Below are 72,089 nucleotides of genomic sequence, written 5' to 3' on the forward strand. Positions count from 1 at the left end.
AACGATTTTGGGGGAAATGAATGGCTTTTACATTTTTGAGTATAATGTGGCGCAGAGGTTTAAAAAGTGACGCATCTACCTACATGCGTCATTTTTTAAATATGGCGCAAAAAGGTACATGTTTGGGCTTTCCTGGGGAGCGTAGGTGGTGAGGCTTGTGTCTAAGAGTGCAGTGGACTAGGCTTCATGAAGCCTATCCCCGACTGCACTCTTAGACACAGGGCGTCAAATGATAGAAGTTATGTTTAATTTAGAAAAAGAATCTGAAAAATAAATGTATATTTAATAATTCTAAAATTGTTAAATTAGTACCAAATTGATTATAATGTAAAGTCAGACTTATAGTATACTGTGCAACTTTTTTGTGTTACATAGTAATTTTGCTCACAGATACTTCCTTTCTCCCACTATACTATCTCCAATGTGTATTTGACATCTCTTTTTCATCTCCTGCCTCCATGTTCTTTCTGCTTTCCTGACAGACTATGGCATGAATTCCATATACCACAATAACTTCTATAACAACATGCTAGATATCCACATAAAAAAAGGTGTAGATTGAATTTAAGACTCTGCATTGGTACCTACATGTTGGTACTTAAATCACCCACACAACACAACAACTCTATTCAGAGATACCCTACCTCTAAGCACTTTAAATTATTATTTTAGTGTTTCACTGAGTTTTCCCCATGTGTGGGGGGAGGTGTGTGTGGGGGATGTGCGGGGGGTGTCTGCGAGGTGTGTATGTGTGTGTGTGTGTGTCTGGGGGGATGAGGTGTATAGGTGTATGGGGTATGTGGGTGTGGGTGGGGATGTGGGTGTGTAAGGTGTGTGTGTGGGTGTGGGTGTGTGGGGTGTTTGGGTTTTGTTGGGAGTGTGGGTGTGTGAGGTGTGTCTGGGATGTGTGTGGGTGTGGGGGGTATGTGTGTAGGATGTGTATGTATGTGTGGGATGTGTGGATGTGTCTGTGAGGTGTGTGTGTGTGTGTGGGGGGGAGGTGTGTGTGTGGGATGTGTGGGGTGTGTCTGTGAGGTATCTGTGTGTGCGTGTGTGTGTGTGTGTGTGTTGGGGGGGTGAGGTGAGACTCTGCATTGGTACCTACATGTTGGTACTTAAATCACCCGCACAACACAACAACTCTATTCAGAGATACCCTACCTCTAAGCACTTTAAATTATTATTTTAGTGTTTCACTGAGTTTTCCCCAACGCGTTTCAACCTGCTGGGCTTGATCACGGTGTAAAAGCCCAGGAGGGTGATACGCGTTGGTGAAGGGGGATAATGGCACTGCAACAAACGGAATAAATCGTTATTCTGGTATCTGTGAGAGTGCGGGTGCTTTTTGCATCTTGGGGAAGGAAATAATTACGAGGCTTGTCCAGCCTCGACACGTGCACCAGCTGTGCAAATAGCGTGCTTCGTATACAGGACAATTTAGTAGATATATATATATATATATATATATATATATATATATATATATATATATATATATATATATATATGTCGAAAAACGCCATTCGTCATGTCCCCCGTTATGCAATGGAGACCAAAATAACGTCAGAGCGAAACCACAGTTAAGTGCTCATTTCTTCAGTGTTTTATTCGTGCCAAATTCTGCCAGCAATCTATATATATATTACCTACTGGCGGTCGCCAGTAGGTAGTTATAGTTAGGACCTAGTTTCCATAGGAAATCCACAACATTCTATTTGGAATAACTTTGGCGCCGGTGGACGAATCTTTGTAAATTTCTAAAAAAAAATGGCCTGCTCGGTTCTGCTCCTTCCCTGAGAGTTTGGGCGTGATTCATCAAGTGGGGGTGAGAAAAAAGGGGGGTCCCAAAACATATTATCCCCATGCAATTTTCCATAGGGACCTTTAGCCAGGGCTACAGCCCGAACGGCTGAACGGAATTACACGAAATTTGGCAGAGAGGTAGAGTTCTGTTCGCAGATTGTGCTTTTTGTTAAATGGTGTAAATCCGATCAGTAGTTTCTGAGAAAATTGCAAGTAAAATCATAGCGCTATCTAGAAACGGAGTTCAGCACGCGTACTGAAATCTGTTCAATTACGAGCGCGAGCTGCATGCAGATTGGCTGTGAACTGTCTGTCAACACTCGAAACCAGGAAGTGTTGGCAGCCATCTTGTGCCTCGCTAGAACCGAGTCACAAGAAAACAGTAAAACAAAGTTCAGAAATAAGGGAAGGGGGAATTGTAGAGACATTCTGACCCTCTAGGCTTGCTCAGGGGGTCGTACATGGATGTTTAGGCTCTATTTTTTATTTTATTTTTGTTAAAGAAAAATCATGGCGTATGCGTATGGAAATATATACAATTACGAGCAGGAGCTGCATGCTGATTGGCAGCCATGTTGTTTGTCGGGAGAGCAGAGTCAGAAGAAAACAGTAAAACAAAGTTGAGAAATAAGGAAACGGGGCAGTGTAGAAGCATTCTGAGCCTATAGTCTTAGTCAGGGGGTGGTATATGGATCTTTAGGCTCAATTTTATTTTTTTTTTAAATAAAAAATGGCTGGGTACTCGTGCAGAACTTGTACGCGGTGGAAAAGGTGATAACAAAGTAGAAGTCCGTTTTATTCATTAGGTCCCTGGGGGGCAAATTACCGGGGCAATTTTTCTGCATAATGGGGGCTTGTAAGGTGTCCCGAGCACTGGGCAACGGCACTCCTCTGGTTTTAATTTTGAAGTATGTGGGGGGGGTTACGGCCCTACTCCCCGCAGTCTTGCTGAGCGGCACCCCTCGGGTCGTTTGAATTTTTTTTTGAGCTCTCTCTCTCCCCATACACGTTGCGGGGAACGCCACATTTCTGGGGCAGTGATATGTAAAATGACCTTCCAGCTCCGGGTACCTGCATTGTCTGAAGATTTTTTTATTAATGTTGGGAGGGTGGGCTTGATAATACGTCCTTGTAAATTCCCATAGACGCCTATGTTCTGGTGTTAACATGGGCTTCTATGGGAAATAACAAGGCCGTATTATCAAGCTCATTATCGCCGTTTTATCGGCAGTTTCCTGACAATAAAACGGCGATAATTTTAACAACGGTCCTTGATAATATGAAGTAAGTTTACTGGTCAAAAAAAGAGCAATGAGCCATATTATCAACAAAAGGCGATACATTTTCGTCGGTTTTATCGGCAGGAAACTGCCGATAAAGCGGCAATAATGGGCTTGATAATATGCCCTTGTGAATAACCATAGGAGCCCAGGTTAACACCAGAACCGGGGCTGCTATGGGAAGTTACAAGGGCCTATTATCAAGCATATTATTGCTGCTTTTCTGCAGTTTCTGTCGATAAAAGCAGCGATAATGTATCGCCTTTTGTTGATAATATGCTCCTTCATTGCTATGATAGTATGTAAAGCTTTCCTTTTTTTTTGGTAAAGCAGTTGTACTCTCTTCGCATGCTCAGCGTCGTTTTGAAGTCCACGTTTTCTTTTTCTTCAAGTTCAACAAGCAAACCTTTCTTTATATCAGTTAGTAAATTTGACGCTTTCTTTTCCTGGTTAGTGTGTGTCATCCGCTGCTGTACTTTTGTACAGTATTAATAGTCATATTTTTTATATATTTATTTGAAAGGTAGTGCCGAGGTGCCAAACGTTGATTACGTACTCCGTCCACCGCCATTTTAGTAGTTTCTCACCGTTGGTTTAATTATATCTGTTAGTTAGAACTCAGTAGTTTTCAATCCTAGTCTTGAATATCTTACTATAGTATTTCAACATTATTTTTATTGTGGCCCGTCATACCCCTCCCCTACAAAATAAAAGAAGTATGTATTTTTTTTTAATTAACTTTTATTAAACATTAAATATAAACAAAACTCAATTATAACTATATTAGAACTGGAAAAATAACTTAAACATTGTTATAAACAAATTGTGAAATGGATTCCAAAAGGTGTCCGATTGTTAATCTGCAAAAGAAAAAAGAAAATTAGAGTTTAGAATTATGTAGATGTGAGTAAATGAGCTGAAGCATTACGGGGCATATTATCAAGAACGGCGATAAAATTATCGCTGTTTCGGAGGCAGGAAACTGCAGCTAAAGCGGCGATAATGGGCTTGATAATACGGTGTTGTGAATTCCCATAGCAGTCCAGGTTCTGGTGTTAACCTGGGCTACTATTGGAATTCACAAGGGCATATTATCAAGCCCATTATCGCCGCTTTAGCGGCAGTTTCCTGCCGCTGAAACGGCGATAATTTTATCGCCGTTCTTGATACTTTGCCCCTACAAGTTTTGGTAACTCTATGGTTTTGCTTGTGCAGTGTGACTCGTACATTCCAGTTCTGTTATAGTGCCGCATTGAAGTGGGGTCTATATGGAAGTGCCTACTGCGTTACTGATGCCCGTTATGGCGACTTATTTCTAATACATTCCTATGAAGGCTTTGTAGATCTAGGCCTCTGTGCTTACCGTTGTATAAACTTTGCGGGTAAACATTTCAGGCAGTTGCTGTCACAACTTATTGTGAACAATTCTTCTACACATCTACACGTCAAAGACAGCAGTGTCTAAGTTTAAGAGAGAACGAGAAATGATGTCACAGAGAGTGAAAGAGTGAGAAAACAACATTAAAACTGTGTCGCAGAGTCTGGAGTTGAGATTTTTTCTTGAAAGGTGAGATGTAGATTTACTAGCTCCTTGCATCACTTTGCCCATGTTAAAAGTGACTCAAAAGCGGCATAAAAAGGTTGTGGATCTGTTTGTCAGACTGTTGTAACATGTCTGTTGTCAGTGCTTGGAGGTAATTATAGATTTTACCGAGAAGCTGCTGTACACTACGCACTCTGGGCCATATATCAAGCCTGGGCGACAAAATTATCACCACTTTATTGGTAGGAAAGTGTCGCTAAAGTGGCCATAATGGGTTTGATAATATGCTCTATGGAATTCCAATTGAAGCTCATGTTAGATGTCCTTCACATCTAACATGAGCTTTGATTGGAAATCGATAGAGCATATTATCAAACCTATTATGGCCACTTTAGCGGCAGTTTGCTGCCGATAAAGTGGCGATAATTTTGTCGCCCAGGCTTGATAATATGGACCTCTCTCGTTTAACAAATAAAGCTAGCACTACAGTTTTACGAGTGCAGTGTACCTGCTGCATTTTACTTGTTATAATGCCGCGTTCAAGTGGTGTCTATATGGAAGTGCATACTGCGTTACTAACGCCCGTTATGCCGAATTATTTCTAATGCATTGCTATGAAGGATTTGTAGATCTAGGCCTCTGTGCTTACCGTTGTATAAACCTTGCGGCCAAACACATAAGTAAGTAGACTTCACAACTTTACTTGGGCTGTTCTTCTACACGTACAAGCAGACAGCAGTGTCTAAGTTTAAGAGAGAAAGAGAAATTATGTCACAGAGAGTGAGAGAGAGAAAGAGAGAGAAAAAAGAGAGAGAAAACAACATTAAAACTGTGTCGCAGAGTTTGGAGTTGAGATTTTTTCTTGAAAGTTAGACGTATATTTTCTAGCTCCTTGCATCACTTTATCCATGTCAAAAGTGACTCAAAAGTGGCATAATAAGGTTGTGAATCTGTTTGTGAGACTGTTGTAACGTATCTGTTGTCAGTGCTTGGAGGTAATTATAGATTTTACAGAGAAGCTGCTGTACACTACGCACTCTGGGCCATAATATCAAGCCTGGGCGACAAAATTATCGCCTCTCTATCGGCAGGAAAGTGTCGCTAAAGTGGCGATAATGGGTTTGATAATATACTCTATGGAATTCCAATCGAAGCTCATGTTAGATGTCCTTCACATCTAACATGAGCTTCGATTGGAATTCAATAGAGCATATTATCAAAGCCATCATGGCCACTTTAGCGGCAGTTTGCTGCCGAAAAAGTGGTGATAATTTTGTTGCCAAGGTTTGATAATATGGTCCTCTCTACTATCATAAATAAAAGTTACACTACAGTTTTACGAGTGCAGTGTACCTGGTACATTTTACTTGTTATAGTGCCGCGTTCAAGTGGTGTCTATATGGAAGTGCCTACTGCGTTACTAACGCCCGTTATGCCCAATTATTTCTAATGCATTGCTATGAAGGATTTGTAGATCTAGGCCTCTGTGCTTACCGTTGTATAAACCTTGCGGCCAAACACATAAGGCAGTAGACTTCACAACTTCACTTGGGCTGTTCTTCTACACGTCCAAGCAGACAACAGTGTCTAAGTTTAAGAGAGAAAAAGAAATTATGTCACAGAGAGTGAGAGAGAGAAAGAGAGAGAAAACAACATTAACTGTGTTGCAGAGTCTGGAGTTGAGATTTTTTCTTGAAAAGTTAGACGTATATTTACTAGCTCCTTGCATCACTTTTTCCATGTTAAAAGTGACTCAAAAGTGGTGTAATAAGGTTGTGGATCTGTTTGTCAGACTGTTATAATGTATATGTTGTCACTGCTCGGAGGTAATTATAGATTTTACAGAGAAGCTGCTGTACACTATGCACTCTGGGCCATATTATCGAGCCTGGGCGACAAAATTATCGCCACTTTATCGGCAGGAAAGTGTCGCTAAAGTGGCGATAATGGGTTTGATAATATGCTCTATGGAATTCCAATCAAAGGTCATGTTAGATGTCCTTCACATCTAACCTGAGCTTCGATTGGAATTCAATAGAGCATATTATCAAACCCATTATGGATACTTTAGCGGCAGTTTGCTGCTGATAAAGTGGTGATAATTTCGTTGCCAAGGTTTGATAATATGGTCCTCTCTACTATCATAAATAAAAGTTACACTACAGTTTTACGAGTGCAGTGTACCTGGTACATTTTACTTGTTATAATGCCGCATTCAAGTGGTGTCTATATGGAAGTGCCTACTGCGTTACTAACGCCCGTTATGCCGAATTATTTCTAATACATTCCTATCAAGGATTTGTAGATCTAGGCCTCTGTGCTTACCGTTGTATAAACCTTGCGGCCAACCACTTCAGCTAGTTGGATTGACAACTTAATTTCAACAATTCTTCTACACGTCCAAGCAGACAGCAGTGTCTAAGTTTAAGAGAGAAAGAGAAATGATGTCACAGAGAGTGAGAGAGAGAGAGAGAAAGAGAGAGAAAACAGCATTAAAACTGTGTCGCAGAATCTGGAGGTGAGATTTTTTCTTGAAAAGTTAGACATATATTTACTAGCTCCTTGCATCACTTTACCCATGTTAAAAGTGACTCAAAAGTGGCGTAATAAGGTTGTGGATCGGTTTTTCAGACTGTTGTAAGCTATCTGTTGTCACTGCTTGGAGGTAAATATAAATTTTACAGAGAAGCTACTGTACACTACGCACTATGGGCCATAATATCAAGCCTGGGCGGCAGGAAAGTGTCGCTAAAGTGGCAATAATGGGTTTGATAATATGCTCTACTGAATCCCAATTGAAGCTCATGTTAGATGTCCTTCATATCTAACATGAGCTTCGATTGGAATTCAATAGAGCATATTATCAAACCTATTATGGCCACTTTAGCGGCAATTTGCTGCCGATAACGTGGCGATAATTTTGTTTCCAAGGTTTGATAATATGACTGTCTCTTGTTTCACAAATAGAGCTAACACTACAGTTTTTACGAGTGCAGTGTACCTGGTATATTTAAGTTGTTATAGTGCCACGTTCAAGTGGTGTCTATATGGAAGTGCCTACTGCGTTACTGATGCCCGGTATGGCGACTGATTTCTAATGCATTGCTGTGAAGGCTTTGTAGATCTAGGCTGCTGTGCTTACCTTGTATAAAGAGTGCGGCCACCAGAGTTCACCATTCGACTTGAACTCTGCTTCTATACGCCAAAGTATATTCAATAAGTTGCAGAGAATTCCATTTCTGTTGCTCGATAGGCCGTGGTTGCTTCTGAAGGATGTTTGCTGAAGGAAACAAAAGGACGTTTTGATTAGTCATCGTAAACTGAGTTGCGTTACTACTATCAAAAGTGAATTTTAATGTGGGTTCTTAATATTTAGTAGTTAGACTGTTGCAGCTTCAGCAAACAAAGGAAGATGAATAAGTTAATAGAGGCCTGGGACTGCCTCGTGACGCAGAAAAAAAATACTATCATGGACGCACAAGTAATAATAATAATAGAGGCCTAAGCACGTGGCGTAGTACAGAAATACGACACAAAAATGTATGCACACACAATTTTTAAGATTAGAGGTGTATAGGACCTCGTGACTTATAAAGAAATATTTGAATTATGTAAGTACAATTTAAAACCATTGAGGGGTAGGAAAGCCATATGAAGGAGAAATAAATAGCATTATGCATATACAATTTACAGTGGAGGCTGATGTTGTGACATCTTGTCTTACCTTTGCTTCTGTCATCTTTTGTCGTGTCTTGAAAGGCTGCGGTTTCGCTGAGTCTGGGGTGTTTTTGACAGTCTGTCACTGCATCAGAGTCAGGCAAAAGAGAGCATGCTCACGTCAGTGCCCGCATTATATGGGAACCGCCGGGGGCTGACCACACCAAGGCCAGGGCGGTCATTGGTACCGTTTTCGTGGTCTGTAAGAATGATGGCCCTGGGGGATATGACATTGGGTAATGTATTGGTTTCCAGGCTAAATGATAGCAAGCATGCTAGGTGGTGGCATGTGGGGAGTGTGGGCGGGCGTGCACTGCGCATGTGCAAGTATGAGTGTGTGCACTAACAATTAACAACAGAGAGAGATGGGGCGGTGTTATCATGTACGCAGAGTCAGACCCAGAATCGGATCTGCAATGAGTCAGCACTTCTAATCATTCTCCTTAGTGCGCCCTGAGCTTTGATTTGTCACTGAGAGGGTGATCGCACCATAGTTTGTACTGCTTATCATACTAAGGGCCAGATGTAGGTAATTCCTATTTACCGACTCTTAAATACCGACTCACACCGAATCTGTATTTAAGAGTCGGTAAATAGGAAGGAGGCAGATGTAGGTAAATAAATACCGAATCTGTAAGAGTCGGTATTTACCGATTCTGTAATTACAGAATCGGTATTTGCCATTGATTCCTATGGGCCTTGAAGCCCATAGGAATCACTGGCAAATACCGATTCTGTAATTACAGAATCGGTAAAAATACCGAATTGCCAAGGGGGACAGGGTGTCACTTTGACACCCTGTAGCACCCCAGTTTTTGCCTTGTGTGCAATGTGACACACAAACATGCCCTGCTGCTACTTGACGGAGGAGGACGTTGTACTGCAGGTGGATATAGGAACCAGGGGATGCCTTAGCTCACTTTATTAAGAGTGCGTAAGCAGAAGGTTTAATACCCCTTTCCTTACAACAAGCCAACTATAATAGATAGCCAGATTAAAACCTACACTTTCTACTACCCTGGTTCCAGCTCTTTTTGGATCATCATCCATATTCTTGATGATATTTATATGTACAATATTGAAATACCCTTTCAAGAGAATTTTGGCAGTACAGACCACAAATAGATATATACCGTCCAGTAATAAGAACGACTCGGACAGACGAGATTCCTCCACAGAGAACTTTTTGTTCAACAGGATGCTCTATCAAGCATAACAAATCGTTACAGATATCTCCACGCACCCTGATAGTTACGGGAGAAGACACAAGGACACTAGTCTATTTTTTCACTTCGCCCTGAAGAAGTCCCAAGAGGACGAAACGCGTCGGCTGTAGCTCCTGTGTGTGATTTGTTACTTACAACTGAACTCAATAAAAGAACTCTTAAAGAACACAAGTAACAACTAATGTGATCATTGCTGCTAACCTCATCAAAGTTGTCAGTTCATGCAAACTCTAAAGTGGTGCACCTTGACCTTGTTTAAAGTAATTCATAGTTCATGTTTTGAACCAACATTGTAACGGTGGGTGTTACTGAAGTGTGCACACATATTGTCCCATGCACTATAATGTGGGTCTAAACTAATTTTGGGAGAATATTTGACCAGGTGCTTTTTTGATGGGAATCCTCCACCGTTGTTCTTTCCAAAACTTAATGCCCTTAGTGCATGTATGTGTGCCACAATGCACTGTTTAAAAAGCAAAAAAAATGCTTTTTAAATGGTTTTCTTAATTTACCACCAACTACTAGTTGGTGGTAAATTAGGAATTCTTAAACCCTTGTAGCACTGAAAACAATGCTACCTACATCTGAAATTACAGAATCGGTAATTTTACCGATTCGGTATTTTACAGAATCGGTAAAATTACAGATTTGGTAAAATTACCGATTCTGTAATTTTACATGCCCCTACATACCAATGTCCAAATACCGGTCGGAAACGGCCAAAAATCGGTATTTTCGGCCGTTTCCGACCGGTATTTGGACACCTACATCTGGCCCTAAGCGTGTACCCGCGCATACGGTACAAATATGCTTTGACGTTACGTGTTGCAATAAAGCTTCGGTGTGACGTCATGTACGGCGTTCTATAAGCTAAAGGGGGCAATGTTTCTACTTGGTTTAAAACATGTATGTATTTAATGTACATACTAAGGGCAGACATTTGGGATAACTATGAATTACTTTTAATACTTGTAACAATCATATATTAAGTTTAAAAAGAATTACACAAATCGCGTTAGAACATCATGCGTACTCGTATTGAAAGAGCTACGCAAGCGCATCTTAAGCGTACGCAAAGCCATGTGACTTTAAAAGTAGAGATTTGATTGGTTCATAACTTTTTCTATTGCGACTGTTGAAAGTTCCATCCAATTATAATTATTCGACTTTGACTTTCAAAGAAGAAGCATTTGTTCTGAGAATCTTCTCAAATAGAAGAAAGATCACCATAATAGGAGCAATGGAGTCATCTTCCAGCAGTTCTTCAGAGGGAGATTTCATTCCTGAAGAACGTCCAAAGAAGAGGAAAGAAGCTCTAATTTGGAAGTTTTTCACTGTTCCAGAATGTCAAAAAAAGGTTAATGCTCCAAAAGTAACCTGTAAAATTTGCCAAACAACTCTTTCAAGGGGTGATCCTTGGAAAAAATACTCCTTTGGCACAGCAAATATGGTGCGACAAGTGAAGAACTTGCACCCCAAGAACTTTGCTCGAGCTGCAAGACGGAGGTTGCACGAGATTCCACCTGCTACTGCACCAAGCACATCAACTGCGGCAGCAGCATTTTCAGCAAGCAGTCCACACCCACAACTTGATTCTGACTTTGCTAAAGTTAAAATTCTACGCGTTTATTGCGATAAACTTTTGTGTTATGGGGAACAGTCTATAGACTTGATGAAACGCACGATGCAGGATCATTGCTGTCCACAACATTAGTTGTTCTTTTTTTCATTCTTTTGTTCCGCTTGGAATTTGTTGAGAAAACACAAAAAAAATGCAAAAGAAAAAAACAGTTCTTTTTAGAACTACCTTCACTGGTCAAAGAAAGAACTATATTTATATGGTAGTGTGTAAAAGTTTGTTAGAATGAATGCGTAGTTCATAAATGAATGAATGAATATGTTACTATTGTATGGAGAATGTGAAAGTGCAGAACTATAAGGAACTGCTACAGCATAAATCTATAAGGTGTTTCTCTATAGTATACTGTAGTATGTCCGAAGTACTTGAATGTATCATATGTACATAAATATGTTACAAGTGTATGCTTCAATTTGCGCTGCTGGTGAAAGTGCCTGGGTGAATTTATATGTGTTAGGGGCGGATTTACAATCCCCTTGTGCCTCTTTTACACAGCCGTTGCGTCACTTTTGTGACACAGCGGTGGTGCAAAAGATGTGCCATGGTGTGTGCTATTAACAAACGTGATGCATCTGAAGGGTGTATTGCATTGTAAAGCGCTGCACCAGAAGAGGCTTTCTTATGCAGAAGGGGGTGCAGGAAGGCCTCGTAAAAGTGACTGAGTGAAATGTATAACATTTTATTCAGTGAGTTTTGAGCTTAAGCTGCGTCAAAACCTTGCACGTGCTTGAAGCAGGTGTAAGGATTGATACAGCATTGTGAGCATAGGGCCCCAAGAGAATTGCTGGAGCTGCGTTATACTTGCAACCAACGTCAAGCAATAATTCATCCAAAAATGACTTTGCAATTTAGTTTTTTTATTATTTTATAATAAGAATATGAAATATAATCTAAAAAATAAAATAAATATAAATATTTATATTAAAAATATAAAAAATTAGTATAAAAAGAAAGACATAATAATTAATACATTTATAAATTATCATTTACAAAACCTTTGAAATTCACTGAAAAAACCATAGGTTTCACACATGTTATAGTTAGGAATTAGCATTTACAAAACCTTGCAAATTCACTGAAAAAACCATAGGTGTCACACACGTTATAGTTAGGAATTAGCATTTAAAAAACTATGCAAATTCATTGAAAAAACCATAGGTTGCACACGTTATAGTTAGGTGAACATTTCTCTCATACAAAACCTTTGAAATTCCTCCGTTATAGTTAGCTCAGCTAACTATAACTTGCGCGCTTGCAATGCACTGCTGATGACGTCACATATTACATCACTCATGACATGGTCAGTGACATCACTCATGATATCACTGATGACATCTCAAATGACATCACTGATGACATCATCCTTGTGGCAGACCTCCTCTCACTGTAATATAACCTTTGATACACACAATCAAAAATAGAAACTAACATTTTCAAAAAAATGGAGCTACCAATTCCAGTTAGAACAACCTATTGAGTAATCTCACAATCTACATACACATCCACTCATTCACCAACAGTTCTATATAGTCACTCATAGATGTACTCACTCATCATATGTACTCATACACCTATATATCCTGTTATACACCGACACTCATCTATAGAGTTACTCACACACATACTCACACATGCAAATAAACGATCAAATATCCATTTACTTGCATATACAGCTATACACCCACCACTACACTAACTTCTACAGAATCGTAGACATACTTACCCTCTTAAACAATCGCTTATAGAAACACATACTTATTTATACAGGAAGTCTTAGAAACTCTCACTCTCAGATATACTCACTTATATACATCAATACTCACATATACTAGTTTAAAACATATGTAGTCACTCATAAAGATACTATTGAGATAGTTATCCTCTCACTAACACACCCATACACACACTCATCCACCCATACAGTCCTGCACACATACTGTCTTCAAAACACATACAGTGAGTCAGTCATTCATGCATCTGTGCGCTAAGTAATACTCCCCACCGAATCGTACAAACACTCATTTTGGTACTCAAAAAACCAACTAATAACCCATATACACACTCATGTAGCTACTCACCAACCCATGCAGCCACTTATATAGAAAGTGAGACACTGATACAGATATTTAAATATTTAAAGATTACTCGCTAGTACACCTATTCACTAAGATATACTTAATAAGTCAGTTATGCAATCAATTTTACAAAAAAAACATCAATTTAGACACTTATTTACCCATTTATTCTTCCATCGACCTTTAGATATACATATTAAAAAAAAAAAGTTTCGGAAAGACGCACATTCACTGGATGATGTCATCAGTGATGTCATCAGGGATGTCATTTGAGATGGTTTTTTCAATGAATATATATAACGCGTCGGGCAGATCCATTACGGAGCGGCGTCTACGAGCGGATCCCCGTCCTCACCTACACATAAATAAAGCTGCTGCTCGCGTGCTACTCATAAGGTGGACAACCTTGGAGCGTGAATATATATATATATATATATATATCTCCACCATCTGAGTTACCCCATTTGGAAGAGCCACCAGGAAGGTAAAAATTATTGTTTTTATTTTGCAGGATGACAGCGCAGTACAGACAGAACAAACTCCAAATTCATTTAGCAGCCTGACGCGTTTCATGCTTCTGCAGCATTTCTTCAGAGGCTCCTTTGCACACTGAGTGAAGCACCGGCAACTTAAATCCTTAACACCTGCCTCTGTGGGCGTTGACTCTCACCGAGCCTGCTGGTGTTTGTAGTCCCGTTAGTGTTGCTTCAGTGAGCTGCTTACACACAGTGTTAAATGTTTAAAAAATTAAAACCACAGTGGGCCTGGAAGTTGTGCCACTGTCTCTGCGCTGCAAGTAAAACCTGCAACAGGACCTTCCTGCCCTTCACGCTGCTCACCATGTGACTGCAGCTCGGTCCACTTCCATGTGGCAGGGCTCTTCACGACCGGGATCGGCCGTTTACAAATCCTTTGCTCTCGAAATGCATTTGGCAGCTGATTAATTTGGAGAGCGTCACCTTTGAAACCCTGCTGGCAAGTTTGTTAAATAAAGGAGTTCGTTACTGAGTTCGTGTGTGGCTGCTTCCTAATGGGTCCCTGCGTTTTGTTGGATTCAATACGGCCGTCCCGGTCGTGGAAGCAGCTCGCTGTTGTCACAGAGCCAGCCCTTAACTATTGAGGGTAATGTGGACGCGAACGTCTGGGGGCACTGCAGGAGAAGCCACTTGAACACTCCATAATGAACTAAAAAGCAAGGCAGGCAGACAACGGAGATATGCCTTCATACCCACTTGGATTTTATTTGCATCCATTTCGCTGGGAACACCCTACCTGATACGAGGACTACAGATCCCAGAAACGCCACTGACTGCTTACACCCAGGGGGCGGGGACTGAGTACAAAGGGGGAGAGTCCCAGCAGGTGATGAAACTTTGCCACTGATGAAGAGAGCCTTTGCTCTCTAAATGCATTTGGCAGCTGATTAATTTGGAGAGCGTCACCTTTGAAACCCTGCTGGCAAGTTTGTTAAATAAAGGAGTTTGTTACTGAGTTTGTGTGTGGCTGCTTCCTAATGGGTCCCTGCGTTTTGTTGGATATATATATATATATATATATATATATATATATATATATATATATATATATATAATTGCTCCACTGCCAAACAAACTTGACACACCAGCACTCGTAGTAGGTAAAACCTAATCAGGTTTATTGCACAGAAAAAACAATGAAACAGACGCGTTTCAGAACTTGCCTTCGTCAGTGTCAGCTGGCGACGGCAAGGCGGAAGTTAATAATGGCAAATATAATTAAAATAAAAAACGGACCACTGTCCAAATCGTAAGCGCCATCTTGTAATGGCAAAACCAAATCACAATTTCATCAATTCAGGTATATCCGTTCAGATTACTGTTGGAAAAAAATGGCATGTGATGTTTACTTTTACATTACACAAGACATTTACATCCTTGTCTTAAGCTCTGAATGGGAAATCATTACAAGACAATTAATTCAGTGTCATATTCAAATTTGCTCCTTCCTTCCAACTGCTGGGGCCCCGAGGGAGGTGGCGCACACTCCGGCGGAGGACGCCTGTAATTAATCCACAACAAAAGTTCCAATATTGTGCGCTCTCAGTAACATAGATTCCTCAAGGTCTCCCAAGTTCCAAGGGTGTTTATTCACAACATGTTTCGGCTTACAAAGCAGCCTTGATCACATGAATGTATGTGCTGGGTCTGTTCGGAATGGATTCCACAATAATGTTATCACATTTAAGGATATCCCAGTTTTTTGTTAATATCCTGTGGATGTTGTTAGATTCTGCATTGAAGGTCATAATCAATCGGGTGTTGCATTCAGTGTCATCTAAGGGTTCTTGGGTCTTGTCAGTAAGAGTAAGGGATCTAGGAACATCATCAACCCTGTCTTTGGCTTTGCAGAGCACCCAATTAGGGTATCCTCTGATCCTGAAGCGGGCTAGGATTTCCTCACACTCTTGTTGGAATGCTGTTTCAGTGTTACAGTTCCTCTTATCCCTCAGCAGTTCACCATAGGGGATACTCCATTTAAGGGTCTCCGGATTACTGCTGAGGGCATGCAGGATCATGTTGCCGGCAGTGGTGTTCCTGAATAATGTCGTGTACAATTGATTGTCCTTGATGTCAAGTCTGACATCCAAATATTCAGCAAATGTTTTACTAATGTGGCTGGTAAGGACGATGTTGTTATTGTTGGTATTCAGTTCATCAATGAACTGAATCGCCCCCTGTTCTGAAGAACCGGGTTATTTAATACCCAGCGGCACCAGGGGCATGCCCAAAGTCTTCGGGTTTCACCTGTCTTAGAATACAGAGACACGGAAACTTCTTGGTGGCGTCAAAGATCAAATTTATTGGCTGCAGCCAGTAACAGAAGTCCTAGAAATAATCACGGTATGAGTTCTCAGGAGACTGCTCAATTTTACACAGCAAGTCGTCCCTTTTTATGCCAAAAATCACATTCCAGACAAATACCTAATATTTACAAACCGTCCAATCACATGTATCCACACCAGAGGTATCGCATGACAGTAAAACCCACTTTTCAGTTGCCCAGCCCATGATCAATCATCGGTCAAACCCAACATTCTTCTTTAGACAGGTCGAGCGAACCCATAATAAAAAAGGGCACAACCCAATCATAAATATACCATAAAGAAAGGAGCAGAAACAGGTGAGAGTAGGATAAGGCATGTTTGTGTGCAGTAAAACTTTACAATGTCCTGTGCTCTGATCCTTAATCTAGATCAGCTAACAGGCAGGAACTTGTTTAACAAGGTCAGCTTCAGGCAACAGGGTCAGTTCACTCAGGTCAATCAGGAGTCAGCACAAACTGGAGCTAAGATGTACATGTCCTTAAAAAGACTAGTTCAGCCACAGTCATCGGCCTATGTGAGGGCAACCACAAAATGGCTGCCATATACAAAATGGAAACCAAGGGTTCAGAACGAAATCCCTAAATATGTAGTGAATCTATCAGTCTAACATGACGAAAACACTCATACTTGCCGTACTAACTAGTTACGGTTCGCTAATATCAAATTCATAACGAAACCATGACCTTTATGAAACGGGTTCAGAATTCACAGAACCTCAGACCCTCCTTTTGCCCTTACATAGGCAATAACCTAAACTCACGTCAATCTGAATCCAGGTCTATATTCATCAGATCATCAAGATGTTGCTGGAGCATAATCCTATTACTTAGTACCTCTCTTGGGACAGGTCTCCTTGCACACGTAGTAGCACAGAGGCCACATATAGCAGGAGCGCACTGCACACAAAGACAGAACAGGAAAAGAATCGCTAAAGCCATCCCAATGATCATCAGAATCTTCCATCCCCAGGTCGATAACAGTTCCCAAAACCATCCAATCAACGACCAATCTCCTTTATCCACATTTATAGACTCAGAGATCTTATGTAACTTAAAAATGGCCTGGTATACTGTAGGAGCATTGTCTGGTATGAAAACGCAGCAACTCGATTGGATCACTTTACATACCCCACCTCGATCTGCAAGTATGACGTCCAAAACCATTCGATTCTGTAATGTCATAAGGCGATCCGCTTGAAGCTCAGCGGTCATATTACTAAGGGCACCAGCAGTTTCATTTATGGTGGACTCAACCACTCTTGTCAACTGCCGTAGGTTTCTACTGTTTGCCATAGGTCCCCAAAACGGTAGGAAACCCTTGAAAAAGTCTCCCACTTCTTGTCCAGTGGTATCTTCCTTACTGAAGACATCCCTAACGACTCTCGTTCTGTGGTAATCTACGGCAGCAGTGTACGTAGGAGGCAACAAATATGCAACATAACATGTTCCCGAAAAATCAGGGGGCAACCATGTATATACTCTATCATAGCAAACAAAATACGTGCCCTTTGCTGCTAAAAACGGAAGGGAAGTTTGAGACGCAAAGACATACGTCGGAGTACAAACACTCTTCCCTAACTGAGCTCTCGAATTCTTGTCCTTCCCTTGCAGACAAAAATGACCACGATGGGGTACAATCCAAATCGGAGGTGACCTTTTTCGTCTCTGCTTCTCACCCAGACTAATACTATATCCGGTTGCATTCCAACCAACATATTCCATTAACTCATCTCTGGGGATTGTTCTAAATTATCGATCTCTCTACTCATGTTTAAAACTCCTTTCACCAAAGCTTGGTTACTCGTGTTCTCTCTTCCAGAACGCGGAGGATAAACCTCAAGGGCATAAAGGAACATAGTCTGAAAAGCCCACAAAGACCCTTTCTGGCTAAACGGTAAAATCAAATAGGGAACACCTCTATCCGTAGTAAGCGGCATAAGACCACACACCCAGCAATTAGTGATGTTCACCACCAACTGATGTTGATGCCATAACTGTATGAATGAGTTATTTACGAATTCTGACCTTCTAATCTGTTCGTGTTCAGGTAAAGTATGAAAAGAATGCAAAGAAGTAGAAGCAGGTAAAGTCGTAGGTTGGAAAATGGGTGCAGAAATCAGTTGAAGAGAAAATACAAACCAACCCACCAAAGCTAACGTCATGCTAAAAACATCAAAAGACATGTGATCAGAAAACATTTGCTATGCATAATTTTACACAGTTTCTTCTTAAAGTTCATTTTCTCAACGGCTCTCTCAATCTCAAAAAACTCCATCCTCTAACCGATGCTGTTCACGGCGGTTGGTTTTCTTCTGCTAAGGAATGCTTCTGTCAGCCCAGGGAACTCCCTTAGACCAACCAGAACCGTCGACCTTGCGTCTTCGGCTTGCACTCTCTAGTCTTGACACCGTGGCCCTACAGCTGAACCCGGATGGTGGTTCACAAAAATATACCAAAAACGTTTCTTGGCTGAGAGAGTTCAATTCCTGAGAGAGTTCAGTTCCAAAAATAAAAAAAAAAGGAATTCATTTATTTTATTAGTCCATTGTTTCTAGGACGTAGATTATAACGCTCTTTTCTAGGCCTCGTTTGAGGCTGAAACAACAGTCCAGGTTCAGTAGTGTCTAATCTTTGAGACACAGGCACAGCTTCTTGAAGGATATCGGCATCTTCTTTCTTGGAGCCTCTCCACACCAACTCAGCGTCGCTAAACGGTGCAAACTTCGGCATCCTTTCAGTCTCTGAAACTGCAATACCTTCACGGACCCACTGGTCGTACGGCAGGGGCAACGGCGCCCTCTTACAATGTACGCCGTGGATCCAGTTTTTCTTCCCGAAAACCTTTAATGAAGTCCTCGTAGATAGCAGGACTTGGTACGGTCCATTCCAGCGGGGCTGATCATTCTTAGTCCGCTGAAATTTTTTCACCAGGACCCAGTCACCGGGATTGAGGATGACACCTGGGTCCGCAGAAGCTGGCGGCAATTTATCATGAACCTGTTGATGTAAGACATGCAATTTAGTCGTCAAGTCATACAAGTAGTCCACTAGCATAGGGTATTCGATGTCACTAAACTTCGTTGGCCTCGGCACTCCCCAAACGTTTGCCGGACGGCCAAAGACAATCTCATACGGACTAAGGCCTATCCGGGGAATGTACTGTAGTTCTAGTCGACAAAAGTGCCAACGGTAAAGCATCAGGCCATTGAAGACCAGTGCTCGCTTGAATTTTAGCCAGCTTTAACTTTAACGTGCCATTATAGCACTCAACTAAACCAGCTGATTGGGGATGATTTGCAGCGTGGAATTTCTGGTGAATTCCCAACCCTTCACACACTCTCTTCATCACCTTCCCCACGAATTCACTTCCGTTATCACTCCATACCATCCTTGGCAACCCAAACCAAGGGAAATATTCTTTGACCAGGACTTTAGCAGTGGACGAGGCAGTATTATCTTTTAGGGGGTATGCTTCTACCCATCTAGAAAAGGCGCAAACAATTACAAGGACATACTTTAAATTATTGCACCTTTCCATGTGGATGAAATCCAATTGCAAAACCTCGAACGGGTACGTCGGAGGAGCAAAGTGACCAGCTGGAGTTTGAGTTCCCTTGCCAGGATTATACATTAAACACACCATGCAATTCTTGACCACATTCTCCGCACACTTGGGAATTCCAGCATTCTGCCATACTGGAGCCAACAACTTACAAATCCCTTTCACACTGATGTGAGACAAACCATGTGCCATAGTAACCACTGCAAGCACGTACGCATCTGGCAACATCCATCTTTGGTGTTCTGACAATTCAACCCAACAACCAGTCGAATCCAATCTACCCGTAGTTTCTCTCCAAACATTCTTCTCACGTTCAGTAGCTTCAGCCTGTATCAATTTCACACTCTCAATCGTATCTTCGCACATTCAAACATCACCAATCCATCTCGCAGGGCCTGCAACATACATTCAGCTCATCAGATTTCTTGCTTTGTCTTTCACAACTTCATCCGCAAACTCATTACCATGGCCAACATCATCCGTAACCTTCCGATGAGCACTACACTTCACGATCGCAACTTGCTTCAGCAAAGTAAGTGATTCGCGAAGCTCATTCACCAACTGTCCATGCTGAATCTTAGTCCCATGGGATGTCAAGAATCCCCTTTCTATCCACAAGCATCCAAAACTATGAGCAACACCAAACGCGTACTGGCTATCGGTATACACATTCACTCTCTTTCCTTCAGACAAAACACACGCTCTTGGTAATGCAATCAATTCCGCTGCTTGTGCTGAATTATAGCTCACTCGTGCCGTCTCAACAACTGTGCTTAATGTCGTGACAGCATATGCTGCAGTCGTATCACCATTCGGAAGCTTGTAGCATGAACCATCAACCCATAACGTACCATCAGGATCCAGAAGAGGAGAATCTTTTAAATCGATCCTACCCTTCGTCTCCTCTTCCGTCCTCAGAAAACAATCGTGCTGTTCCTGACCATCTGTATCCACAGACGTCGGCAACAATGTTGCTGGATTCAATACATTGCATCACTTAATATGCACATGACTAGCCAAAAGTGTCAACTCATAACCCGACAACCTTGCACTAGTAAGGTGTTGAGTTTTTGTCCGATTTAATAAAGTATCCACTGCATGTGGAACCATCACAATCAACGTATTATCCATCACCAGTCCAGCAGACTGTCGGATAGAAACAGCCGCTGCCGCTGTAGCTCTCAAGCAACTCAGCAACGCTCTAGCTACCGGATCTAAAGTTGACGAGAAATAAGCACATGGACGCTGCTTATCACCGAATTGTTGAGTCAAAACTGACAATGCACAACCCACTCTCTCGTGGACATAGAGTGTAAAAGGCTTACTGTAGTCGGGAGTACCCAACACAGGAGCAGAACACAATGCATCACGCAGCTCAGAAAAACTTTTCTGACAATCTTCAGACCATGGAAGAGGATTCGGTGTATCTTTACAAGTCAAAGCCAACAGAGGTTTTGCCAATAGAGAGAAATTTGGAATCCACTGTCTACAATACGAAGTAATACCCAAGAAAGCACGCACTTCTCTCTGTGTACTTGGCACAGTCATTCGAGCAATCGCTTGAATTCGTTCTGGGGTCAACCTTCTTCCCTCCTTCGACAAGAGATGACCTAAGTAGGTCACTTCTTGGCGACAATACTGCAACTTAGAAGGTGACACTTTATGATGCAAGTCCGACAAATGTCGCAACAAAGAAAGAGTAGCTTCTTTACAAGTTTTCTCATCATCAGCGGCCACTAACAGATCATCCACATACTGAATAAGAGCAGCACCAGCAGGCAACACAAGAGTATCAAGTTGAGTTTTCAAAGCCTGACTATAGATAGAAGGACTTTCACAATAGCCTTGGGGAGCTCTCTTAAACCGGAATCTTCGGCCTCCTAAAGAGAAGCCAAAAATATCTCTACTCTCCTCAGCAATTGGAATACTGAAGAAAGCATTTTTCAAGTCTATGACTGAAAACCAGGCAGCTGAAGCAGGAATCAAAGTCAACAAAGCAGTAATATCCGGAACAACTGGAAACTGTGGCACAACAATCTTGTTAACCTCTCTAAGATCGATCACAAACCTGTAAACAGGTGGCTGAGAAGAGTCAGTGCGTTTAAGGACAGGCAAAACAGGACTGTTACACACATTACCTCTTGTTTCTTCAATCACATCTTTCTCAATCAAATCATAGATGATCGCTAAAAGCGCTCTTTCACCATCGCTAGAAATCCGATTTTGGGGAATACACGGCATTTTAACATTCGCTTTAAGCGTTACAACATAAGGTGGAATCTCCAAAAGACCCACATCATTAGGACCAGTAGCCCAAAGAGTATCAGGGAGAGAACGCAATTCCGGTGGAAGCCGATCTTTAGACAAATACATCGGAGAGATCACTTTCTTACCCAATGTAAGCTGTACTCCCGCAGGAGAACAACGTAATGTTGCATGCAACCTTTTCAACAAATCCAAACCCAACAAATTCTCACCACAACCTGTCTTTAAAATGAGAGGTGCTTCCAACTCACAAGGCCCTATAGAAAGAGACAAGGGACTAGAAACTGGGTTACGAACTGGGGCGCCAGAGAATCCTACTGAAACATTAGTTAACATAATGTCATTTTTTCAATGTCAATCATCACTCTCCTGGATAGATTAATGACAGTCTTGTTTACCATTTTGGGATCCATTAATGTCTTCTTCTGGAGCGCATCTTGCTGTTTCCCACACCGCCCCTTGCTCTGCCTCTTTTGCCATCTCTGTTGCAATTTTTTCCCTCTGTTTCTATGCTTCCCCGTCCTCGGCCGTGTCCTCGGCCTCTCCGCCCCCTTGTCTTTGCTGCCGGAGTTTCCTTCATCGTCCGTCAGCTCCGGCACAGATGATGATATTCCTATAAAAAAAAATTACCGGTTGGGATGTGTGTTCCATGTTGGCGGCCCCTTCAACAGAAATGTCCGATACAGTTTCACTTGTTGTAGACAAAGAAGCTTGCTGGTTGTCTTCATTTCCTCCAGAAATTGTGGATGATGTTTCTTTTGAATTGTACAGACGGTCATGTTTACGACTAAACGTGAGGATTCTACCTCTCTCATAGTAGTTGTAAGCACGGTCTAGTTTTCTTTCCTTATGTGCCTTAATGTCTTCTCCATACTTTTTGAGGCGATCTTTCATGGCATTGATAAGTTTTTCTACTTCATCGACCTCTGTATGTTTTTTAGGATCTTTCATTGTTTCTTGTATCTGTTTCAGAACGAGATCTCTGTCGATCCATGCATATTTGACTTACATTTTCAGCATCCTCCTGGGTCTGAGAGTGGAGTTTTATGATCATTCTGTAAGCATTGCAGGGTTGGGTGTAGTAATTGTTGAAAGATGTAAGCAAATATAAAAAAAGAACACTATTGTATGAAAAGAAGAAGCAAATAGAAATTATTGTTGAAAAGGCTTTTGAATTAAAAAGGAAATTATTCAGTTTAGTTTTAAACAGAATTCGATCACTAGATAAATGAATTTATTTTATGAAGAAAAGTAAGAAGAAAAGAGTAATTAACAGAACTCATTTTTGTGATATTTGTTTGGGAGAATGGAAACACAGCTCAAGTTCAGAGCCTTTATTTAATGAAGAGAGTTATTTTCAGACCAATAATTTATTGCATGCAGTTGATACCAGTGGTTGAGCTTATGAGGTTAGAAATGGTTGTCCAATTGAGAAAGAGAAGATGGTTCCCAGAAATGTAGAAGAAGTGATACCTGATGAAGTTCTAGGGAGACGTCCTAAAACCCCAGTGTATACTTGGGATTGCAGTAGTATTTGTAGTATACGACAGGAATCTATTGATATTTTACACAATTTCTCACAACAATATAGTAAAAAAGTATTAAACAAAAAATTAAATTGTTGCAAGGACTAGATCCTTGCAGATTGCGAAAAAATACTGGTTTGCAAGGTCATTCTCTGGCTTGTCTTATAGAAAAGTATGTCAATGGGTTTCTCATCATTTCAGGATGTTAGCAGTTCATCATTCTCAAATGTGGAAGTTAGTCAGAAGATTGTATTATGCAAAAAGTCCAGCACTAATGTTAAATGAGTTGAACAGTGCTCTTTTGTGTGGGTCAGTATCAGATGTGAAGAAGGTTTGTGATGAAATTGAGTTTTGTTACTTTGGTCCTGAACAAGATAGTGCAGAAACTGACACATTAATAGAGGAAAATGTGAAGAGAATGTGCAACATACTACTACAAAAAAAGTTGAAGAAAAAATTACAAAGTTTAAGGTGATTTCAGGTGAAAGGCCAAATTATTCTTGTATTTGTTGCTGGTGAACGCACTATAAAAATCAGACTAGGACTGTTGATATGTATTTAAAAAGTGAAAGAGAAAATAATGATAAGTGGAAGGAATTTGCAACTTATTTATTGGTAGACAATAATTCTTTTTATTTGGTTTCTGATCAGCGTATTTGTAAATATTGTTATAACAAACTAGTCGAGAATAAAATGCCCGCTAGAGCTGTCCATAATAATCTAGAGTTGGTAACTGTTCCTCTAGAACTGATAGATTTAAATACGTATGAGTCTATTCTTATTCAATGTGTGCACCCAGTTCAAGCTATTGTTCGTATGGAGCCTAAAACAGGTAAATTGCTTCCTACAGATTCACAGAGAGGATTAAAAGGAAGAGTTGTATATTTACCTCTAGATTTAAAGAAAAATATTGAAACTATTGGTGTAGAGAATGTAGAAAGTGAACCACTAGTTATTCTAGTTAATGGTGTTCCTACTAACAATAAGAAAATCTGGCAAGAATTAGTGGAAGTTAGGAAAGTGCAGGAGGCAACATTATGTCTGATAAAAAAACAATGATTACTACAAAAATGTGTATGTGGAAGAAGAAGAAATACTTTTAGGAGTTGATACTGAAACGTCAAGTGGTCAAATTGAAAAAGTGGACATGTCCAAAAGTGAAGAAATCTATGAACATTATAGTGTACATTCACATCATTCAAAAGAAGTGATGGAAATACTATTGAATTATTCTAAATGAAAAAAGCAAAGGGTGCTCCCATGAGTGTATGGGAGGAAAGTTTGGAAGCTCGTTGTTTTCAACAGTTGTTTCCAAGTGGAAAAGGTGGATGATTTGATGAACGATCTGTGCAGATTCCCGCGTCCGAATATCAAACAACAAGATCGTATGCAGAAGATCCGACAATGTATCCCATATATATTTCATCTTTTGTACGAGAGTGACTTGTCTGGACTTTCATATGCAGTCAACCACATATTGAAAACAGGAGTAAATCTTCAAAATGTTTCAGCAAAGGAATTTATGGATAAAGTACATCAGAGAGACGATCATTTAGAAACTCAGCTGATTAATTTGATGGCATGTCAGCGTGGTACTAATGAGTACTGGTATTGTTGTCATGAGAACTTAAATGTATGCTAAGGAACTTAGGAACTCCTACGTGCTTTCTTACCCTAAGCTGTGCTGAATATGCTTGGGATGATTTACTTGAATTTCTTCGAGAGGCAAATTCAAATCTAACAAATATTGAATACAAGACACCTGGAGACTTGTGCTCTTTGGATCCTGTTAATGTATGCAGATATTTTAATCATAGGTTTGTAGCTATGATGTCTTTTATCTGCAATAAAAAGAATCCTCCTCTTGGAGAAGTTGCAGATTTTTTTAGAGAAAGGAGTATCAAGCTAGAGGTGCTCCTCATATACATATGCTGTTATGGATCAAGGATGCACCTAAATTCGGAACTGATTCGGATGACACTGTTTTGTCTTTTATTGAATAATATGCGACATGTGCTATACCAAAAACAACAGATGAAAACAGTTTAAGGCAACAAGTCTTCCGATTCCAAAGTCATTGATGTGGAAAATAATGTAGACGAAAGTACAAGTCTAAGGAAAAGTTTTATAAAAAATTTTGTTTTGGATTTCCATGTCCTGTAATATCAAAGGGAACAGTAAGCAGTTTAATGTCAGCTGTGAGACATACCATCACTAGAAAATCTCCCAAAAATACATACAATTTGAGAATAAGTGAAGAATCAAAATACATCAATGATTATAATGCAGTTATTCTCTCAATGTGGTATGCTAATATGGATATTCAGTATGTTGCGGATAATTCCATTGCTGTTGTCCAGTATGTGAAATCTTATGTAAAAAAATCAGAAAAGACAGAGTTAAAAGAAATGTGAGAAGAAATTTCTCACGAGAAATTCTCGTCTCAGTTTGACGATATTATCCCATCGAGAAATTGGAGTCTATGAATGCTCAGATTGGTTATCATCTGCAAGTTTATACTCAAAATCTAGAAAAATCTTTTGGGTGAGTCTAGGTCTTGCTGCAACACGAAATTGAGTACTTAAATCTGTACAAGAAATTGAATATTTAGCAGAAAAAGATCCAAAAAGTACAGATATTGTCAAAACAAACATGTTGGACACATATTATCCAAATAGTAGTCATCATCTTGAGAACATATGTCTTTATGAAGTGCTACAATATTACACTTTTAAACAGAATACTACAGAAACCATAAATGATGGAAAATATGCAGTGATTGGTTCCAAAGGATGTTTGGTGAAACAAGTGAAAGGAAATTTGATTAAACACAGAAAACTGAGTTTTGATACTCAAGATAAAATGGAATTTTACTATTTAGCACTTTTGCAACTCTTCAAACCGTGGAGTACAGAATTGGAATTACTTGGAAATTACTCGTCACGGTCGCGTTTGCACAATGGTGAAGGAAGGGGGCGTGTCCTGAGGTGACATGTCTGCAAACACGCCCTGTGGCGCGTTTTAAGTTGGGGAAATAATTCCCCTTCAATCCTGAAGGACCCTGGGGGCCACCTAGCCCACCAGGTACCTCCAGTATGCGCTAGAGAGCTGCGTTGCAGAGAGGTGTTCACAACACTCTGCAATGCAGCTCCGTGGCGCTTACTGGAGGTACCTGATGGGCTACTTGGCCCCCAGGGACCAACAGTATTGAAGAGGAATCAATTCCCCAACTTAAACCATGCCAGAGGGTGTGTTTGCACACATGTCAACTCAGGCCCGCCGCCTCCCTTCACCACTTTAAGTTGGGTGATTAACTCCCTTTGAATCCTGAGGGTCCCTGGGATGCAACTAGCCCAACAGCTACCTCCACTAAGTGCCACAGAGCTGTGTTGCAGAGGGGAGTAAGAAGGGGTGTGGCTTCAGAACACCTCTCTGCAACGCAGCCCCCTGGCGCATACTGGAGGTTCCTGGTGGGCTAGTTGGCCCCCAGGGACCCCAGTATTCAAAGGGAATTCATTCCCCATCTGCAAACGCGCCAGGGGGCGTGTTTGCAGAGTGATGAAAGGAGGGGCGTGGGCTCCGGCGCGATGCTGGTCTTTTTTTGTTTTTAAGAAGGGGGATGTGTAGCCCCATTTCTTTTTCTAATTTTGTGGAGCTGGGGACCTCATCCCCCAGGGCCTTACCCCTAATTAAAAAAAAAAAAAAAACAATTTTGAAGGGAGCTGCGTAGCCCCCTCCCAAGACCTTAATCTGCCCCTTGGACCCCATCCCCCGAGGCATGGCCTTTTTTCTTATTTACACTTCTTTGGTGGGGGCTGTGTTGCCTCCCTCCTCTGGCCATGTATGGCCCTGTGGACCCCATCCCTCGGGCCAGCCTTTGTATTTTTTCTATTTATATTTTTTTAAATGGGGAGGGGGGTCAGAGTTGGCCCCCCTCCTGGGCCACTTGTTGCTCCACGGACCCCATCTCCTGGGACTGGTCCTCTCCGTTGGGGACCGTGGGGTGGTCCCCAATCCCCCACAGTCCCGCTAGCTCCCCGCGTCCTTTGGGAGCCGGCATTGCTTTTCCAAATGGTGAGCTGCTAAGATGCAGCTCCTTGTGTGGAAAAGCAAATTGGTTTGAATTTTGAAAGAGAGAGCAGGTTTCCCTGTTCTCTCTTTCAAAATCCAAACCAAGTTTGCCATGACAGGTCGGGAGCTGCGAGGCTCCCGCCCTGTCATAGCAAACTGCAGTGCCCCGAGGTGGGCACTCCGGGACACTGCAGGAGCCAGCCTTGGGGGGTGGCGGTCACCAGGGCCATCATTGGCTCCAAGGGGGACCTCGTGGCCCCCCTCCCACTTAATTCAAAGCCCTGGGGTGGTGGTCCCCAGGGCTGGGGGTCCATCATGGACCCCAAATTTAAATATTTAGAGCCCCGGGGAGGTGGTGGTCCCCCCACACGGAGTATTTTTTTTTAAGCCCCGGGGGTGGTGGTCCCCAGGGTTGCGGGGGGGGCTGCATGCCCCCCTGCAATCACATTCAATTCGAACCCCAGGCGGTGGCAGTCCCCGGGGCTTGGGGTGACTTAGAGTCCCCCCAACATTACCTTACAAAGCCCCGGGGGTGGCGGTCCCCCGGGCTGCGGGGGCCGTGTGCCCACTGCAATTATTCATACTTTGCCCCGGGGGTGGCGTGGTCCCCGGGGCAGTGTGGGGGGATTGGGCCCACCCACACTTTTTTTTAAGCATGCCCCCAAGACTTGACCCCACAGGGGGCTAATTAGCAATGAAGCGTGGGAGCCCCCGCTTTCTTTTTTTTTTTACCGGCAGGGTCCGCACAACCTGCACGGATTTGGCCTAGTGGGGTCAGGGTGTTTCTACCATGCCCCCTTTTCATATTTTTTGTGTTTTTTTCTGCTTTCTTGTGCCAAGATGGCTGCCAACACTTCCTGGTTTCGAGTGTTGACAGCCAATTAGAATACAGCTTGTCATCAGGAGGGTGCGCGGATCCTGCGCGGCCATAGATATATATATATATATGTGATTTTACTTTTGATTTTCTCAGCAGCTACTGAACGGATTTACACCATTAAAACAAAAGCACAACTCTGAACCAAGGGCTACCTTTTAACCAAATTTGGTGTAGTTCCGTTCAGCAGTTCGGGCTGTAGCTGCGGCTAAAGGTTCCTATGGGAAATTGCATGGGGAAAACACTTTTTGGGACCCCCTTTTTTCTCTGCCCCCGTTTGACGAATCACCATGAAACTTTCAGGATAGGAGCGGACTGGGCGAAGACTCGTTAATCGGTGCCAAAGTTATTGGGAATAGAATTTTGCGGATTTCCTATGGAAAATAGGTCCTAACTATAACTACCTACTGGCGACCGCCAATAGGTGATATATATCTACACATATACATATACATATATATATATATATACTCTAACTCCTTTTTCAAGTACAAAAACAGGCACCCACCGACACTGCCAAGGTTTGTTCCTTAAACTCCGAATTTGGTTAGAAATATACGGCTACAATAGCAAGATGCATTTCGGCAGTCTCAGCTGCCTTGCTCACAGTATATACATATATTTATTTCTATTTCCTAACGATATCGTCCCTATAAGCTTTGGTTTTTTAGTACATTTCAAAAGTTTGTTTAATTCTGTTTCCTAATTGTTGCCTGTAACCTTTTAGAGTCAGTGTGTAAGTAGCTGTATAAATTGATGAGTGGGTCTGTGAGTGCTGTATGGGTCTGTGAGTGGTTTTGTGGATGTGTGTGTGTGGATGTGTGAGTGGGTGTTTGAGTGGCTATTTTGGGTATGAGAGTGGGTATGTGAGTGTCTGTATGGGTCTGTGAGTGAGTATGTGAGTGAATGTATGGGTCTGTGAGTAGCTGTATTAGTTGATGACTGGGTCTGTTCATGGCTGTATGGGTCTTTGAGTGGGTATGTGAGTGCCTGTATGAGTGTATGAGTGGGTGGGTATTGGAGTATTTTCTACTGGTGAATTAGTGAGTGCTACTTCGTTGGCTAACTGTCTAATGTGGATTATGCACTACAGCTGCATAAACAACCACAAGAAAATGTTTCCTGTGACCTTGCATGTGATTGTTCCTCTGCATCTAATTCCAGAAATCTGTGATAACATGAATCCTCCGATAGAGAAGACAGCAAGATTACAAAGAGGTAAGTCTCCACTAAACAATGGTCCTTCCTCCTAACTAAATGAATTAAGTGCTTCTTTGTTTGGTGGGGAGGTCCTTATAATCTTCGGCATCATGACCTCATCACTAAAATTGGTAGGAAACATGCTGGAGGCATTTTAGAAAGCTGTCCATCATACTGGCAAAAGGTAGAAAGACCTTTGCATACTGCTAATGCGTATGGGGCGAGGCCAAACAGGCAGAGCTTACAGCTGAGTTATACATTTGCATTCTTGTAATAATTTAAAGGGAGAACCACGGACTCGGATCTCACCAGGTAGGACAAGAAAGAACCCACCCGTCCCTTCCTGGTGAAGGAGGAATGTATCCTCCCTTCCGAGGTTGATTTTGACCCTAGAGACTCCATTCCCCGGGGCCCTTCCTCTTGATCCTGTGTGCCCTGGAGCTCACTCAGTGCACCTAATATAAGTAAGTAAAAAGTAATAATTTATTGTTTGGTTAATTAAAACCTTTACAATTTCCACTTAAAAAGGTTTGGCAACAAAATTCCTAATTTAGGAAAAATTGAAAAAGCATACCATAAAACATTTGTTCATTATGTTAAAAATGAATAGAGCAGTGATCAGTAATCATTATCTAGTACTGTGAGTGGGTAAAGTCTTTGGACCATTCATTATACAAACAGTTTACCAAGATATTTACTGATATTGTCCCTGTAGGTGCCTAAAACTTTTGAAAGGGGGGTAGGGATCAAGGAAACTTAATGAATACAAATTTAAAAAATCAGTATTCGGGTCTCTATAGGAGGGCAACTGTACGAGGATCGGATGGTTTATAAACAGCGGCAATGGTATATTACTGTTGACTATTCCGCTCCAGCATATATCGTACCGGTGGCGGGCGACTTGAATAAATGATTAACACTGAAAAGTGGCACTTTAAAGTTTTTTGGTTGCGGTGATAAAGATTGCAGATCACTTGAAGCCAGAGCATTTCCCCTTGCCACTTCGGTAAACCATACAAAGCAACACAATAGCTGAACATCTCTACCGCCGAGGTGTGCCTTCACTGCTTGTCTATAGGTTTATATCCCCTTGCTTAAAAAGATGGTCTTCAGTAACTATCACCATTCAACTTGTAGTTCTCCGCAGATGCACAATAAGTGTAGTGCACTCTTATTGGCTTCCTCACATAAGCGACATATTGCCTGGCCCGGAGATCGTTTCCAAGGGGGAAGATGCGGTAAAGATGGTAAAATGCCCATTCGACAATTAATGTATTTTTCTTACTTCCTCCTATTGAAACCCACACCTAGATAATGTTGTGGAGAAGACTTAGCGTAGCTATGCACAAAAAAAACATCTGTGGGCCCTTTCTGTGAGTGTCGCCTTGTCTTCTACTAGGGATAGTCATTTCGCTGTCTTGTTTACAAGTTGTTTAAAACAATGATGCACCTATTATTGTAATTTAGCTTTTGTAGTAGGTTAGTATATATGTTTAACAATCATAAACTCTTAGAAAATACACTCAACGGATGATGTCATCAGTGATGTCATTTGAGATGTCATCAGTGACCCTAGCGCCCCCCTCTTTTTCCAACACCCAATGCCCCGGGCAACTTGCATACTCGGGGTACAAATTAAATAAAAGCGTGGGAGACCACTTTTTTATTTTTTAATCTTGGAAAAATTCAAGGATCCAACCGGAGATTTTTCTGAGATTAGTAATTTTAAAAATGCATTTTAGAGGTCTGTGGGAGACCCCTGCACCATGGCCAGGGGTTCAGGGTGTCTCTACCCAGACCCCTCTTCTTTTTAAAAATCTTTTTTTATGGGACTCTACTTCAATGCGAGCCCAAGATCGCTTCCAACATTTCCTGATTGAAGTGTTGGCAGCCAATCAAATCAAATCAAATAATTATGTTCGCCGGGTTTGTGCTGTAATCGTGTTTTAAAAAATGATAATCCCCATAGACATATCATGGGGAAAACACATTTTGGGACCCAACTTTTTTCTCGGATGCTGCTTGATGGATCACCTCAAAACTTTCAACACAGCAGCTGATCCAAAAAGACAATTTTTTAAAACATTTTTGAAGATTTGTCAAGCGGTGCCAACGTTATTGGCAAAACCAAAAAACACTTTTTCTCTGGAAACTTTGGCTCTAAGTATAACTACCTACTGGCTATTGGCCCTAATTTAAAAAAATGCACCCACTAACGTACTTTCACACACCTACACAACCACTGACGCACCCACTGACACGCCCATACAGCCACTCACACACCACGGAGAGACCCACAGAGCCAATTACACACCCACTCATACACAAACCTATCAGATACTCACATGCCCACTTACACAACCACAACACCACTCATAAATCAACTCACACACACACAGCTACTCACCTACCCACTTGGAGACACAGTAAACCTCTCATACACCCATACAGACACTCACATACCTAGTCCCCCATCCACAAAGCCACACACACCCTCTCACATTCCCCTGCAGCCAGTAATGCATCCACACAGAGACTTAGAGAAATACTTACACACCCAATCACATACCCACACAGGTACTCACACAACCAGTGTGAGACCTAGAAAACCACTCACACACCCATTTACTTGCTCATACAGGCATTTAGATACCCAGTCACACACCCACTCACAGACCAACTCACATACCCATACAATCCATGATACATTCCTTCAGCGACCCAGAGAACCACTCACATGATCCTCACAGATTCACACAGGCACTCACTTATCCACACATAAACACACACCCACTTACACACCTCCATGACCACTCAGACATCTACTCCCACACTGATGCAGCAACACACAAACCCACTCAGAGACCCAGAAAACAAATCACAAACCCACTCAGAGACCCAGAATACCACTCACACACCCACTCAGACACCCATACAACCACACACACACACAGGGACCCAGACACCACTCACACACCTATTTGCACAAACATACATCCATTCCCACACCCACTAACAGACCCAGAGAACCACTCAAACGTCCACACACAGACCCACACAAGTACTCACCCACCCACACAAAGACTCACACCCATGTGCACACTCATACAGCTAGTGTCATAACCACTTACAGACCCAGGCAGCCAGTTACATACCCACTCACAGACTCACAGAACCATAATTATTCATATACCCATGCAACCACTCACACACCTTCTCATATACCTCTACAGCCTTCTACACACTCACTCACACATCCAGAAAACCACTCACACACCCACACAGGCACTTAACAGCTACTCTCACTCCCACACAGTTACTCTCACACCCAGCTACACACTAGCACACCCACTCACATACACATATAGCCCCTCACACACCCACACAGGTACTTACAAAGCTACTCACATACCCACATATGGGCTGTGATACATTTATATAAACTGTAATAGGATATGCTTATATTAAATGTGTTGTTGTTTTGTATTGAATTTGGTCTTTTTGGTATTTGTCCAATGATCCACAGCATATCTGAGTGGGAAATTTGAAAAAAGGATTTAAAAACAAAAAGAACAAGTGTTTGGAAAAGTGTTAGATCTGTAAAAAGCCTTTGTATTTATGGTGTCTAGATGATAATTGCACATAGAACAGGTTGCAGTCTTTTAAGTTTTTGAAGAACACCATGTTGCCTGTGTCTGTAAAATGGACTTTGTCTTTTTGATATATTCCGTCCATGTCAAAGCGTTTGTTGTTCAGCCAAATGCAGTAATTGATACCACTTTAAACCTCTCTGTCCAACCCAAGTAATGTCTACATTAGGAAAACCTAGGTCCCTTTCAGTACCACTCCTTCTAACACTCTCTCTGTCATAAAACACAAAACGGTGGCCCAGAATCTAGACTGACCATTTTGTAGACAAGTAGGAGTAGTCCACAGGACTGCAGCAGAATGAGGACGTTTTGAGGATTAAAGGCAGTTACAATGAAGGACAACAAGTATTATTTGATTGGATGGTGGAGGTGTGCAGGAAACTAAAATAAGGTAGTAACTTTAAGAAATTAACTCTTTGGAAAAATTAAAAAATGTCATGCTGTTTGAGATATGCTTGGAATTAAAAATAACCTACCACACCTGCTACAGTTAATGTGAAGCTATTATGCAGTTGACAGAAAGTCTTGTTTACCTTTGCCTTACTGGTAGGCAGAGACTATTGAAAACCCGGTTACTATGAGAGCTAAAAGAGTCTGGGGTGAAGGGAACAAAAGAGACTGCAGTGTGAAACTGAAAAGCAGACTGGTGTACAAAAATTATTCGGTAGGGAGTGTATGCCTTGTAATGGACAATATTTTACAAAATAAAATATAACTAAAACCCATGAACAGCAGATTATTGATTGTGTTTAAGGGCTTTCGTGTGAATCCATGGATCCACCACAGATTCACATTGGGGAGCTACACTGAGCCCCTGGGTGATCCGCAAAAAGAAAAACAATCAAATAGACTTCTTTACAGGAAACATGGAAATGGTTAAAAATAACATCCATTTAGACGTGTTATAACAAAAATAAAAGATGAAAGGACGACTGTGACTTTCTAAGTATATGAGTATGAGTGAAAGCATGGTGGGAAAGGTAGCTATTTTTGGCACTTGTATGCTTGTTGCCGCGAGGACCACGCCAGATAGCGCTCTAATTAGGAATTGAAGACTTACCTTAGAATTGTTTTTATATCACCACTCACCCGAATCGCGTCACTTTTTAGGCTGTGAATTGTGAATTGCACTGTTGTCCCTGTGCTGACGCACTCCCAGATCCCCTCCCATAGGCCTCAGCCAATCGGCCGGTACGGGGTGGAGCGTGGAGGCGGGTCCGGGCATTTAAAAATAACTGCAATGCAGGAAGCGGGCAATTGTATGCTTGTTGTCGTGCGGACCACGCCAGATAGTGCTCTAATTAGAAATTGAAGACTTGCCTTAGAATTGTTTTTAAATCACTACTCACTCGAATCACGTTGCTTTTTAGGCTGTGAATTGTGAATTGCACTGTTGTCCCTGTGCTGACGCACTCCCAGATCCCCTCCCATAGGCCTCAGCCATTCGGCCGGTACGGGGTGGAGCATGGAGGCGGGTCCGGGCATTTAAAAAAACTGCAGCGCGGGAAGCGGACAATTGTATGCTTGTTGCCGAGGGGACCACGCCACAATGCGCTCTAATTAGAAATTAAAGACTTGCCTTCGAATTGTTTTTAAATCACTACTCACCCGAATCGTGTTGCTTTTTAGGCTGTGAATTGTGAATTTCACTGTTGTCCCTGTGCTGACGCACTCCCAGATCCCCTCCCATAGGCCTCAGCCAATCGGCCGGTACGGGATAGAGCGTGGAGGCGGGGCCAGGGCATATATGCATAACACCACGCGGAAGCGCAGCGGACGCTCGCAGCAGGTGCGCCAAAGGCAAGCCCGTCTGTGCCCGTCTGCGCCCGAACGGGCCCTGGGGCCATGAATCCTGGCCAAACTATCATTTACCCCTCGTTGGCACTTAGAGCGCTAGGACAATCGCAAACCTTGCTAGCGCATGATGTATATGAACGTATCTCAGCTTATGGTATCGCTCGAGACCAATTGGGCCATTCTATCCCATCTGTCTTGTCACCTTTCTCTCCCCCCACTATTGGCCCCATGAAAGCTAATTCTACCACTCTTTGTGTTCTAGATCTTAATACCCGCTCCCTGGTGAAGCACCAATTAGACATACTTATCTTGCTGCTGGCAGAGAAACCGGGTGTTCTACTACTCACAGAGACCTGGCTCACCCTAGATTCCACAACAGACATTTTAGCGGCACTTCCTTCAGATTATTACTTCTTGTCAACCGGCCTCCGGGTAAGATGGGCGGGGGAGTTGCTGCCATCATACACAAAAATATTAACTTCATCATCATGCCCTCTCTGGTCTTGCCAGAAGTAGAGAACATCGTCATCAAGCTCGACTCCAATTCGGGGTCTCTGGCACTGATGCTTATTTACCGCCCCCCCAGTCCATGCCTTCCTTCCCTCTCTCCCTCAGTGAACAGATGGTGAACCTCATCATGAACCATGCCAGAATCTACTTATTGGGGACCTAAATTATTGGTTCAATGATACTTGCCATGGGCCTCAGTCAGCAGAACTCTCCGAATTGCTCTCTAATCTAAATCTGTTCCAACATCTTATGGCCCCTACCCACATCAAGGGTCACACCCTCAACCAAATTTGGTCTCACAACATGGAACTGTCCCTACCATCAATTTCTCCCTGTATATGGTCTGACCACCACCTGATTGAATGCACAGCCACCTTTAATGGCAGGACTAAGACTCCCAAGGTGGCCGGAGGTTCGACAAGAAAGTGGGGAACACTCGATACTCAGGGTTTCATTAACTCCCTAGCCAGCTCTCTTCCCACCGTTAACCCCAATTCTAATGTTAACTCCATGGAAAAGGATATCGTGAATTGGCTACTGGCGGCCAGTGACACACACGCCCCCCCTTATTAAATTTTCGCGTACCAGACATTCCGATGCCCACAAATGGTTCACCAATGAACTAAAAGCTCAAAAACCTATGCTCCGCCAACTAGAGAGGAAATGGAGGCACTGTTACGCCAGTGAAGATAGACAGCTCTATTTGTCAGCTCGTAAGGATTATAAGAAATCTACACTGACCGCTAAAGCTGTTTACTTCTCAGCAAGAATACTCACTGCACATAACAAACCCAGGGAAATATTTAGGATTGTAAATTACCTTAGCAGTGATGATAGAATCTCATCCAGTCAGGCCCCCACTCAAGAGTTGTGCAACACCTTGAACAATTTCTTTGTGGAAAAAATCGCAATCATCAGTGGCCCCTGTTGTTAAAACTACATTGGTTGCCTATAGCGCAACGTGCTGCTTTTAAGACGGGCTGCTTAGTCTTCAAAGCATTGCACTGTAACAGCCCAAAATGTCTTAGCAACTTGATCACTAAGCATGTCCCTAGGCGCAATCTTCGATCAGCCCATCTTCATTTATTCACCACTCTGACCATCAATATTAAAAGGCATGGAGGCTGCAGGTTCTCTTACTCCTTGGCAGGGCAGCGCATCCCTAAGCAGAACTGATGGATCACCACTACTGCATGGATTGGGCCAGTCGCAAAGACCTGCATTGCCCATCAGAGTTCTCGGAACCAATACATGGCTTTGGCGGCATGGCACATCCATAGCTTAGGTCCCCACACATCTTGTCTTCAGCCTTGTTGACAATGCCAGAATCTGCAACACAACCTCGCAGCTCCTCAGAACCAATGTATTTCCAGCTGCGCATCACATTCCTTATGCTGGACGTTGCATCGCAAGCCCTGTTGATGAGATCCTTAACGATGATACAACAGGACCTCACACCGAAGACTCGCCACCTCCCAGGACCAATGTATTGTGTCTGCTGTGGTGAATCTTCGACCCTGAACCATGCAATGCAACCAACATTGAAGTTCCTTTATTCAGCAGGCCTAACTGGGTCCCTGTAGCCTAGCTGGGTCCATGCAGCCAATGTCAGTTGGCCTGAACTTGTTACTTTATCCTTGTCTGTCGTGATCAGATACCTCAGTAACATTATGTGATTTTTTTGATGCTATTTTCAGTATAAACTTTAAAGTTTAATATCTCCAGTTCAAATAATTTGATTTTTGTAATTTTGGTCTTGTTTTATTTATTACACATTACTCTCATTTTCTAACTCTGTTGTAGGCTCCTTTTGTGGTGTTTTCTTTACTGTTTTGCTGTTTAAAATGTTGCACAAATACTTTATACATTACCTCTAAGTTAAGCCTAACTGCTCTGTGCCAATCCATCAAGGAGGTGAACACAGGTTAATTTGGGGTTTGCTTGTGCCTTACCCTGACAAGGATTGTGGTTGCTGTTTGACCAGGGCTTCCACCCCAGTCAACCAACAACTACATTTCAAACAGACACCATGCTTATCTCATCTATAATCAGGATTTTCAATTTGTTTAGAACTCTTGATAACTCATTACAAGGCTCTCTAGTTTTCTTGTCATGCTCCATTGGCAACGTCAGAAGTAGATGTAAAGTAATACCTTTTATATTGTATGCAGCAAGTCCAGTGGATACTGTTACAACACAATAAAGGTTGCCATCAGTTTGTTGTGGACATATGCAGTAAGCACTTTTATCATGAAACATTTCCCTGTTCCTCCTTGTCCACTAACACATAAAAGTTTAGGCTTGAATGTACATTCACACTTTTCATGAAGAATACCATGATCCTCTGAAGCAGTTCTCTCTTTGAATATCTCTAGCTGGTCTTCATTTAATTGACTAACCAACTCCTCTAAGTCTATAATTTGATTCTTGACCTGGCCTATAAAATTCGGCTAGATATTCATTGCAATGGCAGCCTTATTCTCAATAATCGACTGTCCAAGTGGATCTTGACTATGAGATGCTGAACTTTGGCTCGCTTGTGCGGTATCCTTTGTACTGTTGGCTGCTACGGTGTCTTCTTGTTGAATTCCCTTCATTCAACATTTTGAAATAAATTGGAAATGCTAAAAATTCAATCTGCTCCGTCTTCTCATGAAATGCATCTTCATAACAGTCAAACTGACCTAACAGTTCCTTTTTATTGTGCCAAGGTTGAAAAAGATGGAGGAGAGCAAGATAAAATAACTCTCTCTTTTCACCACTGTGGCACGTGAGTTTGCTGTGGTTGATAAAACTTGCTTTGCTTTGTCAAGCTAAACAACCAATGCACCGAGTCCCAGCAAATTTTCCACTTTCATTGTTTTCTTCCACATTATTTTTGCATGTGTAGAATTGAACTAATTCATATAGACAGAGATTTTCTAAATGGACCCTTCGATTCAGGTAGTAAGTATCCCGTATATTTGTTTTTACAATGCCGGTACTACCAGGATCTGAGCATGGAAAGTATTAATCTCATCAAAAGACTTCAATACTCTGTTATGACTAGAAGCAAGGTCCAAGCTAATGCAGATGATAGCTTTGGACTTTCCATATAATCTAGAGGAACCGTATCCGTCACAAGCCTCATAAAAATTACCCTCTCTTGGAGAAAGCATCTTTAAACTGAAGGATTACAACTTCTTTGTCAAATACTTTTCTGTATAATTCCCTTCCCACACATCCTTAATGTCTGGTGTATGCAGACATTTTAATGTAAGAGGTAACTTGACATGCAACAACAATGCAATTGTCTGCCACAAACTGAATGTCAATATTTGCATTTCACACATTCAAAATGACAGGGTTATAGTCATTGATGAGTTTTGAACTCTTACTTCTCTTAATGTTGTATGTGTTTTTAGGAGATTTGCCAGTGACTGTATGTTGGAACTGGCACTTTTTGGTGGCTGAGGTGGTGCCCTATCGAGGCATATTCTCCCACTCCGATCAAGGGCAAGAGATTACAATCCCTAAATAACCTGCGCTCACCCTTGGGTAGCTTGGCACAGAGGCAATATGTAAACCTTTGACCCAGCACTCTCACACAATAACTACTTCGGGCATCACAAAGAGACTTCACATGTGGTGTATGTAAATAAAGTGTGTATTCAACACACACATTAATTAACACAACATGAACTTCATGTATTTCTGGACATAAATCACAATTGATAATATCACCAGCAGTACTAGGCTCAACCATGTTAAACTGACATCAGTAGCATACACACCTGGGAAAGATCCTAATGCAAAATATTGTCAGAACTAGTCCCACCCTGGCAACTATTACAATTCGGTGCCACACTGGTATAAGGTGTGACTCAGATCACAACAATATAAAAAATGTGTACAGACAGATAATTACATCACTTTTAAATAGCGCTATGGACCTAAGTTGCACTGGTAAAAACCAATGTAACACATAGTATTCTTTCAACAAGGAATCAATGTGTAAAGCAACCACTCCATACTGTGTAATTAATAACAGGTGGTCCTCATGTAGTCACTCCCACACACTCACTCAGGACTGATACGCAGTGCCATGGATATCAGGCAGGTCCAGAAGGAGCGCAATCACACACACAAATGGCACCTTAATGCACTGCCACTGATATTGGGCAGGTACGTTGATAATATGAATAATGACCCCATGGTCTAAGCCTTCCGCCACCTTTCAGCTAACCCCACAACCCTAAGCCCAAGGATTGGAGATTAACCACCCTCCCTCTAATACCAGGCTATTTGCAGCTGGAGTCGCACTTAGTCATGGTCCCAGGAAAGAAAGTGTGGGTAGGTAGCAGGGCTAATTAGGTGGCAGGTGACAAATGGGGGTTTGGTCAATTTTCAGGACGTTCACCCATAAGATGCGGAGCAGTAGCAGGCTCAGGGTGGTAGTCATTAAATTAAAGGATTCCTCAATGTCCTTCTGACACCAGCCTAGTTCTGCAAAGCCCAGGGGTTCATGCAATCTCTTGACCCGCTTCCAATCACTCTCAGAAGTGTTCCTCAGCCCAGTCAATTGCACTCACCACCCAGGCCTGATCTGGGCAGTTCTACCTGACAACACAAAGTCATCAGGACCGGGTGAGGAGAGTGCACTGAGCACGCAAAATCAGCAATCGATGAATGATGAAAGAAGCAGGGGAATCTCTCGGAAGAAGGAGGCCCCCTGTCAGACACACTTCAATTAAAGTCACACCCTGGCAATCCAGGTGCAAAAGAACACAAATCTGCTCATCTGGAAATGAAGCCCAATGTCTAGTGTACATTGATACAGGTCACACTAGACAATACCAGTCACACACACTGGTGCAAGCTTAGCAGTGCTGCATGAGGTAGAATGAGTGATTACTACAGGTATACCCTCACTCCGGTGGTGGCAAACAGTCCATCGAATACCACACTCAATGAGCAAGCAGTCAACGTGTTTCATGGGAGAGCTGCAGCCTGATTGACGAAGCGGATCACACTGGACCCTACCAACTGTGAATCAGCTCACCACCAACAAGATGCTTATGCATGTTGATGCCCCCACTATGCAGGGGCCACATTCCTTAGATGCAGGCAATACTTTTAGGGCTCCAAACAAGGCAATCCGTTCTCCAAGCACAATGCTTAGTTCCACACTCACACAGGGCAACCAGTTCTGATCCAGTAGACAATGTGGGCAATTAAGAGGGCACGTCTCCAGGTGTCACAAGTAGATTGTGTGAGTTCCTTGCAGGAGGACTTTAATGTTCCTGAGACCTCCACAAAAGAACAGGGGGCAACCTAACAAGCTCTTGAAGAGCACACTTTAGGGTGCCAAACAGCAGCAGGGAGTCTGCCCACAAATGTCTCCCATAAATTTCTGTCCTGTCTGCCATGAGGCTGTAGAATGCAGATCTTAATCTTTAATGGGGCCTTGATCTGGCATGCCAGAGGCCAAGTGTCAAAACCTCTCCCTCTAGTCTATACAGCCAGGATCTCAAATGGCAGAGGTCTTTCATTCCAGTAGGATGCCCAATGTTTATAGCTGTTGCTGGAGAATGCACAGATGTGCTCTCCCAGCATCCGGTGTGGACTGGAGTCAAACTAAAAGGCACACAAAGAGTGTTAGACCAGGGAAATGCCCACTTTGCAGAAGTGGCTTTTTTGAGCTATTAATTAAAAATCCATGTTTACTTCATGAATGGGTCTGTCCTTTTGAATACAATGATAGGAAATATTATGAGGCTGCTCCACTGCAAGTCACTATTGCAACTTGAAGCAATTTCAGCCATTCCCCCATGTTAACATATGGGATGAGCAAACCTCATAGGTAGTGAAAACACATGTGGGTATGTTTCACTTCCTGGCAAGCAACCCACATGAGTAACTGCCAAGCCTTTTCCTGCCAAGTCTATCAAAGGGGCAGACACTCTTGACACTGAGACGATTTTTTGAAGTTGGCTAAACGTTATTAAAGCTATTAAAGGGGGATATAGCGATAGCACTATCTGCACGAAAGTGGGGAAAATAATAATACAAAAAAAAAAGGAGAACATTTCGAGGGAAACTGCACAGTGCCGCTCACGGTGTGTTGCTGCCCGGGGAAGACGACGTGGGATTTCATGCGCTCTGTTAGCGCTGGTGACTCTGTGTGGGGCGTCCTGAGGGGAAAGGATTTGAACTGCACCTGACGCCGAGGGACTGCGAGGACCAGCAGGCTCTCTGCTCCCCAGCTGCTGCCTCTTCCCTCGGCGTTCCCGCCCCCCCACCTGGACACTATAATTACTTATCGCGGCCCCCGCTCCGCGGGTGCCGCTCACGGTGTGTTGCTGCCCGGGGAAGACGACGTGGGATTTCATGCGCTTTGCTAGCGCTGGTGACTCTGTCTGGGGCGTCCTGAGGGGAAAGGATTTGAACTGCACCTGACGCCGAGGGACTGCGAGGACCAGCAGGCTCTCTGCTCCCCAGCTGCTGCCTCTTCCCTCGGCGTTCCCGCCCCATCGCCTGCAGTGTTTAAATCTCGCTCCTAATCCCGCGACGCGGGACGCACGCGGGACATAGCCCGGTGCGAAGCCCAGGCAAAGGGCGGGCCCTCTACGGCCCTCAAAGGCCGGATAAGGACGGGACGGGCCACTCCCTTTGGTTGCCACATTGAAGGCCTATTACATAGAAGGTAAAGACCCCCTCTAATCGATCTGTCTCTACATTTGTGGACTTTTTCACATATCACCGCCCCATATCCCCTTACCACTATGACCTCCAAGGGGGATCTTTTAACCAGCGTGGCAGGTTCTGGGCAAACGTTCTTCCTGTTAGACGAGTTAAACCTCCTATGTAAAACCAAATATGCTACTTTGGAAACTCCCCCTCCGCCCAAAAGTGTTAGTACACCTCCGGACAAGGCTACTCTTTTAGACTCCCTCATATCATTAAGAAAATCCTGTAGCCCGATTACACAAAGTATTGCACTCCTTCAGGTTCCATCTGCGAAAAGGAATTATAACGATGTCAATAAAGGTGGAAATAACCCCAAAACCCAAAAATTGAGTCTAAGCTCATCCACTGCTAATTCTCCAATGATGCCACCGATTGCTGACCTCCCAGAGGTCATAACACCCCCTCCCCACTCGCACATATTACCCCTTATCGAACAATTGGTCAGCTCCATGATAGCTCGGTTGTTAGAAAAAATTAATATGTTAGGGGATAGGCTCTCTGGAATAGAGAAAGCCATCAAGTCAAACTCGCTGGCTGACAAATGTAGTGACACATCCAATCGCCCTAAGTTACCTTCTACCCACCTTGGCCCTAAATCACTTGTGCAGGATAAAAGGCGTCAAGCGCAACCTGCTGGCCCTAGTGCTTCGGGGCAAAAAACAGTTAACTACCCCGCTAATGTTTCCCTTCCCCAGCCGACCGCATCTAGAGTAGGTCACAATAAAGTTAATTCTATCCATTTACCACCGGAAGCGGACCCATACGGGTGCATCCTTTCGGGTGTTCCTGCTCTCTCACCTGGAAAAACTGAGAGTCAATATGACTTAGTTAATAAAACTAAATTCTGGCTGTCAAAAAATAGGCCACTGCCTCGTAATTTATACGGGGCAATAAGGAGCGTCAGAAGGGTGGGTTGGTTGGGCTCTCTTCCCAAAGATGTTGCGGGGGACTTGGTACTAGTGAGATTTAGAGACCGAAATATTGTCCCTTACTTGAAAACTTGGCCGCCCCAAGTAAGAGACGGCCCAATATCTATATGGGACTTACATGACTTTTACCCCATAATCCCGTGTTTTCCTCCCCTCCCGAAATCATACCCCATGTGGCAGGATCCACTAAACGCATCATGATTTTCTTGGGAAACATCTGGACATGTAATAATGACCAACCATGAACTCCTATGACTAACCATGAACTTCTCTGATACTGACTTAACCTTGGAGTGGAAAAGAATTTTTTACGATTGGGACCCTACCTCACTGTATCTATCAGCCTGATTCATGAAGCGAAATAGCGCCCGCAATGGCTGCGAAAACGCAATTGCGGGTGCAAAACACGGAATCGGCATTCAAGTACGAAATAGCGAATTCGCAAAAAAATAATAGCGATTGAAATAGCGATTACGCTATAATAGTCGCAGACTCCGGGAAGTCGAGCATTAGCGATACGGAAATAGTGACCAACCACGGAATCTGCGAAATGAATAGCGAAACGCAATATTGTCTCAATCGGCATTCATGAAATAAATACATTAGCGAAAAAGCGCTAATTCGCACGTTTGCGCGGCGCAATTTAAGGACAACTCAAAGCAGGTGGTAACCATAAAAGCCATGATTAAGTAAAATTTGAAAAACTGTTGGCCAATCACCAACAGGTCCAGGCCTGACCAATCACACATAAGGACATTCAGCAGCAGCATTAGGCGTTCCACAATGCCTGGGATGTACATGGTGGTGAGGCGGCGAAGGCTACAGCGAGCAGCACGGAGGAGACGCATGAGGCAGCAAAGGATTTACCGGCAGCGGGTCACCTTGCTGGGCCAAACCAGAGAACAGATTTATGCAAAATACAGGCTGAATGGGGAAATGATCACCTGGCTGATACAAGAACTCGACCCCATCATGCAGCACCCAACAAGGCGAAACAATTCTGTGCCCACACATGTGCAGGTATTGTGCAGCCTGCACCTCCTGGCCTCCGGCAGTTTCCAGGGCATAGTAGCCGCTGCTGGGGGGATATCCCAGCCCACCATGTCACGCTGCCTCCACACTTTTGTTGACGCCATGCTCAGCCAGCTCCACCGGCACATCACATTTCCCACGAGCCAACAGGAATTGGACCTGACAAAACTACAATTTTATAATGTCGCCCATTTTCCCCATGTCCTCGGCTGCATAGACCGTACCCACGTCGCCATCTGCCCACCAGCTGGCACGGAGTGTATGTACCGCAACAGGAAGTCCTACCACTCCCTCAACATACAGATGGTCTGCAATGCCAAGACCATCATCACTGACATTGTGGCCCAGTACCCAGGGAGTACGCATGACTCCTTTATCTTCAGGCACAGCGGACTCCACACACGACTGATCAGGGGAGAGTTTGGGGAAGGACACCTACTTGGTAAGTACACTTTGTCGACAATGTCACATTGCTATGAAGTAACTGCGCTGCACAGGCAATCAACATCTGCTCCTCTCATTCAGGTGACAGTGGCTACGCCCTACGGGAATACCTCCTGACCCCTTACCTCAACCCTGCCACACCTCAGCAACGGCGCTACAATGTTGCGCACATCCGGACAAGGAACTGTATTGAAAGGACATTTGGCCTGCTCAAGAGCAGGTTCCGTATACTGCACAAGACAGGTGGGGCCATGGATTACAGTCCTGCAGCGTGCTGCCGCATTGTGGCTGTCTGTGCAATGCTTCATAACATTGCAACCAAGCGCCGGATACCAGTTGACATCTCAGGCAGTGAATCTGAGGGGGACGACCGGCCACCAGCACATGCGCACCATGCACGCGGGGAGAACCCAGCTGAAGGCCACAGACGTCGCAACCACATCACAGCTAACATTTTCTAGCCCACCCCCTTCCCCCACCCCACATATCACAATTGCATGCAAAATGTAATGATTACACAAGGCGAATGTGTGCAGCAAAATAAATGTATTTGTTTGATTCACAAGAAAAAAGGGTCATGGTATCAACTATTTACAAATTACAGTATTCCTGCATACTGCATGTGAAGGTTCATGGCAGGCTTAGCGTCAGCCTGCGCCAGTGTCCCTCACACAATGTCATTGGCGCCTCCGGCGCGTAATGCCCAGGCGCCTGTGAGGCTCTTCCTCATCCTGGGCAGCTGTACCAGGCGTTGCCCTGGTGCTGCGCCTAGGTGGCGGGACCTGCGTGGCAGAGTGGCTGCTCACGCTGGAGGCACCCTCACTCGCATCGTCTCCCCCTACAATGGCCGGTAGCACAGGTGTATGCAGTGCGGTCACGGCGGTGGTCAAGTGCTCCAGCACCCGGGTTATGTCCTCGCAGCACTGGACCAGTTGGTGCTGCTGGGTCAGAGAGCGCCGCGACAGCTGGGTGGTGGCATTTGCTGCCACATAATTTGACCTACTATAGGTCGACAGCCGGCTCATCAGCTGGTGGTGGCGCCTGCTTGCAACACTGCGGTGCTTCACGAGCGCTGCAGTATTGTCCTCCATTGCCGCCGTCATGCGGTCCATGGCCGCCGTCATGCGGTCCATCCGCTCTCCGACTCCCGCCACATTGCGGCCAATTTTATGCAGCTGGAGCTGGATGGCTCCTTGCTGCTGCGACTGGCGCTGGTGGATTCGGAGCATGCGCCGCTCCACGCTCATGCAGGCATGGAGATGCCCATTGCCCCTCCTGCTGTTCGGCCGCTGTGTTGCGGATGTGGCTGGCCCAGATCTGGTTGCACGAGCTGCAGGTGGTGTAGCAGCTGGTGTTGCTGGTGCGGCAGGCACTGGAGGCACATTGGTGGGGTGCCTGGCTCTGGCAGCCGGTTGGCCGGCAGATGTAGGAGCAGGTACGGTGGGGGGCCTGGCCTTGGCAGCCGGTGGGCCGGCAGATGTAGCAGCAGGTACGGTGGGGGGCCTGGCCTTGGCAGCCGGTGGGCCGGCAGATGTAGCAGCAGGTACGGTGGGGGGCCTGGCCTTGGCAGCCGGTGGGCCGGCAGATGTAGCAGCAGGTACGGTGGGGGGCCTGGCTGCTGGTGTTGGTGCAGCGGCAGATGCAGGAGCAGGTACGGTGGGGGGCCTGGCTGCTGGTGTTGGTGCAGCGGCAGGGGCTGGTGGCTGGGTATCGGGTAGGGATTCCTCCTCCTGGGCCTCCTCATCAATCAGCAGCCTCTCGCTGTCACTGCTATCATCGCCACCTGTGAGGGTAAGTGGATACTCATTAGGTGCATGTGACTGTCAGACGTGCAGATGTTACATGCATGCTGGGTGTCATTCCCTGGATGGCTGTGGATTTGCGCACTTTGGAACCTTTCTGGCCGCATTGTGGTACTACTACATTGTGGACATACTACGTCTCCCACAATGCTTCAGGGCATTTCCTGATGCACAACATAGGCATGACTAAGGGCCAATGAGTGAGCCTATTTGGTCAGGGACGGTCATAGGGGACAGGGTCGCAGTCGCATGCCACTTACCTTGGGTGTCTTGGGTGGGGCGGGAGGAGTCCAGAGGGGTCACGCCAACACACGCCTCCCTCTCCAAGGTGTCCTCAACCTGGTCCTCCAGGGGTGTGTTGGGTGGGACAGTCGGTCCGCCACCTCCAGTGCCCGATGCCTCACCAAGGCGCTCTGCCACCCTCTCCTTGGCACGCCCTCGGAGGTCGTACCAGCGCTTCTTCAGCTCCTCCAACGACCTGTCCGCCACGCCCACAGAGTTTACGCTGGAGGCTATCCCCAGCCAGATCCTCCGCTTCTCCTGCTCTGGGACCCTCCTGGAGTTGGCACCAAAGAGCCGGTCGTGGTTGGCCACCACCCCTTCAATCAGGTTCTCGAGCTCCTGCTCGGAGAACTTGAGCTTGCGCTTGCGGCCAGCGCTGTTGCTGGGGCCAGGGACAGGTTCCTCGGACATGGCGGTCGCTATTTCTGCCGTTTCGGGAGTCGCTAACGGTGGTTTAGCGTCTGCTTTCCCTCGTGCACACTCGAAGGATGGCGTCACTGTGGTGTTTGGGGGTGGGAACTGGCTGCTTCCTGGTTGTGATGTCATCACGGTGGTCGGAATGCGTCTTCCCGTTTTCCAGATCCCGCGAGAATGCGACTCGCATTCCCGATCGCACGGGATTGCGAGTCGCAATCCCGTGCGATCGGGATTGCGAGTCGCAATCCCGTGCGATCGGGATTGCGAGTCGCAATCCCGATCGCAGGTAGCCGGAAATAGCGATTTTTCTGCGTTTTTTGTAGGTCGCTAACGGCTTTAGCGCCCGCGTGCGAGTCGCTATTTTTTTCCCGAAAAGTACATGAATGCCGTTTTGCGTTTCCTCAATAGCGAGTCGCTATTAATCGCTATTAGGGACACGCAAAACGGCCCGTACATGAATCAGGCTGTTGGTCTCTTAAATTGTTTTTATTATTATTTGGATTGTAAATTGTACTTATTATGAACTTTTATGGTTTTGTATTACAAAAACCGAATAAAGTATATTTGATTTGATTTGATTTGAGGTAAGCACCACTTCCTAACATGTGTGGGAAGGGAAAACACATTTACACACTGCATTTACAGTGGGTAAGTGACCCCAGCCCTATAAGCATTAAAAGAGAATCAGCAAAACACATGAGGAAAAATCAAAATGTTTAGTGAAACACTACATAAAGAGTATCAGGGCTAACAATGTATGTCTGGCTGCAGACATAAAACTGTTTAATCTTCTTTTAGAAATAACTGGCAGTGGGAGACCAAAGAGATAGTGGAGTAGTATTTACCTTTGGGTCAGAATTCTCTCCAAAGTAATCAGTGACCTCACCAAGAGGAGGATTTATTTTATTGCAGATAAAGTGATGGCTTCAAATCTATGATTAAAGTAGCTGCATACATGTGCTGGATCCATTGAGCTTAATTCTCTTGATGTTTTAAAATGAATGCCTGAAATGTTGAAGTTAACTTTTCTAATAAACTCTTGTGAATCATTCCCATGCTTACTCTGCACAACTTAGATTTACAAACCAGGCAGGTGCTCCTAACGTTCGCAACATGCATATTAGCTCACCATGCTGACCAAACCAATTTTCATTAGTAACACCCTGGCATGCCATGAGATTAACGAGTTTACATTCAAGACTCTCATCTTTTCCAAGAACTTTTTCAATAAAATCTGTTGCACTCATATTTTGAAAATGTGTTCCTTTTTTCACAATATGACATAATGGACAAATAGGGAATACTTTGCCTAAATCTGGCATCTTCTGAATGCAATCTAGTTGATCTGTACTCTGAAGCAGCTATCGGAACTGGGAGAATATCATAATGGCATCCTTCTTCAGTTGGAAAGAGATGAAGAAAGCAGTGAGCTTCTAAGCACTTCTCCCACACATTTGATATAATTCTAAAGCACCACCCATTACATCCCTAGAATGAAGAGGATAACTAATGTAGTGTGTATTTGTCGCCCCAATTTTTGCAGATTCCACTTTTTCAAATTGGCCACTCTTGGTACACTTTGTAGTGGCTGTGCCCAGTAAAGTCTCATACTCATACTCAGCTACCTCTACATCTTTATACAATATGTTTCCTCTTTTTAGATAGTCTATGTCTTGTTTTACTTTGTCTACACTAAACAATTCCTGCCAGATATGTGTATTCTTCATTGGAACATCATTTGCTGAATTCACTAAAGGATCCTCTACTTTTCGATCTGCCCTAAGACGTTCAATGTTTTCTGTAACATTTAGTGGTAGGTGCACAACATTTCCTTTTAAAATTTTCAATATCTCATTTGAGGTTATGTTGCACCTTTTGTTTCTATTATCATTATGGCTTGAAAAGGTGCACAGTTTGAATCAAAATATTCTCATACACATTTAGATCTTTTAGTTCTGGAGGAAACTTAATGTGAATACCATTAGCAGGCATTTTGTTATCAGCACGTTTAGTGATGGAGTATTTACCCACTATTTGATTAATACATAAATCAAACTGTTCCTCTGCAATTAAATACAGGGAAAGTATAAACCACTGAATAAGGCTTTCCTCTTCAATTTTTGCATGGAGATCAATGTTTTGTTTGTTTGTCCTTTGTAGTGCATATGTCAGCAACAACACATATCTTGTTTGGAATCTCAGGAGATGCAGCTTCAAATTATCCTTTTGTGGTCTACTTTAATGAAGCAAACACTAGGAGATGATGGACGGAGTGCTGAAACTTCTCAAACACTCACCCCCAGTCACTTTTATATGTGGGTTGAATCCATCATCTTTCTTTACCTCACTTCACCACCCCAATTCATACCCAGTCATATACAAATCAGTCTTGACCCTGTTCCTCATGGGAACATTCCAGCCTGAACCTCCAAGCCAGATCTTACCTGGACCGGAAACAAGCATCCTGGGACTGGTTTCAGGGTAACACCCCTCACCAGCCTATACTTTAATACCAGTAATTTTACTCTCTGAAGTAGATGGTAGAACTAATTCATGTACTTTTGTCTGATGTTTTGGTCCAAATTAAGTTACTTGAATATCTTCAGATACCCTAATAATTTCAGATGCACTACCATGTAAAAGAGCTTTATTCAAAGCTTCTAAGTTTAGAGCTGTACTTTTGACAAAATACAATCTTTTAACTAGAGTGTGCATTTTTGAGTGATGGACAGACAACATCTGAAAATGATGGAACAAACTATCGCATATGTGTTCTGATAGGCAAGCCAATGAATGGCCTTGCAGTTTGAATATTTTTCTCATTCCATCGGGATCAAAATTTGCAACATGTTTATTTTCTGTCTTGAAGTTCCTCTATGTAATATACCCAATAATACTTTAAGCTTGTCAATTGATTCTTGTCTTATGTTAAGGAAACTGCTGCACTGCTACTCATACATTTGAGCTGCTAGACGTTGCTGTAAATCCTCATCTCTCATTACTTCATCTGTGTTTCTAGGTGCCATTTTTTCCTTTTGTATAGACATATGTCCCATGCAGCCCCATTGTCCTTTTCCCTATTTTAGCATGAGCATGTTGCACTCTGCTTTGCGCATGTTACTATACAAAAATATTTTTCTTTGTGCCACGCTATACTTTCACACAGAACCTGCAGTTATTTTTTAGTTCTGTTCTTTCCTGGGATTTAATCTGAATACAGTAGACAAGGTCAAACAACAATGCCCCTTATTATTCTGTTTTGGTAGGCTCTAGCACCTACACAAAACACATTAATGCAGCTGTTGTTTGGGAGCATGCACTCTTTGTCATATAGGTATGCACAGACATCCAAATACCCACATTCGAAGAATGATTTCTCAGACAATAGATCACAACTACACCTGAGATGTGGAAATTTCATCTGTGCATGCTAAGGTACAGGGTACACTGCAACCACCCAGAGATATTCTGATATATATTCACCTTGCTTCTGTAGAAGAGGAGGGGGATTAGCTTATCCTGTCTACTACCATCACAGCTCCTTTTATGATTCATGGATTACTTACTATGGTGACCGTATTTGTGTTTGGTATCTTCTTACATATTGTGGCACTTATACTACATTCTAGAGCACAATAGTTAAAATAAATATTTTAAATCGTTCTCGTATTTCTGTCAGATCTTATTGTTGATGAGTGTGAGAGCAAAAGGGTGTGTCCTGTCACCGTGATTTCTGAGAGGGTCAAGAGTGTTGTGTTCTGGGGTACCTAATCACTTGCTCCTCTGTGAGGTGGGTAGGAGAGCAAGTGAGACACTATAGCTAGTTGGTCCTGGGCTCATGGGTACTAAGGTGGCAGGATGACTCAGTCTCTACCTACTAATGTTCTATGGTGCTAAGCATAGTTCTGTGACTTCGTAGAATCCCTGCAACAGTATGGGTGCACCTTCTTATACCTCAAGAGACCAACCATCTATATAAACCCCTTGGGCGCGGCCGCGATTCTGCGTCTGTGCGGCAGAATCCCGAGTGGGCGGGTTTATGACAGCCCCCAGCCGTCATCAGCACAGGAGCCCCGTGATGCATGATGGCTGGGGGCCGTCATCAGCAACGAAGGGGTTAATGGCAAACTAAAGCTATTGTTTTGAAAATAGATTTCTTTGTTAAAGTAAGTCTCACTACTTGAGGTGTGTTTCTACTCCCCATCAAAGATGTTGCAGAAGTTGAACTTAGTGATCTGCATCTTTGGACAAGAGACTAATCTATTTAAAGTTTTAAGTGTTCAGGATCAGAATAAATATCTTCTTTTGGAGTGCAAAAGCTTTCTCTACAATGTAATCAACAAACTCTTTTTGACAATTTCTGCTATCTCTCCCTTTCTCTCACTTCATTGTTTTAAGAATATTATTTATGACTGTTTGTGGAAAAACTTTTGCTTGAACTCTGAATTTCTTCTTGCTTGCAGTAGAGTAGTCACTTTTCTTGAGCACAATACTCTTCACTTTACATTCTTGGCCCTGATTCACAAAAGTAAACTGAGACAAAAGTCTAACTTTTAGGCTTTTAAAATTCACATAGGGCATTTACTACTTGTAAATGCCCTTTGTAAATACCAAAAGTTAGACTTTCGGTATTGCCAAAAGGCATTTATTTGTAGTAAATGCCCTTTATCAATACCGAAAGTCGTAAAGTTAGACTTTCGTTTCATTTTACCTTTGTGAATCGGGCCCTCCATTTACAATTAATTTTAATTACGCCGCCCGTCTTTCTTCCTGTGCTTTAATTAATTATTTTTCTAAGAAATGTTTCCATACTCTTTTCAATATAGTGTATTTTCTATTGCCTTCTTCCTATACTATTTTCAGTTGTAATGTCACTTCCTTTCCTTTAGTAGTCATGTTTCATATTGTTCTTCTGCTGCTTGGTGGGCATTGTGAAAGATGTAAAATACCTAGAGAGGACGGTTAACACAAAGGAAATGCATATGTGTTGAAAGTATTATAATTCCCAAAAATTAACATTAATACCAGGTCATCAACTAAGAAAAATGTGTCATTTTATTCATGAAATAAATCTTCATAGCATCTTCATTCAGTTTGTTTCACTGCTAAGTGTACTATCAAGTAATGGGGTTTCATAGTTTTACTATCAGAAACACAAGTATGTAGTAGTAGTAATGTTCTTTATTCGTTTATTTAAGAAACCACAGAAGCACAGTCGTATTTACAAAAAAACTATAAAAGTGCATCAAATCACAGTTGTATACCCATAAGACCATACAGGCTTTTAGTCTGATAATAGATACTTACATTACACATTCCAGCATGCTTTCATTAATTCAAAAGCAATTGTCCTAAAGTAACATAATTGTAAAGTGCTCATATGCAATAAAACTTTAGCAAATTTTATTGCATATGAGCTTTACCAACTGCTATACTGCACATCTTTAAATGTCAATAGCATTAAACTTTTAGTAGTGCAGAGCCTTCTAATGTTAAAAAATAAACCTAATCAATATTGAACTCCAATTATCATATTTCCAAAAATACAGTCAATTCCAAGCTAAATATGGACATCTTATGCATTAGAGTTTCAAAGTGAAAATGCTAAACTTTTTTAACATCACTGTCAATAGCTAGATAACCCCGAAGAAATCATCATTCAAGTTAATCGTAAGAAAATCCCTAAAAAGCTGCATTATCTATGGACATTGCCACTCCTCGATAAAAGTAGAATAGCAATTTGTTAACAGCTAAAAATCAGTTTTGTGACCTAGCTAGTAAGTATAATTACTGATATCTCAGCCAGGCATGTAACACGTATTAGGACAATGCAAAAATTGACCACGCTGTATTATCTCTTCTGAGAATTCTGATGGTGATCCTCAGGTGTCTTTTGGATATAATGCGACAGATCGGGATTAACAATGTTCTCTTCAAGTTAGTGTACTAAGGACAGAAGAATAAAAGTGTTCTTCTGTTTCAGGGAAAGCCAAGCACAATAGACAGGCAGAGAAGATGCTACTGCCAGTCCATTTACTACAAAAACCATTTACTGCCAAGCTGCAATATCTAAATTCCAGAAAGAGATTTTAATTGGGGGGATTTCAATAGGATTCAAAAATTCCTCGCAGTGCATGTTAACTTTAAAAACCAGGAACCTTCCTGTTAACTCTCCTATAGTACTGGGATTCAACCAGTATCCACTGATATGGTGCCAATATCTCTTTGGGATTCACTTGAGAGTATGTTTCTTGATACAATAAGGATTGGACCAGAGTTCAGTCATACCCAACAGGAACAGCCATTTCGTGAAATCTTTAAACCAGGGTATACTCCTTTTAGTGTGAAGTGTGATTCCATCATGAAATGATTGTCCTATGGGAATTGGAGAGTTATCAGACATTTAACTCGGATCAATAAGCCAGAGGTCTGAATGCTGCCACATGCTCTATGTTAAGACCAAGGACCTGGTGGATGGGGGTTAAAGGCGTATTTTGAGGAAAACCAAGGACGGAGCGCATAAAGATATTCTCAATTTTTTCAGTGGCCCTTACATTATTCAATCCCTTTATCTCTGCACCATAAAGTGCGGTTCTGAGAGCCTTAGCCCTAAAGATTACAGTGACTGAAGCAACTGGCCTGAAGTTTGAAGTTTTCAACTTTTTGACTAGGGCGAAGCTTGCATGTTGGAGGATGAGCTAGCTCTTAGAGATTTGCTGGACTTTTGATAAAGTGTTTGAGAACCTAACCCCCAGATAAATTAATTGCTTTACTTGTTCCAAATAAGTGTCACTCAATTTAACCTTGTCTCTGAATGACATCTGAGTGGAATATCATGAATTTAGTCCTGGCGACTTTTATTTCCAACCCAAATTCCCCACAGAATACACAGAACTGTCTTGTATTCTCACTAGCATGTGCTTGCTAAATAGATTCTCTGAAATATCGATCTGGCTAATGGGACTATAGTTTGCTGATTTGATTTTGTCAATATTCTTCTATACAGGTACTAACTCCCAACCAGGAATCAGGTACCTCAGTGCCCTTTAAAATTGTATTAAAACTTTGATTAAAAATCACACTCCATATTTTTGGTTCTGGGGAAAAGAAGCCATCTGGATTTTTCTCTGATCCCGGTTATTTGTCCCTTTGTGTAAGGTAGTGAGAGCTGTCTTGGTTGTCTCCAAGCTGAAGATGGTCAGTTCTACATCCCATGTTTTCCTGTACATGTCTTCGAAATCTAGGTTGCTAGTCCCTCTCCCAATGATCACCTGTTTGGTATGGAGCAGGCTAAAATGTTTTATCCAGGTCTGATGTTGATTGTGACAGTCTTTCTCAATAATTTGGCTTCTGGACCCCTTAACTAGTATGTGCCAGAACTGTTTACTGTCCTTGTTTTTTGCTGCATTATTTAGATCTCTCAATAACCCCTCTTCCCAATTTCTTTTTGCCTCTTTTTGGGCTGTGCTGGAATGTGGATTTTTGGTTAGGCTAACTATGCACCTATCACTAGCAATAGGGCCATCAACGCAATAAGGTCCAGTCAAGGTCTCAAAACATTAGCCACTAGCTCATCCCTTGGTAGCTTGCTACGTGCAAGCAGGCTTAACTTAGGAGACAGGTGTGTGAAGCATTTAAATACACCAATACATTAAATAAGTAAGACACAACACACAATAAAAATCCATAAAAACGTTATAAAAATAGGAAATGTTTTTATGATGGAAATGACACCAAAATAACAACAATCCTATGTAGGGAACCGGAGATATGAATTATTAAAATAATAAATGCTTTATAGTGTTTAAAAAGATTTAGTGCCAACTTGGGACATCTGGTTGTGCTTGATTGGGACAAAACCAAACTTTAAGGCCAATCACAATGGATTCTTGGTCGGATACACCTAACGGGAAGCCCCAGTCAAACTGGTGCCTTCGCACTTAGAAACTTTTCCAGAGGATTTTCTCTTGTCGTTGAGCTAGGCTCCTCTTCAGGTCAGGATTCGAGTCGACAATGGTGGCCTGGCTCAGAGTTAGGCCTCTGTGAAATCATGGAAGTCTTGAGCTCTGAAGCTTTAAGTAGGACACACTTGAAATCCAGACCTGCTCGTGGTTCCACATTGGCGGCTTGTCTCTGTCGACTGGTCGCTTACCTTATAGACCTTTTTCCAAATGTCGCTCCAAACTTCTCCAAAGTTCTGGAAATTCTACCAAAATATCTTCTTGAGGGGTCAAAGTGCCTAAAACACAAATTCTATGGTCTAGAGGCTCTGAGATGGTCCTTGGAAGTTTGGGACTACAATTCCCACAGATCACCTGGCCAAATCCTTAAAAGTCCACAGGACGCTTTCCAGGATGGGGACCTAATAGGGGCGATGGTGCAGGTGATCTCAGTTAACCTGTTGCTTTCAGGAAGTGCACTCCTTAATCCTTTTTGAAGCAAGGCTAAGCCCCCAGGGTTGTGGTTCCAAGTTTGCAGCAGGAGCAGTCCTTCAGAGTGCAATCCTTTGTGGTGCAAACCAGGGTCCCAGCAGGGCAGTTCTTCTTCTCCTTATAGTTTCAGGCAGCAGATCTGAGTTGTTATGCAGCTCTCACATATTTATCCAGTCTTCTGGGCTGTCACCCAAAATCATGACAGCTTCCTCCAAAGTGTGACATATTCTCTTCCCACAAAGTACTGCACATTAAAATTCAAGATTGAGAATTTCTTTCCTTTGGTGTAAGATCTGGCTATGCCAGCCTACTTGTGTGGTGTGGGTCATTTCCCTTAACACTCACCCTACCAGATCTCTTCAAATTTCATTCCTAGGGCTCCCACTTAGCTGGGGTGTGCAGGAAGAGGGGTTAGGCCTGGCTGGAATTCCTAACTGTCCTGCTCTCTTTGAAGCCCAGGGTATTTACCCTGCCCCCTTCCTGGCTTCTTCTCTGCAGCTGGAGATCTCCCCCACCAGATAACCTCTTTCTCTATGCAGACCACTTATCACATCATCAAAGCAACTTGGCTAAGCATGTTAAGGACTGGCCAATCAGGATGGACTGCTAAAGACTTGAATGTGGCTCACAGAAAAGAAAGTTCTATAACTTCTCTTCTGGGATAGCTATGATACATTCAACAGTGGCAAATTGTTGAATTTATCATTACCAATCTGTTAATCCTGGAAATATTTTATTAGATCACTCCTGTCAATACTTACACTGTATTACAGTATTCCCATTTTAGCCTAAGGATTTAAAATGCTACAGTGGGGGGAAATGAAATTGGTAGTTTTTCCCTCACAAGGGCATATCAGATATCTTTTAAAATGTCCCTGTTCATTTTTACATGGCACCTAGGCTAGACCTTAGGGATGACTTACATGTAAAAAATAAGGTAGTTTAATTCTTTGTAAGTACCTTCAAATCCAAAGTCAAATTTGCATGTAATTTCATTTTAAATGCAGCTTGAAAAGATGGGATGACTTTTAAAATGACAGCAAGCAACGCAACAGTGCACTCTTAACTGCCTCAAAGCAAGAGGGAGAGGTGTGTTGCACTGGCAAGAGCGGCTGACTCTGGAGCGCGGGGATCACTGTTTGATCCTGTACTCCGGCTTGTAGCTCAGCTCAGCATCATGTGACTCTGGGCAGTAGCTCACTTAATCTCCACAACAGCCCACAGTGCCTTGAAACCTTATTGGATGATATGTTCTCACTTCATAAATATGTATTATTATTGTTAATATTATTATTATTATTATTATTATTATTGTTATTGTTGTTATTATTATTATTATGATTATTATGATTATTATTATTATTATTATTATTATTATTATTATTATTATTATTATTATTATTATTATTATTATTATACAGCTGCTGGGCCTCTAAATCTATATGCCCCACCATATTTACCAGGGAATTACAAATAGGTTATCAGTGACTTTTGTAATTACACCTAATTCTCAAATACCATTTCAATCAGATCACTGGCCTGTGCCTGGCTAGCATAGCCCAGGGTCAGTCAGAATCATTTACCAACAATATCAGTGAAACAATAGGGTTGATCAAGGCAAAATGATGATTTTCTCACAAGCTGCTTTATATAAAGTCCTTTTTGTTCGCCAAACATAAGCGTGGAGAAATAGCTTGGTGTACCAGTATATTACCTTTTCTGAAAAGGGCAGTTGTATGCAGTAGTGGGTTAGTTGGATTCCACCTGTGTATGCAAGTGCTTAACCTACTAGTACATTGTATGCATGGCCTGTGGCTAGACAGTTCACAGCCAGATCTGTTTAAGGAGAAAGTTAAGTTATTTATTAAAAACACTTGTAACTTGTAACACCTAATATGTCTAGTCACTGATATGTAAGGTTTGTTGAGGGAAACAGTTGTATACAGACGTGTCTGTTATTATTAGGTTAAGTGTGCACCTGGGGACTGGTATTTTTGTGCAGAGCTTTCTTTAGAAAGAGAGCTGTGTGTAAACTTGGTATTCATGAGCTGGGACTGGACTGTTCACACTCACCTCTGTTCTAGGAAAAAGTTCCATATTGTAGAGTGTTGGTCTTTCTTTAAACATGAAATATTTCTGGATAGGGACTAGGCACTTTCTTCTAAGAGTTCTTTAGGGGGAGAGTTGAATACAGACGTCGCTGGGCCTGGAACGGTAAGTAAGTAATTGTAATTTGTAGCTTTATACAGTGCAGCTTATCACCTATAAGGGCATTCAGGCACTGTCCATTGGCACGGGGAGATTAAGGGCCAGATAGACGACCAATTTTTGTGTGCACAAACGGGTTTGAGACCCGTTTGTGCACACAAAAACCTACATGGCCATGTACAAACACTATTTTGCGACTCGCAAAAAAATGTGAAACGGAAAATAGTGTTTTGCGACTCGCTATTAGGAAGGGACATTCCCTTCCTAATAGCGAGTTACTAGCCATGTATGAATGTTTTGCGACTGCAATTGCAGTTGCAAAATACTCACAAATGACTGCCCTCTTCAAAACGGTGGTAATGGAGTCGCAAATGGGAAGGGGTCCCCAGGGGACACTTTCCCCTCTGTGAATGGCTCCAAAAATATTTTATAAGGGCAGGCAGTGGTCCCACTGTCACTGTTGTACATTCCAAATTGCGACTCATAATTTGTGACTTGCAATGAGCGCAAATTGCGAGACACAATTTGGAATGGCCGTACATCTGGCCCTAAGTGGTGTGTCCAGAATCACAGGATATTGAGCCAAAGCTCAATCTTTCTAGTAAGGGAGCCGTCACTGAAGTGTAAGCTTTCCTAAGGCAGACCTTGAGTTAAAGAGGCACATGTGTGTACAAGTAACTCCAGGGACCAGTACATTGTCTGTGTGGTAGGGGACTGGAGCCATCATACCCAGTTCTGGTGAGAGAATAACTTAATATATGAACAGACATTTAGTTGTGAGCTTTGTTTAGGGAAACATCTATGTTAAGGAGTTTCAGCTCTTCTAACATGTTAGTGTGTGGTAAGAGAAAAGACACTTAGTCCTGTGCAGTGGTTAATGGGACAGTTGTATTAGGTGAAATGTGCCTCTAGGAACTAGGCTTTTGATCCACAACATTCTTTAGAGAGAGAGATGTGTGTAGAAGTGGGCTCACCTGGAAGTGAATGGCATGTGAGAGCTGGGACTGGACTAAACATAACCATGTTTATTTAGGGACAAACATTTATATTAAAGAGGGCTGGTCTTGGGGGCGTGGCCTGGCCATTGACCAAAATGGCCGCACGGACTTGAAGCTCAGGGGCCTGTCACCTTGATCCTGAAAGTAGATTACCATAATCACATCCATCCGTACAGCCAGAGCAAGCACCCAAAGCAGGCATAGACTGGCCTGGAAGGGATAGCCCTTGTGATGATTCTGCACGACTCTACTGTCGCAGGAAGCAGCTGGAGAGGGAGGTGGCTCAGCCCACCTCGGAGGCCCCACGGTGACAAGGTCTGTGGGTGAGCCTGAGGACGAGGCTGTGGTGCCCTGGGGGCCCACCCTCCCCTCCCTACATCCTTCATACATCACTGCCGATGGCTGGCCAGCTGGAGATCATGATGGAGATGTCCTGGTACATCTACATGAGGTGAGGGGCACTAGGGGGGCCAGGCTGACTCACGGCGGCTGGGCCTGGACCAAGGCCGCCCTTTTCCCTTCTCCCCCCAATGACACAGCTCTCCTCGCATACTCCCTGCTTTCATTTGCCCCCACCTTGCTATGACAGGGACACATCTGAGGCACCGCAGCGATAAGGACCATACCTAGGCCAGAGACCAGGGCTGCAGTGCCCTACTGGCCATCCCCACCACTGAGGCTCCACTCATGGGCACGGGCCAAGTGCTGCAGTAGGAGCAGACCTGGGTGAGTCCCAGGTACTGTGAGAAAGAGTAACAACCCACAACTACCTTTATGCTGTGTTCCAAAGCGACGTGAGCATACACGGTACCTCCCCACCAAGATGCTGATCAGCAGCTGCGGCCTATGGCGCGCAAGTTAATATACCTGGCAACCGCTTGGCCTGATCGATTTGTACATAGGATACTTCAGCAGGTAACACATTTCACAGAAGACATGCTTATTTCCCTATATGTGTGCCCCCTGCATTTCCCTGCACTGTGCTGGGCACACTACGCCCCTTCCACCGGGAGACTTTGACCTACTTGTCACTAGACTAACTATCTGTGCTCGCTTGATCGATCACCACCCTTCCTAGCTGGATCCTGAACTGGTCCCACATCCTTGTGGTCAGGTGCTTCTCATTGGTGCACTCCTGAGGTGAACATGGACCACGGTCACCCCAAGCAGAGGAGACTCACATTTGACAGTCCCTGCACGACCGTCAGCCCCAGGCAGGTTCTGGATACATTTGGCGATTCGGGGACGAGTGCTCCATCTCCCCCCCCTTGAGGGCACAGTGGCCATTGTAGATGAACTCAGATCAATATTCTGAGCCATTGTTGCTATAATCGACACCTTAGCAACCCAGTTGGACCTCATGCAGGAACGGCTAGATGGACATGGCACCTGATTGGACGCGGTAAAAAAGTGTGTATCCACACAGGAGGATAAGGCCAAGGACATGGAATTACAGCTGTAAAAAAACAGAGCAGCTCCTAAAGGCGGTCACAGTTAAAAATGAAGATTTAGGAGCCAGATCCCAGAGGATCAGCATATGGATCCTAGGCCTCAAGGAGTCGACAAACATGGAGCACTCAGAACTATTTGTTGAGAGTCTCCTCTCTGACTTATCTGGAGCACAATATTTTATCAAGGCTTTTAAAGTTGAGAGGGCACAAAGATCCCTGCCTCCTGGGGCCCGCCATGTCCCATTCTGGCCTGCCTCTTGAATTACCGGGATCAGGACACTATCCTCCCACTATCCTGTGAGAACTCCCTGTTGCTTTCCATATATCCCAACCAGTCCAAGAAACTAGGCTAAAATACACCAAAGTAAAAAGGCATCTCCATAAACTTGGCTTTAAATATTGCATGATCTACCCTGAGAGACTGCAGGTGCTGGTAGACTATAGGCCCCAGTTTTTTGATTCACTCACGGATGCCCTGGCCTTATGCAAAACACTGAAGGACAATAACCCCTGGCGCCCCCGCTATTCGCAGGAACATCCATCTCTGGACAAACAGTTAATGGCCAGTGCAGAACTCTTCCCTTCTGACTAGCATATGTTTCTCCCACTTAACTTATCTTAACCTACATAAAAGCAGTGACCTGATACTCTGAGATCACTCACGGAACCGCAGTTTAATCTTATGTTTCTACATTTTACATAACTGCTACTTTCAATTTATACAATTGTTCAAGTTGATCCGTACAGACCGGGCTTTGGGCCCTCGAGGCAATACCCATCTCCCAAGGATGATTCCGCCTGTTACTATGTTTGGGATTTGGTTTTTGGTTTATGGGCAATGGGAATTCACTAGGCTTTCACTGCCTGGTGTGGGTGGTGAGGGGGGGCTAATTGGGGTTTACTTAGATTTGATTTTGTGTTGTCCACCTATTTTTCTGCGGTCATTCCCTTTGCTCATACCTATACCCCTTGCCATACACCTTACCCAACAATAGTTAAAGGGCCTGCATTACCTAGACATTTAAGTGATGGGAGCCTACACTCAAACTTTTGAGACACAGTTGCTGACCTGGAATGTCTGATTATGCTATCCTACCTACACATACATCATAATCTCACATTCACACACCATACCACCATTGAGGATGACCAGGGACAGTACTTACTCGTAGCACGAACACTCTTGGGCAGGTAGACCCTATATCTAAATATATATGCCCCAAACACAGACAAACCCTTCTTCTTTACTGGAATATTTATGCTCCTTGACCAATTTGAACTTAACACTTTATTCATGGGTGGATACCTGAATCAATGGCTAGAGACCAGCCAGGACACCTCAATCACATGCCACGGTAATACATCTCAAGCCCTTTCTATTCTCCATGACTAAATAGACTCGCTGGTGCTCTGAGACTCATGATGCACACAAGACACTGGAAGCCCAGGCTAAACATTTCACTCTGCTCCTCATTCGGTGTGGGCATGCATCGACGTCTGGTTAATCTTCACCACTGCTTGTCAGTGGCTTCGGAATGTAGAGACGCTGCCCCACACCCTTTCAGACCATGCACCAGTGATCCTCCATGTTACAATCACCTACTCTACAGGCTGGGATTGTAGATGTTCATTTCCTGCGACAGCATTATTAGACGAAGCATTTTATTCAGAACTACACAGCGCCATCCTAGAATATTTTATAGTTAATTCAGGGTCAGTAACACAACACTCGGTGCTGTGGGACACCATCAACCTATATATCCATGGCACCTTCACATCCAAACATTCAGGGGTGCTGTGGACATTGGCTGGAGAATGAGCTAGCAACCATGGATTCCTCAACTGACCTCACTCACACCGCAAGTACATCTCATAAACGTGCATCCCTTCTAATAGAATTCAATGAACTGGCTGACAGGAAGTCATGCTACTGGGTAAATACACTGCAGCGCACAGGTCTGGGTAGGGAGAATGGCCCGGGAGGACACTGTTTGGACTCCTATGTCCCACTCGAGCAGCAGGACATATTACATCCCTGTGTCAGGAAGATGGCACCGGTGTTTCAGACAATGGAGACATAATGCATGAGCTGATCTCATATTACAAATCTCTATACACCTCGATTTAACATCACATCTGGCCTATTTCGAGGAAGGGGCGATGATCTTGCTAACCACCGAACAGGCCCAATTCCTTAGTGAACCCTTCACTGTAGAGGAATTCAGTCAGGCAATAGACTCACTTGATGGCTCAAAGGCGCCAGTTTTGGAAAGCTAGTCTGGTACTTTCCACAAGGCATTTAAATAAACGGTGGTGCCCCACACACTGGAATTATACTTGGAATCCCTAGAAAATGGCATACTCCCTCCCACGATGTGGAAAGCAGCAATCACACTATTGCTGAAGCCCGAGAAGAACCACACCAGATGCTTCTTGTACAGACCCATATCCCTACTAAATTTCAAAAATAAGATACTGGACAATGTAATGGCAAACAGGCTATCACCACTCTTAGATCAGATCCGGTCACCGGTACAGACCGGTTTCATACCACATAGGTCAACCACACATCACCTTAGAACCATCTTTTCAGTACTAAACAGAGTCTCATCTGAGACTCCTGCAGCGGTGGCACTCTTAGATGCTGAGAAAGTTTTCGACTCGCTTGAGTGATCATTCCTCAATGCAACACTCTGCAAACTTGGCATACCCAACAGCTTTATTGCGTGAATCTCACTCCTAAACTCCTCTCCCACTGCTTGGCTATGCGTAAATGTCTCTCTCTCGGACCCCTTCCCTATATCAATATCAATATTTATTAAAGCCTTGGATCCCATGATCAGATATCTACATGCGCCAAGGCCTCTGGGTCACCTGTCACTCTTTAAATATCTATATAAGCAGACAAATTTCTGCTGTTCAAAAGACATCCCGCCAAAAATCTAAATCCTCTGATGGAGGAGATTGTGCGTTTTGGAGACATGTCGGGCCTGAGTATAAACTAGGATAAATCCAAAATGTTCCCTCTGTTGGACTCAACAATCCCCCATGTGGCGATCGCCCCCTCCTCTGGGCGGCTGATACCATCAGATATCGTGGGATCATACTTCATAGAAACAAAGATCAGAACATGTGCCTTAAGTATGGCCCTAGTCACAAGTATCTGCACAGAGCAAACATAATCTCTCCCACCTCGGGTGTTTTCATGCACTTTCGATGCTTCCTCTTTGTTCTAATTTTCATGCACTTTTTTTTTGGATCTCATGAGTGCAAATTCTATTTCTTTAGTCTGTAACAGGTGAAGGTCTTTTGAGTATCGCAATGTACACAGTGAAGAGCTGATAGAAGCTAATTTTTGTGTTGCAGGTTTCCTGCGAATGAAATAATTGGAGGATTTTGATGATTTTTTTAATACGTTTTATTGATTGTTCATTAATTGCTTTTCCCCTGACGAAGGGTTCATATGTTGGAACCCGAAATGCATTGGGATTTTCTTTCATTTTAACCAGCATTTACTTCATTGTACTGTTGTCCAATGTCATTTTGAAATTCAATGAAACACATTTGACACTGTTGTAGAGCAACTGTTTATTATTATTTTTCATGTTTAACAGTACACATTTCTCTTTAAATATATATACAAATTCTGTTGCCTTGTTGAAACTTACATATAAACAATGAACAAAGCTTTGAACGCATATTGAATTTAATTTGGTTTATTGTCCACAACTTGTGGATAACTTGGGAGACAACAGATAGTTGTCCTTTTAGCTGTGCACTGTGTTCAGACTCTGGTAACCCAGAGCCTTCTGCATTAAGTATGGCCCTGTCATGGATAAACTGGCCACCCAAGTGGACCGTTGGCTCCACCTGCCTCTCTCCATGGCCGGGCGCATAGCCCTCATCAAGATGAATTTCCTCCCCTGCTTCTTATATTTTTTGTAAACATACCCACCCCACTGACGAAGAAGTTCCTCTCGCAGCTCTGCGGCCTGATGCTCTGCCTGGTGTGGGCTGGCCATTGACTGCTGATAGCATGCGTCACCCTCACACTCCCCTATGAACTCTGCAGATTTGCAGTCCCCAACTTTGGCTTGTACCACCTTGCGCCACAGGCTCAGTTCTCATATCTGGGTCCATCCCAATGCGCGTATACCTTATAAGAAGCCTGAGCAGTACCTAACAGAAGCTTGAGGTACATCGGAATGACGACACAGACAGTTAAGACACGCATAATGGAACACAACAGCAATATACGCTGCCATAAGACTCATACTGGCCTATATGAACACTGCAAGCGACATGGCCATGTCGCAGAGGACATACAGTGGGTGATATTGGAGTGGCATCCTTCATCAAATCAGCAGGCTCTGTTTAGAATTGAACAGAGATGGGTTCATCGCCTACATCTAGATACTGAGGGATTGAATGATTCCGTCCCATGGAACACACTGACTAGATAAATCCCCTTTTGGGCTATCATATCATATCTTAGCCATTTATGTTGAATACCCCTATACAAGATACACGCCCTGGTTATGTGAGAGATGCACTGACTACATACCCTAACATGCCCATACCCCGCAGGGGTTGATCTCTGTTGCTTGGTCTTGACCCCTCACTATGTCCTTAATCCCCCTTGGACAGACTGAGAGGAATGCCCACCACCCCTCCACGCGGACCCCCTCACATTGAGCACGGTCCATGACTCACATGTTCATACACCACATTGTGAATTGTATAAAGCTTTCGGGACATGACGTAGAACCCAGAGATGTGCAAGCCATATTGCCACACACACACTCTCTCTCCATCTCCCCTTGAGACCACCTTCCCCACAGGGGACCTGGGACTCCGTCATGAGACCCACATGACCTGTGCCCCAACAACCACAGTAATCATGGTGTACTAACTCCGCTAACATCAGTTGTTACATTTACCTCATCGCCTCGGGTATTTTACCAGGAGCGTTGGAAGACATCCTTGTGACCCCTATACCTTGCAAAACAGTGACGGGGAAACTAACAAGGGCGCCCGATCTCGACTCGCCAGCCCAATCCAATATGGCGCTCCATATGTCAGGCAGAGCTATACTCATATCAGGAGCCAGGGCGGCTTTCCAATGCCCACACTACGCCAACCCTAAAAGCTCGAAGTCATGATTTGATAATTTATCTAAAGAACAAAACAGTTGCAAATGCCACTAATTTTTCAAAATAAACATCAATTGAATAAACATACGATTGAAACAATATGTTTGAGTGAAATAAATTCCGTTTGTTTTAATCTTTATGCATTTTCGTTTAAACACTTCTATTTCAAAATAATATTTCAATAAATTTGTACAAATATTAAAAACCTGGTGTGCACGACAAATATCATATACAGTGATAACAAACTTGTTCAATATTTACAGTGTAATACAACTTGCTCACCATTCGATCTTCACTCATACACCACTCAATCCACTACAAACAAGACAAACTCACAACAAAACAGGAATTCCTGTTTTGTTGTGAGTTTGTCTTGTTTGTAGTGGATTGAGTGGTGTATGAGTGAAGATCGAATGGTGAGCAAGTTGTATTACACTGTAAATATTGAACAAGTTTGTTATCACTGTATATGATATTTGTCGTGCACTCCAGGTTTTTAATATTTGTACAAATTTATTGAAATATTATTTTGAAATAGAAGTGTTTAAACGAAAATGCATAAAGATTAAAACAAACGGAATTTATTTCACTCAAACATATTGTTTCAATCGTATGTTTATTCAATTGATGTTTATTTTGAAAAATTAGTGGCATTTGCAACGGTTTTGTTCTTTATCTAAGTGTGGCAAGCAATGCCCGTGGGAGCCCAGACCCAGTGGTTTTGTGTTCATTGATAATTTATCTGGCAATTAGAAGGCTTTAATATATCCACGCCACAATTATTCTGTTTTTATAACTTTACATCCCACTCCAATATGGCGCCTGATCAGATACGATGACATATACAAGTCGTCATCTCCGCGCCCGCTTGAGGCGTATCCTAGCAACTTTCCATTTGATACGCCCTCAACCACGATCACCGACTAGGATAAATGGGCGCTGTAAACGATGACCGCATTACCAGCTGCTTCGCGACCGAGCCGTGCCGGTGATGTGGGTTTAGGTTCAGAGGTAACTTCCTCGCGCCTCCAAGGTAAGGGGACCATTGGGTGGAACACTACCTCCAGACCTCAGCAGGACGCGGAAAACCCTAAGGGCATGGTCGGCTGACCGTGGGTTTCCTGCCGCCGGGAGGTGACGGGGGAGCGGCCCTCGACAGGGCTGTAGGCATGGTTAAGGGGCCATTGGGGTGCCCGGGTCCCACGGCGGCGGCGGTGGCTGCACCTGTGGGCCGCGCTGTACCGGCGATCGACTACTCACATCGACAGGATGTGAGTCAACGCTATGAGGGATATGTGGCCTGGCTGGGCATGTCATCTTGGGGGCATCGCGGCCCCCACGTGGCGTGGCGCTGGTGCCGCTGTGGTGACCCGGGATCAACTGACTGTGTTCTCGGCTGTGGCTGCAGTTCAAACTGAGTGGTATGCTCTCGTTGACACCACCGGTCGGTCTGAACAACTTCAGTGAGACCAGCCGGTGGTTTTCTCCGCTGCAACAAACACTTTTGCCATGAGGATGGACCCTCTAGGAGACTAAAACCTCCGCTCCCTTCCTTAATTTCTTAGATTTTTGGTTGAGGACGTTTTTCCCACCCAAGCAGTCTATGGGGAACCTCTACAACTATTGAGGGTAAGTCCAAATCAAACGACCTTTTAATCTTACAGTCCTTGTTCTTCCTTCGGCATTATGATTATTATTATGGTATCTCCTCCCCTACCAACCCAATGTATCCGACCACAACGTTGTCTGAGTATATGTTGGTATCCCAACACGGTATATTATTATCAATAATCACTAGAGTTGTTAAATTTCCCACCTCTCTCCATTTCACGGGTTACACAGACATTCCCGGTGGACGCTAAAATTAACGGTCTTCACTGGGGTTCTAGGATGGGTTGTCAAATCCTTTGGAGTGCAGTAATTATTATGTGTCCATTTCTCCAATCTTCTCTAGGGCGGATTGCAACACATGAACTCTCCCTGTTCCGGTCTATGACCCTTCAGGCTGTATCAGGTTGTATCTGCTTGACCCCTCAGCCCAAGTAGGGCTTTTCTAGTTTATGAGCACTATTTAGGTCCTGACAAATTGCCATGATGGCATGAAACATGTTGACCTGATCACCACTGAGGGTTGAACGGGTCTCCCACCCATAGTTTGGTTGAGTCCCCATACCCCTCGCTTCTCATTTTAAACAAGGTAGTTAGCTACATGAATAAAGTGTCCAGAGTAGACTACACTAACCTTTTTTAAAAAACACCTCACCTCACGCTCACTACTTTACCACTAGGGTCCCTCACACTCATTCATTCAAACGGCCAGGAACAAAAGATCTCCGTAAAAGTGTAGCACTAACTGCTACCCGTCAGGCATTGCAGCGCCGGCTTGACGTAGGAGCAGGAAGCCGATGATGATACGTGACAATTGGCTGGTGATATGACAGCAGTCGTTAAACCTACCGGTTGTGTGAGGCATCCCTAGTTCCGACAAGGGACACCTGCCCCTGAGTTTCACATCCAACCACACTCGGAGAGAGCATTAACAACTTTTCTTCTTCCCTAATATCACTCCCTAGGGGAACTTTGTGCATCCTTTTTGAAAACTGTCTGATGGGACACGCACATTGGACCCCTCTAAATATTGTCCCGCCCCTGTCCCTCCTTTGTTGTTTACAGTACCTAACAGACCCTATACCTCTCAATGAAATGCTACCCCAAGGCATTCGGCTCGACACCATTGATGTTCAAATGTTCTCGACTACGTGGTGGGCTTGGTGAACACTCAGCAGACTTCTGGGCTCTGATTCTTTGTTCTCACCAAAACTACCACTGCCCCAAAACCTGTGGATTCCTCTAACATCAGAAAAACTGGTGCTACTCACCCTGCAGAAATGACGCCTTCATGTGTTTGGGTACCTTTTCCGAGGCTAGCCTGTCAGAACACAAACTGACATATCACACTGCACAGAATTTTCCCACATGAACAGATTCATCCTTACTTGACTGGACTGTACCCTACGTGCAATGATGCATTCTTACCCCTTATCCCCTGTGGAATTTTCACCTCTCACACTTCTCATAACAGACACTGACAGCGGATGTATGACGTTACAACGCATACTTTTACAACGCCTACCATTACAACGCAGTTTTTACAACGCAGGATCCATTACAACGAAGTACCATTACAACGCATGTATTTACAACGAAAATACCTTTACAACGCATACCATTACAACGTAAACATTGGTAATTTTATAATATTTTTTTTAATGTAAATTAATTAAAATTAATATAATTTAATTTAATTTAATTTAATTTAATTAATTGTAAATATTGGTAATTTTATATTATTTTTTTAATGTAAATTTATTAAAATTAATATAATTTATTTAGTTTAATTTAATTTAATTAATTGTAAATATTGGTAATTTTATAATATTTTTTTAATGTAAATTAATTAAAATTAATATAATTTCATTTAATTTAATTTAATTTAATTAATTGTAAATATTGGTAATTTTATAATATTTTTTTTAATGTAAATTAATTAAAATGAATATAATTTAATTTAATTTAATTTAATTAATTTTATTTAATGTAATTAATTTTATATATTTTTAATATTTACAATTAATTAAATTAAATTAAATTAAATTATATTAATTTTAATTAATTTACATTAAAAAAATATTATAAAATTACCAATATTTACGTTGTAATGGTATGCGTTGTAAAGGTATTTTCGTTGTAAATACATGCGTTGTAATGGTACTTCGTTGTAATGGATCCTGCGTTGTAAAAACTGCGTTGTAATGGTAGGCGTTGTAAAAGTATGCGTTGTAACGTCATACATCCACTGACAGCTCATACCTGATTACCAAACTCTACCATTCATGTATGACTCTGAATAGGAACACAATAGGGGGGCCTGCTGCTGCTGGGAGGAATACCTAGGACATCAGCTCTCTGACAAAGAATGGGCTCCCAGCTGTGCACAAAGAAAACTTGCTTCGCCTAACCATCACCATAAACTTCTTTTTTTTAAGTTTAAAGTTTATTTAACCCCTTCAGTGCTAATGACAAGGGTAACTCGTCATGGAGTTTCCATTGATTTCAATGGAAAGTCAATGGAAGAGCATCATGTGCCTTAGCAGCCAAGTGGTTAAGGACAAATTTGGAGCAAAACAATGAAAAAAAATATATATATAAGCGAAACCACAATTAATTAATATTGTAAAGTTAAACAATTAAAACGTATTACTGATAGTTGGGAGAAAGTGTCGAGGGAGAAAGGGAAAATAGGGGGGAATCAAAATTCCTATTAAGATATTATTTTAAAAATGTTAAGACTAAAAGTGATATCTAAAACCTTAATCTCTATTCATACAGAAAAACATTAGTAAGTACAATACAGTCCTAAGTTTAAAAAACATAATGATGAAACAAAGGAGTAATATCCAATTTACATCTAGAGTTAGATTATAAAGACAACAAATGTTTATGAAGGTTTACTGACTCCATCAGGAGTATACATTTTAGTAGCTGAGGTTAAAGCTATATTAGTTAAATATGAGGATAAAGGGAGCCATAAGAGAACTCTTTTAATGGATAAGGATAAGGGAATAACATTGTTCGTGTCAAGTCTATGATGGAAACAAACAGCATTCCACCATGCTTTGAAAGTAACTGTGTCAGCTTGTTTCCAATTGGAAGTTATTAAATGAAGGGCTATTGCTAATAATAAGTCAATTAATGGGGGGTTGGAGGAAGTGTGAGTCCAGGAAGGTGATAGGGAGCCTAAAAGGTCATTAGATGAAGAAAAAGAAACTTGGGTTTTAAAAATGTTATTAATCTGGGACCATACTAGACACCAAAAATGGGAGAGGGAGGGGCAGTCAAAAAGCATGTGTTTTAAATCTGCTGAGACACAAGTGCACAACCAGCAAGTTGAGGGAAAGTCAGCCGAAAAAGAGGCTATCTTGGCAGGTGTGAGTAAAAGGCGTTTGTAAATAAAATAAAGAGTCTGAGAAGTATTAGCAGCTCTTGATGTCTTATGAATCTTTAGCCATATTTTATCCCAAAATGGTACAGACCAACAATCCGCTAGATCTTTTTCCAAAGCCAATTCAGCCATTCCCTTGGCCCTATCAGAGGAGAAAAATAGATTTTTATATAGAGAAGAAGCAGAGGAATTAATAGATAACAGAGGAAAAAGATTGAAATATCTGGTAGGGCTAGTGGGTTCAGGGGGTAAGGAAAGAAGGTATTGTGAGAGAGAAGGAAGGAGCAAGTCATGTTGAGTTTTACAAGAGGAGGATAGAGAAAAATTTTGATTGGAGGTCTAAGAAGGATATTATTAAGTACTAACTGAGAAACCCAAAATAAGCCTTTGCATCTCCAAGTTTTCCAATAAAAAGTACAGCCTTTGATACGTAGTAAGTGATTATGCCAAATGGGTTGCTGATCTAACAAGGAAAATGAAGGATAAGAGGACGGAAGATGTGGGGTTAATATTTTACGAGTATGGAAATGACTTGAGAAAGAAAAGAAGAGATATTATTAGTAAAAGTAAGAGATTCATTAAAATGGAAAGGAGCTATAAAATGTTTTTCTATAGTCAACCAGAGAGGAGGATTAACACCTTGATCGAGAGAAAACCAGCGAGAGGATTGTCGCAGAGAAAAAGCATAGCGATATTGTTAGACCTGTCTGGATTTTTTGCGCAGTCCCTCCTCATTATTATTTATTTTGTCCCCTTTTTGCCCCTCATACCCTTACTATTTTTCTGTCTACTATTTTTTTAGGTGTTGGTCAAGGGGATAGGTGTTCTTTTTCCCCCCATAATCTTTTACCTCAGGCCCTGAGGCCTGTTCTGACAGGAAAGTTGGCACTACCTAAAATGGTGGCCACCAACTGCCCTAACTGTCACACCCAGAACTTGGCCATAGCCTAGCATAGGGCATTCTAGAACCTTCTGGTCCACTCTGGACCACTGAAGGGCAGCCTATATAAGGCGGAATGCGGGGCAGCCATTTTGTCTGTCAGTGAGGAGCAGCTAGAGTGAAGGTTGAGGTCTAGTAGGGGTAGGATTCTGAAGGGTGGTTCCCTCTACAAGAGTAGCCCCCTGTCAAGACTTTCCCACCTCCTAGTCCTGTTGTCCTAGCCAGGTTAGCCCATCCTGCTGACCCTGGATAGAAAGGTTAAGGGGTCAACTTTAGTAACCTTGGGAGCTGTGAAGTACCCTGCCTTGGGAACTGACCTAAGAGTTCCCCTGTGTCCTGAATCTGTCCAGTAAGGAGAGTTAGGGGTCTAGTGCTGAGGAAGTGCTCTGTGGACTTGTTCTGAAGGAGCCTCTCCATTTGTAACCCCCCTCCTCGTCATAGTGAAGAAAAGAGGGTCTTTCATTGGACTAACTCAAGATTTGCGTTTTCCTAAACTGAACCTGTGGTGTGTAGCAAGTTTTCTCACCTGTGGGTCGGCAGAGAGAGCTGAGGAACCTGTATCCTGCGTGCCATCGATAGCGGGACCCCTGGGGCACTTGTCGCGCTATGTGGCAGCGCCCCCGCAGGTTCCACTGAGCCTGAGAAGCCTTGCGAGGCTTCCCTGTGT

Source organism: Lissotriton helveticus, chromosome 8 (assembly GCF_964261635.1).
Source record: "Lissotriton helveticus chromosome 8, aLisHel1.1, whole genome shotgun sequence".
Classification (NCBI taxonomy): domain Eukaryota; kingdom Metazoa; phylum Chordata; class Amphibia; order Caudata; family Salamandridae; genus Lissotriton; species Lissotriton helveticus.